Source organism: Triticum urartu, chromosome 4A (assembly GCF_056163025.1).
Source record: "Triticum urartu cultivar PI428250 chromosome 4A, HENAU_Tu73, whole genome shotgun sequence".
Lineage (NCBI taxonomy): Eukaryota > Viridiplantae > Streptophyta > Magnoliopsida > Poales > Poaceae > Triticum > Triticum urartu.
Window position 1 is genome coordinate 368703078 of NC_141876.1, and position 71796 is coordinate 368774873.

The 71796-nt window shown below is 49.5% G+C and overlaps 2 protein-coding genes across 2 annotated transcripts; one reads left to right on the plus strand and one right to left on the minus strand.

Moving 5' to 3' along the window:
• Positions 1-19831: 19831 nt before the first annotated feature.
• LOC125551210 (nuclear pore complex protein NUP93A) lies at positions 19832-35116 on the plus strand. Its single transcript, XM_048714368.2, has 15 exons — positions 19832-20118; positions 20230-20321; positions 20455-20521; positions 21214-21273; positions 21345-21434; positions 22042-22308; positions 22516-22611; positions 22737-22868; positions 28529-28582; positions 28675-28758; positions 29586-29672; positions 30002-30904; positions 31378-31559; positions 31654-31945; positions 34756-35116. Exons 1-15 carry the CDS (start codon positions 19996-19998, stop codon positions 34831-34833), a joined length of 2607 nt encoding a protein of 868 aa, XP_048570325.2. The 5' UTR covers positions 19832-19995; the 3' UTR covers positions 34834-35116.
• LOC147975881 (uncharacterized) lies at positions 27304-28191 on the minus strand. Its single transcript, XM_087518444.1, has one exon. The coding sequence runs from the start codon at positions 28189-28191 to the stop codon at positions 27310-27312; it is 882 nt and encodes a 293-aa protein (XP_087374570.1). The 3' UTR covers positions 27304-27309.
• Positions 35117-71796: the final 36680 nt, after the last annotated feature.

A 71796-nucleotide genomic window follows, 5' to 3' on the forward strand; every position in this document is an offset into this window, starting at 1 on the left:
ATGTGAAGTCATTACTCTCCATAAGATCCATATGATCATAGCAAGATAACAAAGCCCTTGACTTAAAACTAATCTTTATTATATAAAGCTCACGGACTTGATTACATAGATAAGGATCAACACAATACTCAAAGCTAGATCATACTAAACTTTATTCTACTAGATCAAGATATAACCAAAAGGATCGAACTAAGAAAAACAGTAAAGATAGAAGTGTGATGGTGATACGATACCGGGGCACTCCCCCAAGCTTAGCAGTTGCCAAGGGGAGTGCCCATACCCATGTATTTATGTCTCTTTCTTTGGTGGTGAAGAATATGGTGATGGTGATGACAATTGTGCCTTCAGCTTTTTCATATTATAGTGGAGGAGAGCAATTTCCTCCTTTAGATCATCGACCTCCAACTCCAGCTTCAATATCTTGTCACATAAATCTCATTTGCTTTTCTACCGAAAACGAGAAGGAAGATCAGTTATTAGACAGGTTAGCCCTCTTAGGGAGACTAGACTTCTTGAACTTCACGTGCATATCTTCGGGTTGAGGTAGAGGAACATCATCCTCCTCCGAACTTGAATCATCGATTCTCATCAAATGAGCATCCTCCTCGTCATCCGTAGTTCGACCATAAGGAGATAGGTCCCCACAGGTCTTTGGGTCAGCAATGAGATGTGAGACATAGCTCTCTCCGTCAGAATCTTGAGATGACATCTTGCTCTAAATTTGCAGCAGAGACAGCTCGAAACAAAAACAGAGGATATTTGCGTGGTACGGTGGTCAAAACCTTCGGGAGATTATATAATGAATTTTTACCGACCAAAAGAAGTATCGTGCAAGAAATCAGAGTCCGGAGGGCACACGAGGTGCCCACGAGGCAGGGGGCGTGCCCTCCACCCTCGTGGACGCCTCGTGTCCTTTCCGGACTGCTTCTTATTTTCCTATTTTTTTAATATTCCAAACAGAGAAAAATTGCTATTGGAACTATTTTGGAGTCGGTTTACTTACCGTACCACATACCTCTTCCTTTTTGGAGTCTGAAACATTCTGGAAAGTGTCCCTTATATACTCCTCCGGGGTTACGGTGTCAATAACATTAGTTTCAACATATAAGGGATTACCTGAGATATAATGTTTGATTCTTTGACCGTTCACCACCCTCGGATTTGTGCCTTCGAAGTTGTTGATTTTTATGGCACCGGAATGATAGACCTCCTCAATAACGTAAGGACCTTCCCATTTAGAGAGGATTTTTCCCGCAAAGAATCTTAAACGAGAGTTGTATAACAAAACATAATCTCCTACATTAAACTCACACTTATGTATCTTTTTGTCATGCCATCTTTTAACTTTTTCTTTAAACAGTTTGGCATTCTCATAGGCCTGGGTTCTGCACTCATCAAGTGAGCTAATGTCAAATAGTCTCTTCTCACCGGCAAGTTTGAAATCATAATTGAGCTCTTTAATGGCCCAATATGCCTTATGTTCTAGTTCAAGAGGTAAGTGACATGCTTTTCCATAAACCATTTTATATGGAGACATACCCATAGGATTTTTATACGCAGTTCTATAGGCCCATAATGCATCATCAAGTTTCTTGGACCAATTCTTTCTAGACCTATTAACAGTTTTTTCAAAATTAATTTAAGCTCTCTATTACTCAGTTCTACTTGACCACTAGACTGTGGGTGATATGGAGATGCAATTCTATGATTAACATCATACTTAGCAAGCATTTTACGAAAGGCACCATGAATAAAATGTGAACCACCATCAATCATTAAGTATCTAGGGACTCCAAACCTCGGAAAAATAACTTCTTTAAGCATCTTAATAGAGGTGTTATGATCAACACTACTAGTTGGAATAGCTTCTAACCACTTAGTAACGTAATCAACAACAACTAAAATATGTGTATACCCATTAGAGGAAGGGAACGGTCCCATATAATCAAAGCCCCAAACATCAAATGGTTCAATAACAAGTGAATAGTTCATAGGCATTTCTTGACGTCTACTAATATTACCAATTCTTTGACATTCATCACAAGACAAGACAAACTTATGGGCATCCTCGAAAAGAGTAGGCCAATAAAAACCGGATTGCAATACCTTATGTGTAGTTGTATCTCCAGCATGGTGTACTCCATAAGCCTCGGAGTGACACTTGCGTAGGATCTGTTCCTGTTCATGCTCAGGTACACAACGTCTAATAACACCATCTACTCCTTCTTTATAAAGGTGTGGGTCATCCCAGAAGTAATGTCTTAAATCATAGAAAAACTTTTTCTTTTGTTGGTATGTGAAACTAGGTGGTATAAATTTAGCAACAATATAATTAGCATAATCAACATACCATGGAGCAGTACGAGAAGCATTTATGACAGCTAATTGTTCATTAGGAAAGCTATCATCTATAGGTAGTGGGTCATCAAGAACATTTTCTAACCTAGACAAGTTGTCTGCAACGGGGTTCTCAGCTCCCTTTCTATCAATAATATGCAAATCAAATTCTTGTAGCAAGAGAACCCATCTAATAAGTCTAGGTTTAGCATCTTTCTTTTCCATAAGATATTTAATAGCAGCATGCTCAGTTTGAACAGTTACTTTAGAATCAACAATATAGGGTCTGAACTTATCACAAGCAAATACAACTGGTAAAAATTCCTTTTCAGTAGTAGCATAATTTCTTTGGGCACTGTCTGGAGTTTTACTAGCATATTGGATAACATTTAATTTCTTATCAACTCTTTGTCCTAGAACAGCACCTATAGCATAATCACTAGCATCACACATAGTTTCAAAGGGTAAATTCCAATCATGTGGCTGAACAATAGGTGCAGAAATCAAGGCTTTCTTAAGTATTTCAAATGCTTCTACACAATCATCATCAAAGACAAAAGGAAGATCTTTTTGTAAGAGATTAGTCAGAGGCCTAGAAATTTTTGAGAAGTCTTTAATGAACCTCCTATAGAAACCGGCATGGCCAAGGAAACTTCTTATACCTTTAATGTCCTTAAGACACGACATCTTTTCAATAGCATCAACTTTAGCCTTATCAACTTCAATACCTCTTTCAGAAACTTTATGCCCCAAGAAAATACCTTCATTAACCATAAAGTGGCACTTCTCCCAATTCAAGACAAGGTTAGTTTCTTCACATCTCTGCAAAACTCGATCAAGGTTTCTTAAGCAATCATCAAAAGAAGTTCCATACACGGAGAAATCATCCATGAAAACCTCAACAATCTTTTCACAAAAGTCAGAGAATATAGCAGTCATACATCTTTGAAAGGTAGCAGGTGCATTACATAAACCAAAAGGCATACGTCTATAAGCAAAGGTACCAAAGGGCAAGTAAAAGTGGTCTTTTCCTGATCCTCTTTTGACACATGTATTTGAGAGAAACCAGAATAACCATCTAGAAAGCAAAAATGTGTATGTTTGGATAATATTTCTAGCATTTGATCAATAAAAGGTAAAGGGTAATGTTCCTTTCTAGTAGCTTTATTTAATTTGCGGAAATCAACTACCATTCTATAACCTGTAACAATTCTTTGTGGGATCAATTCATCTTTATCATTAGGAACAACAGTAATACCTCCCTTCTTAGGGAGACAATGGACAGGACTTACCCACTGACTATCAGAAACATGATAAATTATACCTGCCTCCAGAAGCTTTAGTATTTCATTTCTTACCACTTCTTTCTTCTTAGGATTTAACCGTCGTTGGTGATCAACAACCGGTTTAGCGTCTTTCTCCAATTTTATTTTATGTTGGCATAGAGTGGGACTAATGCCCTTAAGATCATCAAGAATATATCCAATAGCAGCGCGGTGCTTCTTCAGAGTTTTCAATAATTTCTCTTCTTCCTACTCTGAAAGGTTAGCACTAATAATAATAATAGGATGTATCTTCTTTTCATCAAGATAAGCATATTTTAGAGTATCAGGTAATGGTTTAAGCTCAAACAAGGGATCACCCTTGGGTGGAGGAGGATCCCCTAGAATTTCAACAAGCAAGTTGTGTTTCAAAATAGGTCCCTGTTTAAAGAATACTTCATCTATTTCCCTTCTTTCTTTCATAAACATATCATTTTCATGGTCTAGAAAATATTGTTCTAAAGGATCATTAGGAGGCACGACAATATAAGCAAGACCAATAATTTCATCTTTACTAGGCAATTCTTTATCATGGGGTTGTCTACGAAATTTAGCAAAATTTAAATCATGAGACATATCCCCTAAACCAACAGAAACAATATCCTTTTTGCAGTCTATCTTAGCATTAACAGTATTCAAGAAGGGCCTACCAAATATAATGGGACAAAAGTCATCTTGTGGGGAACCAAGAACAAGAAAATCAGTAGGATATTTAACTTTCCCACACAAGACTTCAACATCTCTAACAATCTCGACTGGTGAAAGAGTATCTCTATTGGCAAGCTTAATAGTAACATCAATATCTTGTATCTCAGCAGGTGCAATATCATACATAATTTCTTTATATAAAGTATGAGGTATTGCACTCGCACTAGCACCCATATCACATAAGCCATGTAACAATGATCTCCTATTTTAATAGAAACAACATGTATGCCTACAACAGGTCTATGTTTATCTTTAGTATTGGGTCTAGCAATTCTAGCAGCTTCATCACAAAAGTAAATAACATAACCATCAATATTATCGACCAAGAGATTTTTAACCATAGCAATACTAGGCTCAACTTTAATTTTCTCAGAGGGTGTAGGTGTTTTAGTATTACTCTTACGAACCAGGGTTGAAGCTTTAGCATGATCCTTCATTCTAACAGGGAAAGGTGGTTTCTCAATATAAGTGGTAGGAACAATAGGATCAACATTATAAGTGATAGTCTTTTCTTCAACTTTAATAGGTTCAACTACTTTTACTTCAATGGGAGGATGATATTTAAGCCACTTCTCCTTAGGGAGATCAACATGAGTAGAAAATGATTCACAGAAAGAAGCTACTATCTCAGAGTCAAGTCCATATTTAGTGTTAAATTCACGAAAAGCATCGGTATCCATAAAAGATTTAACACAATCAAACTTAGGTGTTATACCTGACTCCTTACCTTCGTCGAGTTCCCAATCTTCAGAGTTGCGTTTAATTATTTCCAATAAATCCCATCTGAATTCAATAGTCTTCATCATAAAAGAACCAGTACAAGAAGTATCGAGCATGGAGCGATTATTGAGAGAAAGCCGAGCATAAAAATTTTGAATGATAATTTCTCTTGAGAGCTCATGATTGGGGCACAAATATAACATTGACTTAAGCCTCCCCCAAGCTTGAGCGATGCTTTATCCTTCGCGAGGCCAAAAATTATGTATATAATTACGATCACGATGAACCAGATGCATAGGATAAAACTTCTGATGAAATTCCAAATTCAATCGGTTGTAGTTCCATGATCCAATATCATCACATAGCCTAAACATGTCAATGCCTTTCCCTTCAAAGATAAAGAGAAGACCTTCTTCTTGGTAACATCCTCGGGCATACCTGCAAGCTTAAATAATCCACAAACTTCATCCACATAGATTAGGTGCATATCGGGATGTAATGTTCCATCTCCTGTAAAAGGATTAGCTAGCAGTTTCTCTATCATACCCGAAGGAATTTCAAAGTAAACATTTTCAGTAGGTTCAGTAGGTTGAGGAGAAACTCTTTGCTCTACTGGTCAGGGTGAAGATACCCTGAACAAGCCCCTCAAAGGATTGTTTTCCATAGTAACAAGTGACAGTAAATTTCAGCACATTATATAAATTTTTCCTTACCAAATTCCACTTACCAAAGGCGCTTCACTCCCCGACAATGGCGCCAGAAAAGAGTCTTTATGACCCACAAGTATAGAGGATCTATTGTAATCCTTTCAATAAGTAAGAGTGTCGAACCCAACGAGGAGCAAAAGGAAATGACAAGCGGTTTTTAGTAAGGTATTCTCTGCAAGCACTGAAATTATCGGTAACAAATAGTTTTGTGATAAGGTAATTCGTAACGGGTAACAAGTAATAAAAGTAAACAAGGTGCAGCAAGGTGGCCCAATCCTTTTTGTAGCAAAGGACAAGCCTGGACAAACTCTTATATAAAGGAAAGCGCTCCCGAGGACACATGGGAATTATCGTCAAGCTGGTTTTCATCATGCTCATATGATTCGCGTTCGTTACTTTGATAATTTGATATGTGGGTGAACCGGTTCTTGGGTACTGCCCTTCCTTGGACAAGCATCCCACTTATGATTAACCCCCTTCGCAAGCATCCGCAACTACGAAAGAAGAATTAAGGTAAATCTAACCATAAGATGAAACATATGGATCCAAATTAGCCCCTTACGAAGCAACGCATAAACTAGGGTTTAAGCTTCTGTCACTCTAGCAACCCATCATCTACTTATTACTTCCCATTGCCTTCCCCTAGGCCCAAACAATGGTGAAGTGTCAAGTAGTCGACGTTCACATAACACCACTAGAGGAAAGACAACATACGTCTCATCAAAATATCGAACGAATACCAAATTCACATGACTACTTATAGCAAGACTTCTCTCATGTCCTCGGGAACAAACATAACTACTCACAAATCATATTCATGTTCATAATCAAAGGGGTATTAATATGCATAAAGGATTTGAACATATAATATTCCACCGAATAAACCAACTAGCATCAACTACAAGGAGTAATCAACACTACTAGCAACCCACAAGTACCAATCTGATGTTTTGAGACAAATATCGGAAACAAGAGATGAACTAGGGTTTGAGAGGAGATGGTGTTGGTGAAGATGTTAGTGGAGATTAACCCCCTCCGGAAGAGAGGATCGATGGTGATGACGATGGTGACGATTTCCCCTCCTGGAGGGATGTTTCTCTGGTAGAACAGCTCCGTCGGAGCCCTAGATTGGTTCCGCCAAGGTTCCGCCTCGAGACGGCGGCGCTTTGTCCCGAAAGCTTCCTCCTCATTTTTTTCCGGGGCAAAAGACACCTTATACCAAAAGATGGGCATCGGGGGCCTGCCAGGTGGCCCACGAGGTAGGGGGTGCGCCCAGGAGGGTAGGGCGCGCCCCCACCCTCGTGGACGGTGGCTGGCTCCCCTCTGGTGCTTTGTTCACCCAATATTTTTAATATATTCCAAAACTAACTTTCCTAGAGTTTCAGGACTTTTGGAGTTGTGCAGAATATGTCTCTAATATTTGCTCCTTTTCCAGCCCAGAATCCTAGCTGCCGACATTCTCCCTCTTCATGTGAACTTGTAAAATAAGAGAGAAAAGGCATAAGCATTGTGACATAATGTGTAATAACAACCCATAATGCGATAAATATCGATATAAAAGCATGATGCAAAATGGACGTATCATGCACTTGCATCACACACGGTTAAGACATTATACCCATGTCCGTTGAGCGTCATCAGAGTCTTTGTAGCAAAAAATGTTAGAGGGTCAGAAGACAGCCACACTAGCATGTCGCCCAAATATATACGAGTGAAAAGGGTGGTCTGTGATGTTCAAAATTCCAATGCACAACCTTGACCGTGTGGGCCCACGGTTGGGCGCGTCGTCGAAGATCGATGAGAGGGGCCAGAAGTCAAGAACCACCTAGAAGTGACCAAATATATGTAGGAATATTGGTGTGATGTTTAAAACTTTAAATACACAATGCACAACTTTGGTGGCACCTTCCTCGCAAACCCGAAAGCACCCTTGGATATATCTATAATGACATAATGTCGTAGCTAGCTAGGGTGCTTGACCCACCACCTCCCACTTCGTGACAGTGGGGCGGATGCACGTAATGATACTTTGGTCATACATGCATGTCGTCATGATCTACCATAAGACGGACCGGTGAATAGATTGAACCATCATAAAAATTGCACAAGAGGGACCACAAAACCAGCACCTCTTGCATGCGGCCCAAAATGATGTATGTTGGAAGGGGTGATGTGTGTTTTCAATATAGAATAATGTACAATTTAGATGTGGTGCCTATATCTCGATACAGACAACAACCATGAAGGCCAGGTAGTTAAGGACGAGATATGCAGGGTACGGTGTAGGTCGAACCCAACAATCTGAGCATGTGGGAGGGAATCTTGACAACGCATGAGCCCGAGCTTTGGTTGAACGACATGTGACGGTGACCGGCCTTAACACGAACTAGGAGGAATCCATTCGTGGCCAACACATACCCCTCGTTATTTGTCAAAGGGATTATATATATACACTCGGGGAGCCCACAGATATGCGCGTCGTCACAAAAAATTGCGCAAGGGAGACGTGGTCGATCAGAAGACCCCATATACACTGCATGCGGCCCGAAAATATGTATGGGTACGGTGGTTTGTGATGTGTTTAAATACCGAATGCACAACTTCGATGGGCCACTAACTACATTACAAACCAAACACCGTACTCGACCCCAAGCCTGGTTCAATATGTACGATGTCGGTTTCCCAACTTCGAGGCTGCAGGGGGGTGTCGTCCAACGCATGCGCTCAAACTTTATTTGGTCTAACATGGCACACATAGCAATAGGAAACCATCATGGTCAATCCCCTCTCGTTGTTGGGTCAAAGGGATAGATTGTGTGGGCCCCCTCATTATCGGTAAATGATAATATATATACCTCGGGGAGCCCACAGATATGTGCAGCGTCTATAAACTGCATAAGGGAGACGTGCTTGACCAGAACACCCTGCCCCCTGTACCCTACATGCGACCTGAAAAAGGTTTATATAATCGCCATGACAGGTCACTATAGATTCAATCATTCTTTAATTTTTAGAGCAAAAAATAACCAATAAAAATATAGTGTACAAATTAGCAAAACAAGGATCCCAAGGTTTTTATAATCGCCATGACAGGTCACCATAGAGATATTTATCTCTTTATCTCTATAATGATCGTGTCATAGCATTTAAATGAAGCTCGAGATATGCAACTTCCCACCAGGTCACCCATCCTTGGACTACTTCAGCCCGAGCATGCTTAACTTCTACGTTCTATTCAACTAGGCTAGCGGATGGGAAGCCGCATCTTGCTGATAGGAATTGCCTCCTTGCCTTTAAGGCATTTCACGCTGGTCACCCTATGGGACCTACTCCCTCCTATAACACATATTTGTGCTTTTAGAAATTGTGTGTGATATTTACATGGCCGGTGTGTCGCCGCCTAGCCTTCAATGAGCACTGCCACTGGTAGCAGGAAAACGATGGGAGAAGAGGCGGGAAACCGATGAGAGGAGTGGCGGGAAACAGTAGCCTGTTTGGATATATAGCAACATTAATATATAAATCTCAGTAGAGAAGGAAACGTGAAGTAGCACGACACATGCGCACAGTGATTACCCATATACTGCATGTGCTGTCGAAAGGGCTGAGGATTGTCGTTCGATCTGGGAGCATCCAACGGTGTAGACGTATGATCTATGGTGTGTGGGTTCTGGCCAATCAGAACGCACGACTCAGATCGCGTACGCAGCAGGGGGAGGGGGGCATCGGGCACGGTTTGGTAGGCACACGGCTTTCATGAGTGAACCGTGTGCTATTTGAAAACATTTTGTGAGAAGAATCTCGGTTTTTAAATCCCCGTAAATCCAAAACTCACCCAAAAATCGTGAAACTTGGCATGGTGTCATGACATGGCACATATATGTCGAGGAGTTTTTTGTCCATTTTGGCGCAAGTTTTATTACAAGCCTCTTACAAACCGGAGCTTCTCTCAAAGAAGCCTCGTGGTTCCGATAGGAAACATGTCCCCCTTGTGGATGAAATGATAATCACTGCCTCTTTTCGCCTTGTATTTTCTTTTACGGGCAACATGGAATGACAGGATATCCGTGCTGAAATTTAAACTTATTCAGGGTTCGTTTGGCCTTTTTATACACTAATTGAGTTTCCTAGGCATTTAATGTCCACAATTCAAATCTGAACTACAAATACATGCTCCAGTTCACCAAAATGGCTAGAAAAATTATACATGTGTCCTTGGGTGCATGCTTAGGTCCCATGCCAGGAATGTGAATGAATTACAGTCGTACCGGCATCCTGGCTCGTCCTCGATCATTTGGATTCTCGGTTTTTAAATCCTCATAAATCCAAAACTCACCAGAAAGTCATCAAAGGTGGCATGGTGTCACGTCATGGCACATATATGTTGTGGTAAAAACATTGTCCAATTTGGGCCAAGCTTTATTACAAACCTCTTACAAACCGGAGCCTGTCGCAAGGACCCTCGTGGTTTCGATAGGGAAACATGTCCCCTTGTGGGAGAATCGATAATCGCTCCCTCTTCTAGCCTTGTATTTTCTTCTACACGCAACACGGAACAACAGGAGATTTTTCACACTGAACTTTGAAATTATTCAGAGGTCATTCGACCTTTTTTATTCATTAATTGAGTTTTCTAGGCATTTAATGTCCATAATTCAAATACGAACTACAAATACATGCTCCAGTGAACCAAAATGGCTAGAAAAAACGTACATGTGTCGTTGGGGTGCATGTTTAGGTCCCATGGAACGAATGGGAATGAATTCAACCATCTCGGTGTCCTTGCTTGGCCACAAACATTGTGAATCTCGGTTTTTAAATCTCTGTAAATCCAAAACTCACTAGAAAATCATGAAACTTGGCTTGGTGTCACTACATGGCACATATATGTCGTGATAAAATAATTGTCCAATTTGGGCCAAGCTATATTACAAGCCTCTTACAAACTGAAGCTTCTTGCAACCCTCGTGGTTCCGGTAGGGAAAGATGCCCCTCTTATGGGCGAAACAATAATCGCTGCCTCTTCTCGCCTTGAACTTTATTTTCTACAGGCAACATAGAATAACTGAAGTGTCGTGTTGAAATTTGAAATTGTTCAGGGTTCGTTTGGCCATTGTATAGATTAATTAAGTTTTATAGGCATTTAATGTAGTCCATAATTCAAATTTGAAATACAAGCACATGCTCCAGTGAAGCAAAATGGATGAGAAATCATACATGTGTGAATGGGTGCATGTTTAGGTCTCATTTAAGGAATGGGAACGAATTACAAACTTCACATTGTCCTGAAGCATTGGGAATCTCAGTTTTTAAATCCTAGTAAATCAAAAACTCACCCAAAAAACATGAAACTTGGCATGGTTTCATGACATGGCACATATATGACGTGGTAAAAAACTCGTCCAGTTTGAGACAAGGCGCGCACATTAATAGCCAACGAAGTCCTTATAAAACAAATAGCTGACACGTTAGTATCGCAAATAGTTGTATTATATGAACCACGTGTTCCCGTAACCATTTAAGTGCGGCCACTACCTCTGCCAAAATTTAAACATACTTGGTGGCGTGCGTGCAGCTCTTTGATTAGACGGGACGAGCGCGAGAAGTCATCCGTGCAGGCTTGACGGGACGCGTGCGAGCAGTCCGTCGCGCAGGATTGACGGGACGCGTGCATCTTGTCCACCTCACGGGCTTGACGGGACACGTGCGAGTAGCAAGGCCGCCCATGCTCACCGGGAAGCGATCTCTTTGACCTCCATCCACCAGCCGCCCGCCTCGCTCACAACTTCTTCATTAATGGCGTCCGAGATGCTGCTTAACACACGGTTAATTAAAGCACCTGGACGGAGGGTGTTTACTTGTGATCCCATGGCAGCATTTTGCTTTGTTCATGTTTTCAACTCGTATTCCGGCCTAATTTAAAGTGCCACATAGGGAAACGAATAATACGACAACAAATAAAATGGCAACGGATAATACGACGACAAATTTACAATGGCGCGGATAATAATTGTCTTACATATTTCGAATAATTTAAAATGCCACATGCGGCAAAGCCCAGAAGACACAGGGGCAAGAGAAAGAAGGAAATCACAGACAACGACTTGGGTCGCTACTGTCTCTACTCATCGATGGATTGCCGGGCGACGACATCCTCCAGGTCCTTCTTCAATTCCTCACGATTTTGGTTGGAAGCAGCCACGGATTCCTCCACCTCCTGCTCGCGCTAGATCCGGAGCTTCCTCAATTCACCCATCAGTTCCTCGATGACCGCTGCCAGCGTCATCCCCGAGGCACTACTCTGCTCATGCAGCATCTTCCAACTGGCGGCCTCCTCCTCCTTCTCGGCAAGCACCCTGAGGAGCTTCGCATTGTCACCCATGAGTTGCTCGACATGGTTGGTCGCCTTGTCAACCGAGGCATCGCTGATCTCGAGCAGCTTCATCAAGCCTTCGACCAGCTCCTGCTGCTTAATGAGGCCAGCGAGAATGTCGTCATCGCCGGGCAAGGACTTCAGCAACGCCAGCTCGCCGCAATCGCCGACACGGCGACCGCGCTTGTGAGATCCCTCGCTTGCCCGTGAGAGCTCGTTCGAGGGCTCCGCGGCGCACTGGGACATCTCTGCTGCGTCCGCCTCGTGGTGGGACCTCTCTAGTGCTTCCGCGGCTTTGGTCTTTGTTGCCTAGTTATATGTTGTAACGCCCAAGATACGGCTATATCTCCTACGTGTCGAGGCACGACTTAGAGGCATAACCACATTTTGTTATGATCGCAAGAAGGGTCATCTTCACACATTCCCGTGTAAAAGAACAAGGAAGTAAATAGTTGGCTTACAATCGCCACGTCACACAATGATCAAATTATTCATAGATCATTCAGAGTACACACAAGGTCCGACTACGGACGGATCCAAAAGAAAAGAAGATAACCACCCAACTATACCCGATCGGCCCTAGTAGGAACCACTACTAATCATCGGGGTATGTCACGTACATACGCCCACGCTCTTCATCAAACTCCCTTTGGAGCTCCTGGCCATCGCCTGCATCAAACTCAGCTGTACCTGCACTTGTTTGTGTAGTAAACCGTGAGTCACGAAGACTCGGCAATCTTGTTCCTGGGTATCAAAACTACCAAAGCTTTTAGGAGGGGAGAAGCTATCAAGTGGGGTTGCAACAGGCGCTAAGCATATATGTGGTGGCTAGCTTACGAACTTTCAGAGCGAGAAGAGAAGCTAAGCCAACGATCGTAAACTAGTCATGATCACTAGATGATCCTGTCTACCTACGAGTCATTCATAACCCAGTCGTGTTCTCTTCCCGAACTCCCTCAAGAAGAGACCATCACAGCTACGCACACAAGTTGTGTATTTTATTTGAGTTTTTGTGTCGAGTTATCTACAACCGGATATTAACAAACTCCAATCCGCCACATAACCGCGGGCACGATTTTCGAAAGATCATAACCCTGTAGGGGTGTCCCAACTTAGCCCATCACAAGCTCTCACGATCAGCAGAGGTAAAACCTCTTATTTTAGGGACAACCCGATCAGACTCGGAATCCAGGTGCACAAGATATTTCAACAATGGTAAAACAAGTCCAACAAGACCTCCCGACGTTCCGACACCCCGATAGGAGCCGTGCGTATGTCGTCTCAGGCCACGATCGGATGGGACAAGCTACAGGTGAATACCAAATACCTCGGGTTTCCCCGAGGCAGCCTCGCAGGCTGCCTAGTTTGGACCAACACTCATGAGGAGCACTGGCCCGGGTTGTTAATCAAGTCCTCGGGTGTTAGCCGGTCCCTATGCAAGTTTTAGTTATTATTAGGCAAATGGTAAAACTAATGTTGGGCCTTGCTGGAAGAGTTTTATTCAAAGTGAACTATCAAGGGGGTCCCATAAACCCCAACCGTGTTAGGAACACAAAATCAAGGAACATAACACCGGTTTATCGGTTCTTAAGGCGACATGAGTGGAACAAAACACCGAGCAAAAGGCCAAGCCTTCCACCCATTGCCAAGTATATAGGTGCATGAACTTAAATAAGAGATTTTGTGATATTCCCAAAATACCCAAGTTCCGACATGGAGCAATCTTCAACTTCACCTGCAACTAACAACGCTATAAGAGGGGCTGAGCAGAGCGTATATTAGCCAATCAATGGTTTGCTAGGAGGGTGGTTAGAGGTTTCATGGCAATGTAGGAGGCTGACAAGTAAATAGATAGGTAGCGTGGCAATAGCGATAGAACGAGACAACTAGCAAAGCAAAGATAGAGGTGATATCAAGGAACGGTCATCTTGCATGGGATCCCGCAAGGAAGAAGAACGACTACATGAAGAAGACAAACAGATGTAGTCAAACGAATCCTCACAACTCCGGAACGAAACCGAAGCTAATGAGAGAAGCAAACGGGAAAGAAACAAACAACATGGTAAACACACAAGTATAAACATGGCATGATGCACTATCAAGTATGATGCATGTCCGATTTAATGAGTCATGGCATGGCAAAGTGCACAAACAACACTACAAGTTAAGTGGAGCTCAATATGTAACAAGTTGCATATTGACGAAACACCACATTCGATTATTTAGTTCACTCCCGTTTAGGTACTCAACAATATTAAATGTTGGTTAACATGGCAAGAGGTGAGGCATAATAAAACTATCTATCTAGGCAAGTTTAAATGAGGCCGAAATAACAAACACCAATTCCGGAAACCCTCATATGCATATTTCAGATTTGCTATTGTTTTACCTATTGCACAATTTTAGAGTTGTTAAATAGCAACAGTAAGTGCACCATGTTAATCTATGCATTTTTCCACCTCATTTACATATAAAGTTTATTTAATTCAGAGCTACGGTTAATTAGTTATGAAATAAATCATTTTGACATGGCATTTGAGAAAATTTAATCAAACACCATTTTAAACATTTTAAACATAGATTAAAGTGGCATATTATGAAAGTACATGAAAAACTAAGCATTTTACATGTATAAAACATTTTATTACGATGCACGGTTGTTGAGTTATTAAATGCATGAACTATGAGGGTTTTTCTGCAAATCTATCTTCTCATAATTACTGGGCAAATTCACAGACTCGGAAAAAAACAAGTTACAGGCCGAATCCATGCACTGGGCCGAAACAGGACATGGGCGCTGCTCACATTGGGCCAGAGGAGAAGATGGGCCGGCTCGGTGAAGCGGCTGGCAAGGCGCGCGGTGCTGGGCCTCGGCGCCCTCGTGGCCCACGCGTGGGATGACGGAGTCAATGGGCACGGGCGAGCGGAACGAAGCGGGCGAGGAGGCAGGGGCGTGCTTGTCCTCGCGAAGCAGGATGACACCGACGGACTTGGCGCGTACTCCGGCGAGGGCGGCGCGGCTCGAGGCGGGGACGAGATCGGGAATGGGCGCGGCGGCTTGGCGGGACGCACGCCCGTGACCTTGAGGACGAGTAGCAGGTCAACACGGGGCAGGGGAGGCCTGGTCGAGACAAAGCAGAGGATGGGCTCTGGCCTTGGTGCTGGCGATGCACGAGCGGGACAGGAAGCAGGGCGTCGGCGACCTTGACCCGACGATGGAGCACGTGCGAGCGACGGGGACGAAGACTTGATGACGGGATCCGACGAGGAGGCGTCGGAGATGGCCAGATTCGGGCTAGAGGCGGACGTTGGCGTCTTCCGTGAGCTGCAGCCGTTCCTGCAGTGGTAAAGTACAAAGAAAGGGAGGTCGTGAGAGAGAGAAGGGAGGGAGAGAAAGCAGTAGGGGGATCAGGGAAGGAGGGGTGCAGCCTGGTGGTGGTGCTGGTCCGACGATTGGACTCGCCGGCTCGGCGTGCACGAGGTGGTCGCCTCGATCCCACCTGGATCGAGCACGGGATGCTGCAGGAGGATCCCGATGGAGAGGCGCAGTGGAAGGAGAGGTGGCTCGCTCGGGTTGGTGTGGTGGTGAAAACGAGGAGAGGATGGAATGGGTTCGAGCGATGGGGATCCCGAGGTGGGAGATGAGTGCGACAGCGGCGGCAGGGACAAACTTCCTAGATTTTAGGGTTTGGTCTAAATGGACTAGGGGTCTATATATACGAAATGGGTGGTGATTTGGATCCTTCGATCGTGATCGGGCGGTCTGGAATAAATGGGTTAGGGAGTCCAAATGAGAAACCGAAGATACTTTAGGGATGTTTGGGGATGATCTGAATCCAACGGTGATGACTGAGCGGGTCGAGTTCGGGGCAGTTCAGACACGGGCGAGGGGTCAATGCACTATGCAAAGAGGGGTTAGGCAGACGAGGTCAACTGTGTGGTTGGACTGAGAATCGTCAAGGAAGACAAACGGTCTGACAACATTGCCACGGAGAAGATAAAAGAGAAGGGAATGGTCTGGCAGACAAGGAAGAAGCGGCAACCATGAACAGATGCAAGTTTTGAAAACATGACGACAACAGAGTGCTGATTCAATGCAAATGATGACATGATGAATGCAACAAATAAATAAAAACACACAGCAACAACGAAACAACTGGAAGGCTTCTGGAGCGTCGGTCTCGGGTCGTCACATATGTCCACCCGAAACTCCTCCTACTGGTCATGGAGCGTGGAATGACTTGACAGGAAAGACTAGTTTTGTGGGTGATGAGGAGAAGAACTGTGAAGTAATTTTTGAGTGGGTAGTTTTTATAGTCCGGTGCTAAGTGTGAACATATATTAGTTTGATAGGTGTGAACAGATTTGCAATTACTTATTGCGTTGTAATCTGCAATGTGACGAGAAACAAAGTCAAAATTTATCGATGGTTCTGGGCCTACAAAGCCTGTTTCTTTTGTTCTGGATTATCGCAAACAGTTCTTTTGGACCAACCGTATGCCACGCATCGGAAGCTCGAAACATGGGCCCACGTTCTCGGATGTACGTGTACATGTTTGCCCACTATCACACGCGGTCAAGATATCACCATCATGTCCTATGGATGCGCCGTCGCGCCTCCTACTAGGTGCCAGAAGGTTGACCACGTGGTTGCTCGCCGTTGAGGCGGCCGCGACGTGCTTTGCTCCTCGTTGAGGCGGCCGCGATGCACTCTGCTCGCATTCGTCCACGCGTTTTGCTCGCCATTGAGGCGGCCGCGGCGCGCTCCGCTCTGGCGTCCCTACGCGCGCTCTGCTCACCGTTGAGGCAAATTTATAATGGCAACGGTTAGTAATTGTCTTACATATTCAGGATAATTTAAAATGCCACATGTGGCAAGACCCAAAACACTCACGACCTACATATGCATACAATTATAATAAAATATAGGCTAAAAGGCTGAGTTGGCGGCCTTCCGGCGATGGTCTTCTCGGACTCCATGATCAACGTAGCACCCCGGCCGTTCATTCCAAGTGTCCCGACCCGCCTCCGCTTACGGAGCTGCTAGCACTGGGAGGCTCTTGGGGCTGCTGGGCCTCTTCCAGAAGAGCTTGACAGCGTGCAACCGCGCGCATGATATCTTCGCGGAACCGCTCCAGTTCCATGTCTTTGGCCTGGTAGCAAATTCCGTCCATCACCTGCATCCTCAAGATATCACGTTGGCGATGTTCTACTTCATCGGGGACGTCAACTCCGCCAAGAATGCGCTCGAGCCTGGCCAGCACATCGATGTGTAACTTACTAATCATCGCACACGAGTACTCGCAGACGCATCGTGTGCGATACTCCTAGCCACCGCAAGCAACTAGTTTGCATTTTTCAAAGTTTTTTGTACGAACAGAATCACACACGAACTAACTATAGTAACCGTCTGTGTTATAATTTCTCATCGCAAACAGTTCATCCGAGTGGGCTGTTTGCTGCATATCACACACATCTTGTTTACACGAATCGTTTGTGTTCTTTTGGCTCATGGCAAACAGTTCATCTATGTGAACTGTATGCCGCATATCACACACATCTTGTTATGTTGAACCGTTTCTGTTCTCTTCCCTAATCAAAAACAGTTCATCCGAGTGAACCGTATGCCGTATATCACACACACCTTGATCTGGCTGACCATTTCTGTTACATTCCCTAATAGGACATAGCTCATCGGAGCGAACTGTATGCCGTATATCACACACACATTAATATGGCTGCCTGTTTTTGTTGTTCTTCCTCATGGCAAACAATTCTTATGGATCAACCTTATGCCCCTCGACGCACACGTAACTAAAATCTGAACCGTGTTTGATGTCTCCGCCATCACAAATGTTTTGCATCTTTTTTGATGGTTTTTTACATCCCTGTTTGCGATTTATGCATCGCACACAATTTCGTTAAAGGGTCTCTGATTGTAGTGTCGCGTTAGCAGCATTCTGCAGTAGTGCACCACTTCGACCAGAACTACCAACATAATAAATATGATTAAAACCAAGAGTATTTGCTAAACCTTTGACACGTGCTTTTGAAATTTGTGTCTCTACAATACATAGCATCATTGGGGCATATTGCTTCGCTAGGTCATGAAGCTCCCAAACTATAGCCGACGTGCCTGCACCACGATAGTTCCAGCATAATATACTCATTGGGCTCGGAGGTGCTCTATTTGGGAGCCCACCAGTTTTGCTTCATTGCCCTTGCAAGGAGCTGAAGTGCTTGGTGTAGTACTCTTGTCAACCGCTGCTCCAATCTGCTTCAGATCTTGTTTAGATGATGGGCTAGGAGGGATCTGCGGTGGTGGGAGGGCTAGCAAGTTACCCTACACAGAAGCAAGGCTCGCAGCCGTGTCAACCTGAGAGAGATCAACAAGATTAGACAGGGGCTTCCTGTTCAGATCGACTTAAGACATTATTGCATCAGAGTTTTCTCCCCCACTCGCATGGCCAGCCAGATCGTCACTAGCATGTGCAGGTCCACGTCCAGGGCCTCTATCTACACAACCGCCACCGCGTCCCTGTCCTCTTTCTCTCCCTATACCTTCGCCTAGGCCAGGGCCACCACCACATAACTAGGAGGCATGGAGGTCCTTGAAAACCACGGCTTTGAGTGGATGGATTACATCTCCACACTCCTTGAACATGTACCCCAGATGGCCGCACACCGCACACCAATCAGGTAAGCATTCATATTTAATATAGAATATTTCTCTCTTCTTCCCCTTAACCAGTGAAACTGCTTCTTGAGAGGCTTCTTGATGTTGATCCTGACCCGCACTTGAAAGAAGTTACCCTCGAAATCAAGTGACTTTGGTTCTGCATACACATACGGAGAAATAGCCATCTCGAAGATCATGAATTTGCGCCTAAATCTCCAATGTGTCCAGTGCATATGCTGACGGTTTAGTGAATCTGTCGTATGGTGCCAAGATCACTGCATTACCTTGAATGTCCATGGATCTTTTTCCATGACCCATTCCCAATCGCCCAAGCATGAGAATTGAAGCGTGCACATGTTTGTCCGTGGGGGGGGGGGGTTGATCTGCACTTCTTTTGCCAGATCCCATGCAACTGTCATGTTTCAGTAGAACAAGTATTGGCTATAGGATTTCTCCATGTGCACTCTTGCAATAGCCATTCAATGAACAACCGTCGCCGGAATCTCCTCTTCTTCCTCGACAACTACATCGTCAAGGTCTTCTCTGAGAGTCCTAACGCTGCCATCATCTCTTTGACATTGCTCGGGGCCGTCCTCGAGCTTGATGCCTTTTCTGCCACTGTGAATCCTAACCTGATGAGTAGTAGATCGTCGAGAGGGAAAATTCCAAAATCGTCCTGTCAAAACGAAATAACCAAGGCCGGGAAGCGATGCGGAGATCGCCCCTTGGTGAGCCTGAGCTGTTCGCTGGAAGAAAATAGCGGGGGAGGTGAGATCTCAACGGTGCCGCCAGTGCGTTGCCGAGAGGACCCTAAAACCCTAACGAGAGGGGATTGTTTGTTAGACCACCCATTTGAAAAGATTGTCTGACCCGCATTTTAACCTTTTTTTTCAGCAATTCCGGTGCATTTGAACTGAAAAATGATCAGTTCTGGCATCTGGCCCAACCCATATATACCCACAACCCAAGCTCCCCTCCTATTCAAAAGCCAGAAAGAAGCCCGAGGGTACACAAGGAGCGAAGAAGCGAGCCCAAACCATTTTGCCCAACAACTCGTTCCTCCCCTCCCCACTCCCAAAACCCCAGTTCGAGCGCGGCGCCGGAGCGCAGATAAATAGCTCCCCGCGAACACCTCCATCTACGGCGGCGATGGCCGGCGTCGGCGCCGATGGCGGAGGAGACACGGAGATGGGCGGCTGGTCAGAGCTGCTCAACACCTCCACCAAGCTCCTCGAGCAGGCCGCCCCCACCCCTCACTTCCCTACCCTCCAGGTGCCGCATCGCGCTCTTCCTTGCCCTCCTCGCCCGCATCTATCTCTTGCCGCGCCGGCGCCTCCCTCGCTTTCTTCCGCCTGATGGGTTCGTTGTTGTTGGCCCGCGCAGAGGAACCTGGACCAGCTCGAGGTGCTCTCCACGAAGCTTAAGGCCAAGACGATCCGCGCCGAGGCGCCGTCGCAGTCGCTCTCCGCCACCAGGTTGCTCTCCTGGACCCCTTTAGTTAACTCTGAGAGGGCCTCTCTGCCCATCTCTCCGTGATGTTGCGTTCGAATAGGGATTGCTGCTTCTGGTGTTTTGGAGGTACTTAGGGTTTCGGCTGTGCATCTGCAGGTTGCTGGCGCGCGAGGGGATCAATGCGGAGCAGCTCACCAGGGACCTCAAGTCATTTGAACTCAAGGTGATTAGGTTGTAAACCTGGAAATGCATTCAGGGTTCATTTCAGAGAATGCTATATAGATAATCTTATGTGTCGGTCGTTTAGACGAGGCAGTTGATTTTGTCGAAGTCTTGACATTTTGTGCTGCACTCTTTTTTCTTTCATCCATAGCCGGCCATTGGGTCTCTTCACTTGTTTTCTTCGATTAGCAGTGTTAAGAATTTCCCCACTTCATGAAGAGGCAGAACTGCAGAACTCATGCTGATTGCCTGAAAGAAAAGAATAGCATGAATAACGCTACCTTCTCAGTTTCTTACATAAGATCCTAGTTTTACTTTTAGACACACATTCCTTAGTCTTTTTTTAGCTTGTAGTCCACTTTATTAATACACATTCCCTAAGTATGGAGGCTGCAAATCACTCACTTATCTGAAACAATGTTTTCTAGTCTCAGTTGAGGCAATGTAGTGTTTTCATTTAAAGCTTCCTACTCAAAAGACAGAAAATATTGTTGTGAGTGGTCAGGTCAGATGCTACTACTTATCATAGTGTAACAATCTTTTGCGACCAATTAGGCCAGCACATAGTTTTCTACCCTGTTGCCCTATGTATATCTGCGCTTGCTTGTTATTGTACATCTACAGCTCTTGAATATCACTCAGGCAACAGGTTATCAGTATACATCATAGTGGCTGCATTTTTTTTAATTGTAGACCACCTTTGAGGATGTTTTTCCATCGGAAGCAACTTCTGTCGAGGAATACCTGCAACAGGTGAACACCTCTCTCTTTAGTGATTTTTCTTCTGAATTTCATGGAGTGCATCACGGAGTTTGTGTTTTCAGCTTCATGAAATGGCAATTGTCTCATCCATCCAAGGAGCACAAAAGGACAACTTACAGAGTTTTAACAATTATATGATGCAAGTTCTTGAGGTCGGTTGCCTTTTGGTTTTATTCTATTCAGCTTTATTTTTGTAGCAGATCTAGTAGCTATGATAATACCTTCATAAGTTCATATTGCAACTTTTTGGAGCATCTTGAGGTCTGTACCACTACCATCCATGCTTTCGGTCGTGTTATCTAATCAAATCTGTTGCATCTTTCAGAAATTAGCTATATTTGTGGTAGTTTTGTAATGCTAGGTGTTGTAACTAACAGGTCGGAGCAAGTTCTACCATTGAGCTAATGTCTTCATTTTTCAATTGCTACGCTGACAACTTAGCAATTTAATATGCTTGGTAGTGGATGCTTTGAATTGTTTTAGGGCGTGTTTGGTTTGTGTCAAGGTTGCCCTACCAAAATATTGGCTAGCCAAATTTTTGGTTGAGGTTTTGCTTGCCCATGGATTGGCCAACATTGGCTAGAAAAATTAAATGAACTAGAGTTGGGAAAGGAGCATTGGCATGCCAAAATGTTGGTCCTCATCCAAACAAAGACCAATGTTTTGGTTATACCAAAAAATTGGCAGGGTACACTTTGTTTACGATCCAAACATACCTTTACTGTTCAGTTCTAACAATTTTTAGTAACTTTGTTGTAGGATGACTGGCAGAAGGAGAAGAGAGATTTCTTGCAGAGTCTAAGCCGACTTTCTACATTACCAAAGAGAAACACCAATCTAGCTGGTGGTCTGTCTCGTTATGCTCTGATGCCATCTTCAGCTTCCAGTCCTCAAGCTTCATCAGGGCTGCCTGCTGCGGAAGTCATGCCCATACCTAACAAGACCATAAATGATAGTAAATCTTCAGTTTACGCGGGGGTTGTGAAGGATCTCAACGACGCTAGAGGACGCAGTCTGCCTTTCAGTGTAAGCTTCTATATCAAGATTTTATATGTCAGCGCCTTATTGGTCATGTGCAGATTAGTATTCATGTCTGTTAGTCATCCTGTTTTTCTCCAATTAATTTAGGTTTGACAAATGTCTTAAGTGTATTTTTGTATGTTATCATCGGGGCAATAAGTTCTCTTGATGCACCGAATTCTACTAATGCTTATTGAGACCTTTTTTTGTTAGCCTGCTACAGCTTTCAGAGCTGCCTACGAGTCCTTGTCTCTTGATGCTACTGGCTCGAAGTCAGTGACCATGCAGAAAGTGTGGCATTTGATTCAGGTAATAACCTTTAATTGTACAGAACAGTATGCAATATCAACTATATGATGTCTATGTGACATTTCCTTGTTTCTCTTATTTCATTGTGATTTATTTAAGGTGCTTTTCCTGTTTGTCTAATTCAGGCATTAGTAGGGGAAGGGTCAACTCATAAAAATGTTTCAAGAAAAATGTCACTAGTGGTTGGAGCAAGGCGACACCTTGAATGGGGTCATGAGAAATACATTATTGAGACCATCAACAGCCAGACAACACTAGTGAGTATTTCTGTGTAGCTTTTTATTACTGAATACTTCTATCCAAATTCACTTCTGAAAATGAAAAAAAGATTTCACAAGTGCTATGTAAGATTTCTGAATAATGATATTTGTTTTGTATTTACCTGAATTTTTTTCTATGTTGTGGTATGGCCTATTGGTACTTCTGTTCTATACATATGGTAGAATCAAGTACTCTACCAGGTCTAGGCCGTAGGTGGTAAGGGAAGGATGGAGGAGGGCGTGGCGAGGAACGGGCGCGCCGGCGGCAGGGCGCCGTCGCGAGCTAGGAGAAGGGCGGCGGCGGTTAGGGCTGTTGGCGGCTAGGGTTTCCGGCTCCTCAGGGAGCCGGGCAATAGGAGATAATATTCTTCTTATTGCTCGATCTCAAACGATGTCTTACACGAGTATTTATAACTTTAGCCTAAGATAACTTGCCTAAGATAACTTGTGGGCCAAGCCCCTAATACTAATGCCCGGTGGGCCTCTTCCTAGTATAGACCAAACCGGTCATGACATCTCTCCCCGCCTGCGCAAACAACTCGTCCTCGAGCTGAAAGTTTGGATAGTGTTGACGGAATTCCTCACGCTGTTCCCAAGTAGCCTCCTCCTCCGGAAGGCCTGCCCACTGAACTAAGACGAACCAGATGCCACGACGTAGCTGGGCCTGCAACACCTTTGCTGGCTCTGGAAGAATGCGACCATCGGCGGTTGGAGGAAGCGCCGGAGGGGCCGCCGGTGGCTCGCCACGGAAAGGCTTGAGCAGCCCCACATGGAACACGTCGTGGATGCGAGCGCGAGCTGGAAGCTGAAGACGATAGGCCACCTTCCCGATGCGCTCCACGATAGGGAAGGGCCCGGCGTAGCGGGGGCCGAGCTTGCGCTTCGCGCGCGGGTCCAGTGACTGCGTAGAGCGGTGGAGAAGACGCAGCCACACCCAGTCACCCACTGCGAACTCCGCCTCGTGATGATGATCGTCGTAGTAGTGCTTGGCCGTCTGCTGGGCCTGAAGTAGACGCTGACGGACCTCAGCCAGCATCTCATCACGGGTGCGGATAAGGTCACCCGCAACCGCCGTCCGAGCCATCTCCGGGTCAACCGGAAGTATAGGCGGGGGTGGTCGACCATAGACCACCTCAAATGGCGTCGCGCGCAGGGCGGAGTGATAAGAGGTGTTGTAGCAGTACTCCGCCCAAGAGAGCCAGTCCACCCAAGCTCGAGGCCGATCACCTGTCACACAACGCAAATACATGGCAATGACCTTGTTAACCACCTCAGACTGACCGTCCGTCTGAGGATGGAATGCCGTACTCAGGCGGAGCTGGACACCCGCCATCCTGAAGAGGTCGCGCCAGACATGGCCCATGAAGACTGGGTCCCGATCACAGACAATCGAAGTAGGGAACCCGTGTAGACGGACGATGCCGTCGAAGAAGGCCCGGGCCACGGACGCCGCCGTGTACGGATGGCCGAGCGCAATGAAGTGGGCGTACTTAGAGAAGCGATCGACCACCGTGAGGATGACCGACTTGCCCCCCACCTTGGGAAGGCCCTCGATGAAGTCCATGGAGATATCCGCCCAGACCTGAGATGGCACTTCCAAGGGCTGAAGGAGCCCAGCCGGCCTCAGGGTCTTCGTCTTGTTGCGCTGGCAAGTCTGACAAGACCGAACCCAGTCGCGGACCAGGGCACGATCGCCAGGGATGTAGAAGTCGGCGCGAAGACGATGGAGGGTTTTCTGCACACCCTCATGGCCCGCCGAGTGGGCGAGTTGCAACACCTGGTGACGGAGATCATCATGAGCCGGAACAAAGATCCGGCGCCCATGGAGGAGCAGTCCGTCAGAGAAGCGCCAGGGCTCCAAGTCGCCGCCCGCGAGCTGCTGCTGAAGAAGTGCGGCGTCATCGGCCGTCGCAGTGGCGCGGCGAATGTCGGCGAAGAGACCGAACGATGGCCCGTTGCGGATGCACAGGGCCGTCCCGGCGGACGCGTCGGCGGGTGGCGCGAGGTCGGAATCGTGACGGGATAGCGCGTCGGCCACGGTGTTAAGACGGCCCGGCCGATACTCGACGGAGAAGTCAAAGCCGAAGAGCTTGCTGATCCACTGGTGCTGCGGAACGGTCGACAGCCGTTGATCCAGCAAGAACTTCAGGCTGTAGTGGTCCGTGCGAATATGGAAGGTCCGCCCCCACAAGTATGGTCGCCAATGACGCACGGCCTGGACGAGGCCAATGAGCTCCCGCTCGTAAGCTGCCAACTTAAGATGGCGCGGCGCGAAAGGCCGACTGAAGAAAGCGAGGGGCCCATCGCCCTGATGAAGTACGGTGCCGAAACCGGCGCCCGAGGCGTCACAGTCCACCACAAACGGGCGGTCAAAGTCTGGCATCTGGAGGACGGGGCCCGTCGTGAGGGCCCCCTTGAGGGTCTCGAACGCTGCCGTCGCCTCGTCGTTCCAGGCGAAGGCGTCGCGGCGAAGCAACCGCGTGAGGGGCGCCGCGATGAGTCCGAACTCCCGGATAAATTTCCGGTAGTAGCCGGCGAGTCTGAGGAACCCGCGGAGAGCCCGCGGCGAGTGACGCGTTGGCCATGCGGAGACGGCCGCCACCTTATCGGCGTCCATGGCCACCCCGTCGGCCGAGATGACATGGCCGAGGTAGGCGATGGTAGGCGTCTCGAACGAGCACTTCGAGCGCTTAAGGTGGAGGCGGCGCGCTCGAAGCTTGTTGAAGACGATGGCGACGTGCTGGAGATGCTCGGCCCAGGTGGCGCTGTAGATAAGAATGTCATCAAAGAAAACAAGCACAAACCGCCGTAAGTAGGGTCGAAGGACGTCGTTCATCAGGGCCTGGAACGTCGCCGGGGCGTTGGCGAGGCCGAAGGGCATCACCAAGAACTCGAAGTGACCATGGTGGGTGCGAAATGCCGTCTTGGCGATGTCGTCCGGATGCATGCGCACCTGATGATAGCCCGACCGGAGATCGAGCTTGGTGAAGAAGCGCGCCCCGTGGAGCTCATCCAAGAGCTCGTCGACCACCGGTATAGGGAACTTGTCCTTGAGCGTGAGCGCGTTGAGGGTGCGGTAGTCGATGCAGAAGTGCCATGTGCCGTCCGACTTACGGACGAGAAGCACCGGCGTCGAGAAGGGCGACGTGGAGATCCGGATGATGCCCGCGGCGAGCATCAGTGCACACTGGCGCTCCAACTCATCCTTCTGCAGCTGGGGGTAGCGGTAGGGCCGCACCGCCACCGGAGTGGAGCCCGGTACGAGGTGAATATGATGGTCGTACACTTGGGCAGGCGGAAGACCCTGCGGCTCGTCGAAGAGGTTGCTGTGCTGCTGCAGAAGGGAATCCAGCAGGGGGTGCTCGGCCTTCGAGGACGCGGCGGCCAACTGGAGGTGTGGCACGGCCGGCGCGGCGCCCCCAAGGCCCTCCCACCGGATGCGGCGGCCCTGCCGCCAGAATGTCATCGTGAGCGCATCGAAATCCCACAGGATGGGGCCGAGGGTCCGGAGGAAGTCCACCCCGAGAATGAAGTCGAAGCAGCCGAGGTCGATCCCTGCACAGGTGATGGAGAAGTGTTCGCCACCGATGGAGATGGGAACGTTGCGGGCGAGTCCATGGCACCGGAGGCGATCGCCGTTCGCCACCGTGATCCGCAGGTGCTCCCCGCCTGTCGTCGGAAGGGCTAGTCGACGCATGGTCGACTCGGGCAGAAAGTTGTGAGTGGAGCCCGTATCCAGCAGGGCCACCAGGCGCGCGCCATGTATCGTCACAGGCAGCAGCATGGTCCGCTCGCCCCGGATGCCGGCCAGGGCGTGAAGGGAGACGACGCACGCCGTCGCCGCGGGATCCGCGGCCACGTCCTCGGGCGCCGCAGGTGGAGGTAGGGCGTCGGGCGAGTCGTCCGCCTCAGTGTAGTCGACCGTCTCCAAATAAAATAGGCGGGGGCATACATGGGTCGGCGTGTATGGCTCATCGCAGTTGAAGCAGAGACCCTGACGGCGGCGCTCCTGCTGCTCGGCCGGTGATAGCCGACGGAAAGGTCGTGTGGCGGCCGGGGGTGTGGCCGTCGTGGCTGGAGGAGGCCGACCCGGGGCTGGGGGAGTCGGAGCTGGCCGACTGGGCTGGCGGCTGCTCCGTCCGAGTGGCTGCTGCAGTGCCTGGGCCCGCTGCTCGAAGGCCCGGGCATAGTACATGGCCGTCTGGAGGTCGGGGGGGTCCCGGAGCTCGATGTCCACGCGAATATGGTCCGGCAGGCCGCCCACAAAGAGCTCGGCGCGCTGGGTCGCGGAGACGCCCGGCGCGTGGCACGCCAGGGCCTGGAAGCGGTCGGCGTAGTCCTGCACCGTAGATGTGAAAGGTAGACGGTCGAGGGCCGCCAGTCGGCTCCCGCGGATAGGAGGCCCAAAGCGGAGGAGACAAAGCTCCCGGAAGCGCTCTCATGGTGGCATGCCGCCCTCGTCCTGCTCGAGAGTGTAGTACCAAGTTTGTGCTGCGCCTCGAAGATGATAGGAAGTGAGCCAGGTACGATCCGAAGCGAGTGTCCGTTGCCCTCGAAAGAACTGCTCGCACTGGTTGAGCCAGTTGAGGGGGTCCTCCGTGCCCTCGTAGGTGGCGAAGTCCAGCTTGGCGAAGCGAGGGGGTGGCGGCCCGCCGTGCCCGGGGCGGCCGCGGTCGCCGGCAGCGCGTATGCCGGTTCGGAAAGCGCCGGGGCGTAGTTCACTGAGCTGGAAGGGTGAGCTGGAAGGGTGATCGAATCGTAGGGAGGGGGTCGGGTGTTCCGGCGCCGTGGAGTATACCGGGCCCGGAGACGAGCCGGTCGCCCACGCAGGGATCGACGATGGTGACGGTGGAAACTGCACCTGGTGCAGGGGCCGACCCGTGGCCCGAGATGCGGGTGGTGGTGCTGACGATGGCGGTGGCGCTGGGTGGAGCTGCTGCACCGGCGCCTGCGTCGGGGGGGGGGGGGGCGGCGGTGGCGCCGGAAGAAACTGCTGGGTCGGGCCCCCCAGCGGCACGGTGGAGGCCGGCCACGTTGGCCAAGGCTGTCCCGCCGCCGAGTAGTGCGGCGCCCCTCCGGAGGGCGCCTGGAGGGCCGGGGCGGCCCACTGTAGCGGCGGCGGTCCGTAGGCGGTGGTGACGGCGCTCGGTGGCGGGGGCTGGTTCCCGGCGAGGTAGAGGGTAATGCCCATGACCGCCTGGACAAGCTCCCGCAGGGTGCCCGACACCTCCTCCGGCGAGAGGAGCGGGGGCGGATCCCCCGTAGTGGTGATGGCCGCTGGCGCGGAGGGGTCGGTGGTCCCGGACGCGATCTCCGTCATCGCCGTGGAAGTTGACACCTCAAGTGCTCCCATGTTGCTTTTCATTATTGAGTTCCCTGAAGATGGAGTGGATCCTATATGCCTGTGTATTTAGGGAAAAAATCACTTATTAGTTTAGTTAGTGATGAAGTCAGTGGTGATTGTTTGATTTACTCTTGCATCCATTTTTATAGTTTTTTGTATACTATCTCAAATTCCCAATCAGTCCTCTACCATCCTGTTAATAGTTTTTCTAACCAAATGATGTTTTCCTTTATTCTTGGTTTATATTTTGTGAACCCTGTTAATGTAGAAGATCGATTATGGTTAATCTGTGTGTCATGCTTTGTGGTTCTAGGCTGCTCTTGGTGGATCGGTTGGCAATCTTCAAAAGATTCGTGCATTTCTTCGGGTCTGTTTTGAGTTTGATGATTAATCTGTCTATTTTCTGCATTGTTTAAATCTGTAACCAAATGCAAATATTTTATCTGTATGAATTGACAGGTCCGGTTGCGGGATCATGGCGTGTTAGACTTTGATGCAAGTGATCTTCGCAGACAACCACCAGTGGATACAACATGGCAGCAGGTTTACTTTGCCTGTTTGACTGTATTAAACATCGAATGAAAATTGTAACTGACAGCATTTTTTTTCTATCTAGTAATGGCAACATAAAACTCCTAAAAGTAAGCTTAATAGGTTAAATGGAAAATTGCTACTAGAATAAGATAAGAGCAGTAATCAAGGAATTGATACGTTTATCGCATCACTTCATTAGAGCATCAAGATGAAGCACGGTGCAACCATTGGTTTTTAAAGGGGGACTGTTCTGTTCAACTTAATCTTAGGTCTGTCATGAAACCATGCATATGGTAGGCCATTGACCGACCTATTTGCGGACTTACTAAAATTAATCGATCACTACAGAAAATGATTTCTTGCTGGGGCCATGGGATTTATTTGAATAATTTATTTCGTGATTACACACCTATGATGTATGTTGTTTGATGGTAGATGGTTCTCAAATCAAGAACTTGTCATCTGTACCATACTCACAAATCAAACTGAATGTGTTGATAGGTATAGGTGCTATGAATAGATCTCAAAGATGTAATCTCAGAAATCTTATCCATAGCACAAGACAAGTATATAAGGCTATCAAGCATGACATGCCGTATAGAATGTTAGAATTATCACAAGATATCCTAGTGAACAGTTCATCACATCTAATCAACTCCACATGTTCCAGTCAGTGAGGTTAAAGGCATCACATGAGTAAGTCAAAGTAGCATGAGAAAAAACAGTAGGATTACCATCATCATGCAACTCATTGTTTTTATTATGACCTATACAAGTTCTGCACGTACCTTCTCAATGAGAAATATATTTATGTATTATTGTTCCATCTTTTGCAGATTTATTTCTGCTTAAGAACTGGGTATTATGATGAAGCAAGGCAAGTTGCTCAATCATCTCGTGCTGCTTACAACTTCGCCCCTCTGGTAAAGTACTCCCTCCGGTCCTTTTTAGTCTGCATATAAGTTTTGTCTGAAGTCAAAGCATCTCTACTTTGACCAAACTTATAGAAAAAAGTATCAACACATTCAATGCCAAATAAATATTGTTAGATTCATTATGAAATGTATTTTCATGGAATATATATTCGGTATGGTAGATGTTCATATTTTTTAATATATATTTGGTCAAACTTTGCAAAGTTTGACTTGACCTAATCTAATACGTGGAGTAAAAAGGACTGGCGGAGTGTCCATGAATAATGATGGCGGTTTGTTCTTAATAGGAAACATACATATAATATGTTCTCTGGCAGCTTGCAGAATGGATTACTACTAATGGTGCTGTGTCATTAGAGACCGCTCTGACAGCTTCTGAGGAATGTGAAAAAATGCTCAGAATGGGTGACCGACCAGGGCGTCCTGGTTATGATAGAAAGAAGTTGCTTCTTTATGCCATAATTTGTGGCTGTCGACGGCAAATTGACAGATTACTTAAAGATCTGCCAACACTTTTCAATACTATAGAGGATTTCTTGTGGTTCAAGTTGTCAGCTCTACGGGAATACCCCAGTGCATCTTCTTCTAATGTTGCGAATGAAGGCTTGGTTCCTTATATGCTGGAGGATTTACAAAATTATCTGAACAAATTTGAGCCATCGTATTATACAAAAAGTGGAAAAGACCCCTTGGTCTATCCCTATATTCTGCTCTTAAGCATCCAATCACTTCCAGCAATTCTTTATTTGTCTAAAGAAGTTGGAGAGGAAGGGTACCATGTTGATGCTGTGCATATTTCAATTACTCTAGCTGATCATGGTATTCTCCCTGAGGGAGTTGGATCAGGCCAGAAGATGGGTGTAATGGATGCTTGCGCAGAAGCTGCCAGTATTATACGGCAATATGGCTCTATTTACTTGCGCAATGGCAACCTTGATTTGGCCTTGGAGTATTATGCACAGGCTGCTGCTGCAATGGGTGGAGGAGAGGTATCATGGATTGGTCAAGGGAATGCTGATCAACAACGTCAACGAAGTTCAATGTTGATGCAACTGCTCACAGAGATATTACTAAGGGATGGTGGTATTCAACTTCTGCTTGGTCCAAGTGGAATGGGAGAAGAAGGAGAACTAAAAAAGTATATGATGGATTTGAGAAGTAGGCAGCAATTCTTGCTTGAAGCCGCCCATCGGTGTCAAGAGGCAGGGCTTTATGACAAAGTAAGTTTAATTCCTGAACCAAATTGTTTTTAGAATTTTTTGGGTTCTTGTGCTTCAGGGAACATTTTATTTTGTATCTTCCTAGGTTGGGATCCACAAAAGGATCAGCAAGAGCAAGTTATTTTATTACTGTCATGGATTTATATTTCTATTGAATTATTTTATCTCATCATGTTCATAGCTGAGTTGAAAGTCAAACTTCTCTGCTCTTAAAGCGATATGACCCGTCCTAGGACTGATTCTAGATGCTTGAACACTGGTTATCATACCATATTCTGCAGTAGTATTCTCAAGATGACATGCCATCGATTAGTCTTCATTGGCACATGTAACATGCATGGTTTATCAACTTCGATGTGATGCACATGTATCTGAATCCATTTACTTCATGTTATTGAGCTATGTAACTTCAGTCTTGTTTGAGCTATCATGTATCCATCTCATGTTACTTCACTTTTTACATGAAATAACAGTCAGTGGAAATTCACAAAAGAGTTGGAGCCTTTGCCATGGCACTTCAGACAGTAAACAAGTGTCTATCGGATGCAGTATGTGCCCTGGCACACAATATGTCAGATGGCGAAAGCCGTGCTGTTGCTCTAATTCAATCTGGCAATGAAATTTTGGAGACAGCCAGATATTCTTCTGAAGCCAGGTTAATTACCTGCTATCTTCTGCTTCTACATCATGTGACTGTTGGTTATTTATGCCTTGAAAACTTAATTAATCATGTGAAAACTCGCTTGCAGTGTTCAAGACAAGGATCTCATTTCTGAACAGCAAATTGTACTGAGACAGCTTGAAGCTATTCTTCACATTTATAGGCTAGCTCGTGCTGGACAAACTGTTGACGCTCTGAGGGAAACCATCAAACTTCCATTTCTTCATTTGGATCCACAGTCTTCGAATGTATCAGTCGATGTATTCAGGAATTTATCACCCCATGTTCAAGCTTGTGTGTCAGATCTCCTGAAGGTTGCTCTAAACTGCATGGACAATGTTAGAGATACCGATGGGACCCTGCGTGCTGTCAAGTCAAAGGTATTCTCTATCCTGTTTATTTTTATTTTTATTGCGTCTATCAGTAGATTTTGCTTTAAAAGGCACTTTTTTTGCACTACCACAGAAAATATGTTGCTGAACTGCATGGAATAGGTGCAATACCGACCATTTCTTGGATCTGCTTAGCACATACTCCTGTTCCAAAATAGATGACTCAACTTTGTACTAAAGTTAGTACAAAGGGCTTCTTTGATTCAAAGGAATTTTATAGGATTTCTGGAGGATTGAAATCCTTAGGATTTTTTCCTATGTTGGTCCTTTGATTCATAGGATTGGATCCCATAGGAATTTTTCCTATGGAATCTTCTGTACTACATTTCATAGGAAATTTAACATCCACTCAAACCTCTTTTTACAATTCCTTTGTTTTTCCCGTGGCATCAAACAATCATTGCTAATTCTATAGGATTCAAATGGGCATGCCACTCCAACCCTACACTTTTCCTATTCCTATGTTTTCAAAATCCTACGAATCAAAGAGGCCCTGAGTCATCTATTTTGGAACGGAGGGAGTAGCTAGGGAGGGGGTAGGGACTACTTGATTTGTAGCCAATTTAACCCTAGCCTACTTTTGGCTAGCCAAGACGTTGGCAACATGTGGTTAAGCCAACATTTGGCAAATTTAGAGTCCATATTTGGCAAAAAAGCGTTGGCCTATCAACATGTTGCCAAATGTGCCTAAGGGCATCTCCGGCCGTTGGCCCCCCAGGGGGCGTCTAAAAGCGCCGCCTGGGGGTGAGCCGGCGCAAAAAATGGCCCTGGGGGTGAGTCGGTCCCCAGCTGTCGGCCCCCAGGGCCGCCCCCAGGCGCGTATTAAAATAAAAAAAGGACCATTCGGCGAAGTTATGATAAAAACTAGTTAAATTTCGGCCAAACATGGCAAATTTCGATGAAATTCGCGCATTTTCATTACATTAACCTAATCTAAAAAAGAAAGGGGCTGAAGTCGTCGTCGCCATCGTCGTCGTCGGCCTTCTCCTTGACGCGGGCGCCCCTGCTGGACCCCTGCCCGGCGTCGCCATGGCGGACTGGCGGCGGCGCGTCGTCGTCGTCGTCGCTGTCGCATAAGACGACGACCCCGTCTTCATCACGGCCGCGTCGGCGCTCCTCGAAGCGGCGCAGGGCGGCGCGCTGGCGCTCCTTCTTCTCCCGGCACGCCTTCTCCATCGCAATGGAGTCCTGGCGCGCCCATTCTAGAATCGTCGTCGTCGAACTCCGCCTTCACCGGCGCCAGCCTTGGCTCCGTCTTCACCGGAGCCAGCCCCGGCTCCATCTTTGGCTTGACGAAGCGCGGAGGAGCCGACGAGGAGGCGCGCCGGCCGCCCTCGTTGATGACGATGCCGACGCTGCGAGTGCGCTGACCGATTGGCGTCTCCGCCGCGGGCTCGGCCTTGACGCCGAGAAGCGCCGGAGAACCGGAGGAGTGGGAAGATGAGCGAGAGGAGGAAGACGAGGAGGCAAACCTCCTTGGCGCCCATGCGCGTCGGTGTTGCGACGGGGCGGCCCCCGTCGCAGGATAGGTCAACGGCGGGTTGTTGCCGCCGTCGAGGTACGCCAGCACGCCATCCAGCGTGCGGCCGGGGACGCCCCACCACAGGTGGCGCCCCTTGCTGTTCTTCACGCCGCCGACCACCGGCGCGCCGTTGGTGGAGGCCAGGCGCTGCTGCTGGCGGCGCTGGAAGTACGCCGCCCAAGCCGCGTGATTGCCGGCGGCGTACTGGGGGAGGGAGCGCTCGTTGTCGGTCAGGGAGGCGCGCGCGACCTCGACCTCCTCGGCGAAGTACCTGGGCTTCGCCACGACGTCGGGTAACGGGGGAACGGGCACCTCCCCCGTCGCTGAGCCGCCACCCCGTTGGCCCGGCGCGCATGTCCGGCGGCGCCGGGATGTTCGCCTGGAACAGGAGCCAGGACTCCTGTTCGCGGAGCGAACGGCGGCCGAAGCCGTTCGCCGCCGCCTCGTCTCCGGGGAAGTGCTCTGCCATGGCGACGGGCTCGGCGATGGTAGAGAGGGAGAGAGAGGGGCTGCCGGTGGCGCTCGGGAGAGGAAGACGGAGACGGAGAGAGAGGGGCTGGGCGGCGGCGAGGGGCGAGTCTGGTGTGGGCACAGGCGACCGCCGGCTTTTATAGCCGCTCCGCGCCCGTGTGTATGCGTGCAAGGGAGGGGAGGCGTCGGCGCGCCGCCTGTGAGGAATCAATGGCAAGGCTGACCAGCGGCAGCCTTGCCATTGATTCCCCGCGGGAACCGAGGCAGTTGAGGGAAGAAGAGCCGCCGTGTCCCTGACGCGGCTGGCCCGCGGCTTTTTCGCGCCAAAACAGTTCGCCTCGGTGCCCCCGGACGCCCCCCAGCGCGCCGGGTTCGGCCTGGGTCCGCCGGCGCTGTTTTCGGCCTAGGCTGGCGAAAATCGGGTTCCTGGGACGCGACTGGGCCGTTTTTTCGGCACCGGCGCAAAAAAAACGCCAGGGGGGTGCGGCTGGAGATGCCCTAACAACCAACCATGGTTGCTATGCCTAGCTTTGTGCCGATAAGCAGCTGCAGGATAATTTTATCCATGATGACTGTGTAGGCTTGTTAAAGACTGCCTCTAATAAAACTGAACCAGCTGGAGACGGGAAAATACAGTGATATTAGACCTTTCCCGGTGTTGCACATTCATGCTAACTACGCATACGTAAACTTGTTTTTCTGTCGGTGTCGCCAGGGAAGAAAAAATCGCCAACTGTTTTTACGTTGCTAAATTGTAACAGAAATGCTCCTGCAATTTCTGATGCAATATTTTTGTGATGAGCAGATTGCAAACCTTGTGGCAAGCAACATGAGCAGGAATTGGCCACAGGATTTGTACCAGAAGGTGGCTCAGTGCATATGAATAGTTGGTGTTTGGGCTGAAGTGCTAGGGAAATGGGCTGTCTCTATCGGAAGCTCCCCGACACCATTTGAACAGATAGTTGAAGGTTTAAAGTTCCACAAATGTTTTTTTGGTTGCAGAACCATGTCGTCTGTCTTGTTTGTAGGCCCTGTCTGGTTGGTGGGTGTCAAAATTCGAGAAAATTGCCACTTTTCATAATTTGTTACTAAATCCAAGGCTGCTGCAGCAGCCTCTTGAATCTTAATTTTCAAGAATTCATCTACTAGTCAATTTTGGTGTTGAATCTTGAATTATTTTCGTTAGCATTCAAGTTTGCGGAGTCTGGTTTTCTTTTCAGTTTATCAAATGCGACGCTGCGACAATCGATACAGCTTCTTGGTTTTTACCACGCAGTGGGCACCTTGCGTGGCACGAGGGAGTCTGACCCGTAGCAGTCCGTCGTTCCGGTGTAAAGCCTTGTAAACTTTAAGACGTGGCTAGCGGGTGCCCGTTGATGAGAGCGAGCGCTCGTCCAAATATATAAGCGGGAGCAACTAGTTGAGGAGTGCTTCCCGCTCGTTTAAGGGCGTGTTTGGCAACCATTTAGCTTCACAAAACTTCAGGTATTTAGCTTTTCTTCCAGCTTCCAACTCTATGCAGCAAGAGAAATCTGTTTGGTAGCGTGGCTAGCTTCTGCATCGCTAGGGCCTGTTTTAGCGCCATGTTGGCCCGGCTGGAACCAGCCCAGGTCGGCCAGTCTATATACGAGAGAGGGAAAACTGTACCGATTTGAGGGGAAGATGGCCGTGTGGTTCTGTTTTGAATGAAATGTTTTTTTTGGCGGGGGCAACTCTCTGTAAATATGGTGAACTCCATGCTTCTTGGTTTGGTGGTGTTGGGTTTTCTCAGCTTTGCTTTTTTGCACTACCGGCTGCTCCAGCTTCGCAGATTCCGCTTCTTGCAGATAAAATGTTTGGCTCGTCTCCATTTCAGCAATTTGTGAAGAGTTGAGCGGAAGGAGATCAGGACACGCCCTAACTATGTAAGAAGCAGGAGCAACTAGTCTAAATATGTAAGAAGCGGAAGCAACTAGTTGAGAAGCGCTTCTTCGGGAGCCTCTCCAACGATCACATGGGGTGGGCTGAGAGTGTTGGCGTGCTCTCAGCCGCCGCCATGTGTCACGCTCTGTCCAGATTTTTTTTCGCACGTGTTTTTGGGTTTTAGATGTTTTTTTAGTTTTCTACCGGTCTTTCTTAGCTTTTCGACAATTTTTTTTGATATTTTTTGCGTGAAAAAACGTGCTTTTTTTCTTTCGTGAGAGGCATGGTTTTGCTTCTGTAACATGCACGGATTTTCTTCCGCCAGCGGTACGGCCGTGCCTCTTGAAAACGGAAAAAACCCGCGTTTTCTTTTTTTCCTTTCTTTCGTGAGAGGCACGGTTTTGCTTTCACGAGAGTCACGGCCGTGCCTCTCGGAAACGAAAAAAAAACATATTTTCTCTTTTTCTTCTTTGGTGAGAGGCTTGGTTTTGCTTTGAGTAAAATGCACTAGTGGTCATTGAACTTATCGTGTACGCTCACTTTGGTCAGTGTACTTAAAAATACGGTTAATATGGTCATTATATACATGCTAAGATGATTATACGGTCACTGTGAAATTGTATAACTCCGTATTCCATCCATTTGACTGGTCAAACAGGTCAAACAATCCTCATGGCCTGTGGCCCTACCTGTCAGTGGGTGGAAGTAAGAAGTAGAAATGCTGCAGTGGGGATTCAAACCGAATACCTCGAGCTAATATGCGCGCAGGCTGACCAGCCGCTCCGGTTCCAATCTTGTGTCTAATTAGAGGACAAACCCTTTTATATCTTCTAGTCATTCACGTGACAGCGTTGGGATATTTCTTTTTTGCGTATGTTCATATAAGACCATTCTATTGGTTTAGATGATAGTGCATTCTAATTCATAGTGATTCCTTCCATATCGGTTTTACCGTACCAAATTGCACCATCGCAAGCGTAATTTGACTAACGTATATATTTCTGTTGATATCATTTATAAGCATAATTTGGAGTACTTAACACGTGTATATTACTTCTATGCATTTAAACGTTTATTAATAAAATTTTATATAGACATATATTAACCATTTTGATAAGTACACTACGCCATAATTAGCTACAAGATGACCGCACGCCAAATCCCTGGTCGTCTCGTGCTAAAAACAGAGCAACGACGCCCGCCAAATCTACTGGAGCTGCCGCTGCGGCCGCATCACTGTCGAGCCGCTGTCCACGCGTGCATGTTGAACAAAAGAAATTGGAGTGCTAATCCAATCTCGTTTTCTTGCGAGGGAAGTGCTAATGCAATTTTGGCCGTGAATCATATGTACGAGTACACAGTACTGCTAAAACAGCCTTTTAAATCCTAAAAGGCCCGACCACTGAAGCCGAAACGATTATTATTTAAATCCCAAATGGTTCGCACGCTAAAGAAAAAAAATGCAATGGCTGTCACGTGAATCTAGTAGGATATAAACGGTTTTTTGCTCAAGTTAGACAAGATGGGAGACAGGTGGAGCTGGTTGCCCTGCTCGCCTGGTTTCGACTCCACACAGGCGCCATAATTTTATTTCACCCTACTCCTTTCTTCCACCCACTGACAGGTAGGGCCCACACAGTCAGAAAAAAAACTGACAAGGCCTTGTTTGACCAGTCAAACAGATGAAATACATAGCTATACGATCTGGCAGTGACCATATAATCACCTTAACATGTATATAATGACCGTATTGACTGTATTCTTAAGTACAGTGATCAAAGTGAGTGTACACGATAAGTTCAATGACCACTAGTGCATTTTACTCTTTTGCTTTTGCTAGAGGCATGGATTTGCTTTCGCGAGAGGCATGGTCGTGCCTCTAGGAACGACTTTCGGAAAGGGAAAAAAAGTTCTCCCGGTTCGGTTTTTTCGTGAAAAAAAGTTAGTCAAAACCTGTCAACATTGGATCTAGCTTTGAAGATCTGACACGAGGAATCCAACGATGAAAACGGTTCGAGATTTGGACGTACGGTTTAAGAGATAAAACATTTTGAATAAACAAATCTACGAAAAAAGATAAAACTGCCAAGTTGCAACAAGTGGCACACGTGCAGCGCATAACTTGTCACAATCTGGTGAGGTGGGAGTGATCTTTGGAAGGAGTACTCCTCAATTAGTGATTTCGGTAAAAAACAATCGACAGGCCCGACGCGGTCCATCAAAATAGGAAGCCCGACGTGGTCCATCAAAATAGGAAGCGCGTCGCGCGCCCCACCTGGTCCTGGTGCTTCTCCACACACGAACTCCTGTGTTGTACCTTTTTTTAAAACATCATCGACTTTATAATTAAAAATAATGGTTACGTCGTCTATAAGAAGAGATACAATAGTGTTCACTCTACCTGGGCAAATCTGAACCACGTCGCTAGCTTGCTTCAGATCGTCGCTGCCTTCTCCCGCGTCTCTAATGGAAGAACGATCCATTGAGGGACACCTCTGCGAGTTTGAAAGGATCGAGGAGAGGCGTCTAGAGGGGGGGGGGGGGTGAATAGACTCTTAACAAAGAAAAGTAGCAGTTTTTAATTTCTTCAAATTAAGGTGAAGTTTTAGTACAAGTTTAACCATTCACAATACATTTCAAGCAAGCATGACAGGAGTATGTGAGCAGGAAAAAGTAAAGCATGCAAGTTGCAATAATGTAAAGGGATGGGATTGGAGTGTGCAAACCCAATTGGAGACACAGAGATTTTTGGCGTGGTTCCGATAGATGGTGCTATCGTACATCCGCGTTGATGGGGATTTCAACCCACGAAGGATAACGGTTGTGCGAGTCCGCGAAGGGTTCCACCCACGAAGGGTCCACGAAGAAGCAACCTTGTCAATCCCACCATGGCCATCGCCCACGAAGGACTTGCTTCACTTGGGTAGATCTTCACGAAGTAGGCGATCTTCTTGCCCTTACAAACTCCTTGGTTTAACTCCACAATTTTATCGGAGGCTCCCAAGTGACACCTAACCAATCTAGAAGACACCATTCTCCAAAAGGTAATAGATGGTGTGTTGATGATGAACTCCTTGCTCTTGTGCTTCAAATGATAGTCTCCCCAACACTCAACTCTCTCTCTCTCTCAAAGATTTGGATTTTGTGGAAAGATGATTTGAGTGGAAAGCAACTTGGGGAAGGCTAGAGATCAAGATTCTTGTGGTTGGAATGGAATATCTTGGTCTCAACACATGAGTAGGTGGTTCTCTCTCAGAAAATGTATGCTAAAAATGTAGGCACGTTCTGATGGCTTTCTCCACGAATGAAGAGTGGGTGGAGGGGTATATATAGTCTCCACACAAAATCTAGCCGTTACACACAATTTACTAAATGCGGTGAGACCGAATCGAGAAACTCGGTCAGACTGATTTAGTTCAAAATATGAACGTTAGGATTTTCGGTGGGAACGATATGATCAACACGGTGGGACCGATGTGCTAGGGTTAGGGTAAAACCTCAACTTGGTTTGACCGATTACACAAACTCGATGGGACCGATTTTGGTAATGAGAAAAACAGAGTGTTGGTCAGGCAAACTCGGTAGGACCAATTGCTTATCTCGGTGGGACCGAAATAATTACAACAGGTAACACAGAGTTTGCAAGCCCATCTCGGTGAGACCGAGATCCCATCAGTGAGATCGAACTGATTAGGGTTTCTGGCAGTGGCTATGTCAAGTGAACTCGGTGGCGTCGGATAGATCAAATCGGTGGGGTCGAGTTTGACTTTTGGTTTGGGACATATGTGGAACTGAGAAAGTGGTTGAGTGCTTTGGAGCATATCACTAAGCACTTTGAGTAAGCAAGCCATTAAGCAACACCTCATCCCATTTTAATAGCATTGGCTTTCCTATGAACTCAATGTGATCTTGGATCACTAAAATGAAAATGAAGAGTCCTGAGCTTTTGAGCTTTTGCCAATCCTTGCCCTTAGCTTCACGAAGGGGTTCCACATCCTCTTGTCCACGCCACTCCACTGTTGAACTCATATGAAATATATTTAATAAAAGAATTAGTCCAACAAGAGACATGTTGACATTAATTATCAAAATCACCCAGGGAGCACTTGTGCTTTCAATCTCCCCCTTTTTGGTAATTGATGACAACATACATCAGAGCTTTTGATAAAGATATGAAGAATAGCAAGCAAAGCTTTGGAAGAACATGTAACATGCATAGGCTCCCCCTACATTATGCAATCATGTAAATATGGAATAGGAGCATGTGAATGCATAAGCATGACAGAGCAAGCAATGAGTTACATGTATCTTGGCAATATGCATCAGAGCAAATGATATAGATACAAGAAATATACCTTCATGTTCATGAGTCCTTCTTGCAAACAATATGTACACCAGCAAGAGATTGTCATGCACATGAGTGTGATGCATATACTTACCTTGTGGTCTTGAGGTGGCTTTGGAATAGATGAACCTGGGTAAACGAGGTTAGATAACACAGATACACCTACGAGACAAAGCAGTTGAGAAACCACAAGAGTACCAAGATTGGGATGACATGTAGAGAGCGAGTACTAGGTACTCTACTGGATATAGACATGTCCCCAAAGGTAAAGAATAAGGATATGCAATGAATTCGAAGATTTCCTTCCCTTAGAAGTCTTTCTCCCCCCGAATCTTATATGAGATAATGGGAGAATGTAGGGAAAAGGAAATCAGAGCAAAACAAATCAGAGCACAAAAATGACACAAACTAACATGTCTTTCCCCTCTTAAAGACATGTGACTTCTCTCCTCTTGAATACGAAGCATCTGAGTTCTTTAATGTGATTAAGCACTCTCCCCCTTTTGAAGTGATTAAGCTTTTATGTGATCTCTCTCTCTCCCCCTTTGACATCACTTTCCAAGAAGGGTCTTCTGGAATGTGAGTCGAATAGGTTTGGTCCTTGAGTCACATGGCAAAGCAGCATGTAGAATATGATGCAGGTAGAGGATAAGAATCATTGAGTGGAGCTGGAACAAATATGCAGGATGCAAATGACAGATTGTCTTCTCAGTGTTGAAATCGGTTACACCGAGTTGTTTTCTTCGGTGGCACCGAAATGGTCCGGTTTGACCGAAAGTGGCAATCCGGTGTGGCCGAGTTCAACATAGAGAGAACACTTGCCACCTCAGTTCACTAGGCAAAGAAGATCTCACAAAGATTGGCAAGGAATTAACTGAAGGATTTGCAAAGAATTTGATGCAGGGAATGCAGAAACGAACAGAAAAATTAAAGAAATCTAGATGAAGTTTTTTTAAGATGGGGAACAAATATGCAAGAGACAAATGCAAGAACACAGAGAAACACTAGAGAACTTCATCTAGAATTGGTTGGCGACAAAGTCACCTATGTTAGAGTATATTGACCGAGGAGTCAGGTGAGTACACTTGATCATAGGTCATACTCATCGTTTAAGCTCAAAATGGGGTTACCATTTTTCGTTTAAGCATCTTGATGTATTCACATCTTGTTGAGATGCTTTGACCCATGACTTGGGATAAAGCTTCTCTAAGATGGAATGACATACCTTGGGTGGTGGTGTTGATCTTGATCACGTAGTTGAACTTGTGCGGGATGCTCAAGGTTGATGTAGCTCATCAATGATTGGGAGCACCACTTGTAGTTTGAGTTCATCAACCTACATGGGTTAGTCTTGCAAGGAAAATCACTTGTGTATCCAGAATGACAATCATGAAAATTGATATCAAGTGAATCTTGATATAAAGAAATTGTCAAAGGATATGTTGTAAGGATTCATGCTTCCTTGTCTTCAACCACCATACTGTAGAGACTTGGTGATGTAGAGATTGCTCAAGATGTGAGTGATTTGCAATCTCATAGATTTAGATTCATCCAAGTACCTACAAGGGTTAGATACACATGCAAGGGTACAAGTATATCCAAGACATACGATCATCATCATAAGAGAAATATTAAGGATTAGTCACAGGCTCATGCCTTGCATGTATCCAAATGGAGTTCCTACTCCAAGTTTGAGGCATCAATGATGTTCAATTCACCTCTCAGAGGGCAAAATACTTTCTCATCAAGCGGTTTGGTGATATATCCACCAATTGCTTATCGATACAAACATGCTTAAGATCAATGTCCCCTTTAGCAACATGATCTCGAATGAAATGATGACGAACCTCAATATGCTTAGTTTGAGAATGTTGCACGGGATTATGAGCAATCTTAATAGCACTTTAATTGTCACAAAGCAATGGAACATGTTTCACATAGATCCCATAATCTTTAAGAGTTTGGGTCATCCAAAGTAATTGAGCACAACATGAACCGACGGCAATGTATTCCGCTTCGGCGGTGGATAAGGATACCGAGTTTTGTTTCTTGGAGGACCAATACACAAGAGATCTACCAAGAAATTGACAAGTGCCCTAAGCGGATTTTCTATCAACCTTGTCACCGGCATAGTCCGAATCGGAGTAGCCAACAAGATCAAAAGAAGACCTCTTAGGATACCAAATGCCAAAATTTGGTGTATGAATTAAGTATCTCACTATCCTTTTCACAACCTTAAGATGACATTCTTTGGGGCCGCTTGATATCGTGCACTCATGCACACACTAGCATAATATCGAGACGGGAGGCACATAAATATAACAATGAACCAATCATAGAGCGATAAACCTTTTGGTCAACTGGTTCACCATCCTTAGTCAAGTCAAGATGTCCACTAGTAGGCATGGGTGTATTCATACCTTTGCATTCTTGCATGTTGAACTTCTTGAATAAGTCCTTGGTATACTTTGTTTGGGAAACAAAGGTACCCTCCTTAGTTTGCTTGATTTGCAAACCAAGAAAGAACTTAAGTTCACTCATCATAGACATCTCAAACTTCTCTGACATTAGCTTTCCAAACTTTTCATTAAAATGAGGGTTAGTGATAATCCACAAGTATAGGGGATCACAACAGTTTTCGAGGGTAGAGTGTACAACCCAAATTTATTGATTCGACACAAGGGGAGCCAAATAATATTCTTAAGTATTAGCAGCTGAGTTGTCAATTAAACCACACCTGGAAACTTAATATCTGCAGCAAAGTATTTAGTAGCAAAGTAATATGATAGTAGTGGTAACGGTAGCAAAAGTAATATTTTTGGTTTTATAGTGATTGTAACAGTAGCAACGGAAAAGTAAATAAGCGAAGAACAATATATGAAAAGTTCGTAGGCAATGGATCAGTGATGGATAATTATGTCGGATGCGATTCCTCATGCATGGGTTATAACCTAGGGTGGCATAGAACTAGCTCCAGTTCATCAATGTAATGTAGGCATGTATTCTGAATATAGTCATACGTGCTTATGGAAAAGAACTTGCATGACATCTTTTGTCCTACCCTCCCCTGGCAGCGGGGTCCTATTGGAAACTAAGGGATATTAAGGCCTCCTTTTAATAGACTACCAGACCAAAGCATTAACACATAGTGAATACACGAACTCCTCAAACTATGGTCATCACCGGTAAGTATCCCGATTATTGTCACTTCGGGGTTAACGGATCATAACACATAATAGGTGACTATATACTTGCAAGATAGGATCAAGAACTCACATATATTCATGAAAACATAATAGGTTCAAATCTGAAATCATGGCACTCGGGCCCTAGTGACAAGCATTAAGCATAGCAACGTCATAGCAACATCAATCTCAGAACACGGTGGATACTAGGGATCAAACCCTAACAAAACTAACTTGATTACATGATAAATCTCATCCAACCCATCACCGTCCAGCAAGCCTACGATGGAATTACTCACGCACGGCGGTGAGCATCATGAAATTGGTGATGGAGGAAGGTTGATGATGACAATGACGACAGATTCCGCTCTCCGGAGCCCCGAAGGGGCCTTGCTGTCATCCCCGACAAGGGTCTTGCCGGGGGCCTTGTGGTCTTCCTCGGCTAGGATCCCACCGAGGGTCACCGTCTTCTGGTCCTCATCTGATCCTGAGTGTTTCTCTGTCTTCACAAAGATCTGCATACCACCCTGGAGGTGCCTCCCGATCCCTGGCCCAACGTGGTTGATGGTGTTGGAAACCGTGGGCTCAAGGGTGGTGCGCTCCGCTGGCGTTGGGCGAGCTGCCACGACAAGGGTCTCGTCGGGGCCGCTGAGGCTGCCCCGGCTAGAGTCTTGCCGTGGGAACCTGTTTCATCCCTCTGCTCTTTGTGCTCTCGGCCTTGGCGTTGTCTTGTTTGCCTTGGTGCTTCGGCTTCTCTCCGGCTTCCGTCCTCTGCCTTGCTAAGTGTGGCTGCGGCGCGTGGCTCTGACCGCCCGCGCACAAGTAAAGGGGTCAAAAGGAGAGCCCCTACTTTTGTACACCAACAGGAGCCCCCGGGCCTGGGCCATACATAAGCGTGACGCATTGTTGGGCTAGGCCCAGAACGGTGCGTGGGCAGGTGGGGCGGATTTTACCGCAGTAACTTCTCGTCCGGTGCGTTTCCCCATGACCTGTGTTGCATGCGCGACGTGGAGGGTCGTGCTGACGTGGAGGTCATGCGTGGGGTGATTTCCACATGCATGAGTCACATCATGGTAAAGAGGCGGCTCGCTCCTTCCCCGTAAAAGGAGGTAGGCGCAGAGGCACGGTCCATTTACTCGGGTGGACTCGGGTCGTGGCCTTCAAGGCGCCCGCGCCCCATGATCACGGGGCGGGGAGCGGACGCCTCGCCTGTCCCTTCAATGTTGCTCGCTCGCCATGTGTCCCTCATGCAGGTGGCAGGAGGTGGAGGCAGGAAACCGGGCTGTCGCTGATTGGGGCAGCGGGACGGTCCTGATTCCCTACGCCCCGATGCCCGGACTGGTCGAGTGGGGCGGCTGAGCCCCGACTCCACCCCTTTATAAGGAGGGGAGGGGGGGGGTGGGCGGCGTTCCACACTCTTCCATCATCCGTCTCCTTCCACCTCCGCTTCTTCCTTCCATCCGCCATGGCGAGAGTAAGCGCTGGCCCTTCGACGGTGGTGGTGAGGGTCGCTACTCGCCAGCGCGTTCCTCCTTCCCAAGAGCTCGTGGCGGCGGAACCGGCCACGAGAGGAAGGGGGAGGGGGCGAGGTCGAGGCCGTCGTGGTGCCCGGGGGAGAGGAGGACGGGGCAGCACATCGGCCCTGCCTCCGCCAGCGATGCCTCCCCCGACGGAGCACCACATCGGGGACCAGCCCCGCGAGTTCTTCATCAGGCTGCGCCGGCCACCGCGTCGCCGTCTCCGTCTCCCTACTGCCTTCGCTCGGGAGATGGAGCTTGATCCTCCCCAGACCCTTTGGTTGCACATGAAGGGCCACGGGAATGGCGGTACGCGGGTCAACATCGACTTCCCTGCCCCTCATGTCATGTACCTCCATCGCGGATGGAAGACGTTCACACGCAACCACAGCCTGACGGCGGGGCTTGTCCTCTACTTCAAGTTAACGGAGGGCAGCCTGCTCTCCGTCAAGGTCTTCGGAGACCTCGGAACTCGCTTGAAGTGCTGCGTGGAGAGCTCCTCCAACGATGAAGATTCCTCCTTAAGCGGGAGTGAGGAGGAGGATAGCGACAATGACGACGAGGGAGTCGGGCGGCAGGATGCCGACTCCGACTGATCGCGGCGCCCCTCCCACGGCCACGCGCCTTGCCGAGGGCCATCCTCGCCAAGCTCTCCATCGGGGTGCTCCTTGTCGCCTCCTTGGGCGGCCGACGTAGGAGGGCCAGAGAGGGCGAAGAAGGTGGGTGGCGGCCGTCAAGTCAGAGTACGCGGGCACCGATGCCTTCATCGCGTATTGCCGGCCCGCTGTCTCATCTTGCAGCTTCCCTCCCGGCACCGGGACGTTCTCTTGGCGCCTTCTGCTTCTCACACCTCACCTAGGTGCTCTTTTCGCCCTCCGGCCCTCTTGTTCCACCTTCTGAGGAGAGGGACAAGGAAGGGATTACGGGCATCTTATCTTTTTTTGTAAGCCTGCGGGCACTTGTTTATTTTAAGACTCGTTACCCCCTTGCTCATGTTTTTAATTCCGTATGAACTGTACCTGTATGGGATGTTTTTAATGAAAAGGGTGCTTGCCGGGTTCTTTGCGTGTGAGCGAGGCCCATGCCAAGGATGAATCATTGTTATTTTTAAGGTAAGCATTGTCGCCCGGCAACAGGCCTTGCCGTTTCCCTACTCCAGTCGACCATTCTCGCGCTCTTGGCGGAGGCAGCGACGAACTAGGGTTAGGCCCCTCGTTCATCTCCTTGCCACCGCGACTACAACCAAATTCCTACCCAGGAGGTAGCTCTTGGGTACAGAAAAGGGGGAGCAAGGTGGTTTCAAGAACACAAACGAGGTTTCACATATCCCAGTTCTATACGGAAACACACAACAAGGGGATGAAAGACTTATCTGAATCCGCAACCCACGACAACCCTGGGCTTGCCGTGGTTGGTCCCTCGTATCTTCAGCTCCTGGCAGCCTTGCCATGTCGGGGCCGGGGCACTGGCTTGTTCTCCTTTTCCCAAGCGGCTCAGTAGAAGTGCCCTGCGAACCAAAGAGAACAGAAAGACGGACACTTGACCTCTAGGCTAGGGGTTAGTCGCCGGTAAGCACTATCAACCCTAAACGAGGGAAATACTTGACCTAGCATGCATGCTAATAACTTAGGGCGCCAGTGCTTCATTTATTTATGCTCAGGGTGTCGGTGTGGAACGACACCTATGGGATCACAAGAATCCATACTACGGTTGCCGGGGTGCAGGGTTGCAAGGAGAGCAGGGCTAGTAGACAACACAAGGATTGTATACCTAGGTTCGGGCCGCGAGGATGCGTAAAACCCTAGTCCTGCTCTAGTGGGTGTATTTCTAAGAGTTCTTGAGCTCTCGAACTAGCTGTGGTCAGCGTGTGGTTCGAAAGAGCCAAATCCCTCTCCTCCTCGCCTCGGGCCTCCTTTTATAGGAAAAAGGGGTTGCCACAGTGGCACATATGAGGTGGAAAGGTCTACAGTGGCACGAAGTTATCCCTCGTATTACAGGAGAAGGTGCATTTAATGCATCGCTTAGGTGTCCTCTTGCTTTATCAGGGACGGGTGCGAGGCCCGTCCCGTCCGTCACCGCTCCTCCTCGCTTCAACACGCGCCTCAGCCTGGGATGCGTGCGGTGCCATGTAGGCAGGCAGGCAACTGAGTTGGCGCGGTGGTGGAGCCTTCACGAAGACCTGCATGCCGCCACGCAGGCGTTTGATGAGTTGGCCTAGGAGCTGCATGTTGCCATGCAGGTGCCCGCCCAGCTGGTTGGGCTGGCAGCTGCATGTGAACGACGGTGGAAGCTTGGTTGACATGGGCTTGGTGGTGGCCTTGCCGACGTCTTTGGCGAGGTCCTTGCCGGGTGGCCCGGCAAGGATCTCGCCGTGGCGTGTTGTCGTCCCCGGGAAGGATCTTGCGGGGGGTCTGGTGGCCTTCCTTGGCAAGGATCTTGCTGGGAATCGTCGTCTTCTAATCTGATCTTGAATATGCCTTCACAAAGATCTGCATGCCACCATAGGGGTGCCTTCCCGAGCCCTGGCCCCACGCTGATGATGGCACTGGGGGCCGTGGGCTCAAGGGTGGCTCGCTCTGTTGGTGCGGGGCGAGCTGTCCTGGCAAGAGTCTTGCCGGGGCCGCTGAGGCCACCCGACAAGGGTCTTGCCGAGGGAACTTGCTTTGTCCCTCTGCTCTTTGTGGTCTTGGCCTTGTCTTGCTTTGATTGTCTTGGGCTTCGATCTTACCTTGGCTCACCTCCCTCGTTCTGCTTGGTGTGGCCGTGGGCGCGGCTCTGACTGCCCGTGCACAGGAAAAGGGGTACAAAGATGCGCCCCTATTTTTGTACACCGACAGGAGCCCCTGGGCCTAGGCCACACATAAGCGCAACACGTTGTTGGGCCAGGCCCAAAACGGTGCACGGGCAGGTGGGGCGGTTTTTACCGTGGTAAGATTCTTCACGTGCTCCGCCTCCCACGACCCGCACGCGTGGCGCGGCGTGGAGGGGCGTGCGTGACGTGGGCGACGTGGGTGGGGCGGTTTCCACACACATGCGTTACATCGCAGTAAAGAGGCGGCTCGCGTCTTCCCCGTAAAAAGAGGGAGGCGTGGAGGCGCGGCTCATTTACTGAGTGGGGTCGGGGTGCGGTCTTCAAGGCGTCCACTCCCCACGATCATGGGGTGGGGAGAGGTCGCCTCACCCGTCCCCTCAGTTGTGCACATCTGCCACACGTCTTTCATGTGCTTGTGGTGGCAGACGATGGAGGCGAGAAACCGGGCCGCCGCTGGTTGGGGCGGCGGGTCGGTCCTGATTCCCCGCGCCTTCGGTGTCTGGATTGGCCGAGCGGGGCGGCCGAGCCTCAAACCCGTTCCTTTATAAAGAGGAGGAGGGGGGGGGGATGGCACCCCACATTCTTCCATCTTCTATCTCCCTCTGCTTCTGCTCCTTCCTCTCACCCGCCATGGAGAAAGGGAATCCTGGTCCTTCGACGATGGCGGCGAGGGTCACCGCTCGACAGCGCGTCCCTCCCCCTTCTGAACCCGTGGTGGTGGAACCGACCGCGAGGGGAAGGGGGCGAGGCCGGGGCAGAGGCCGTAGCGCTCGGGGAAGAGGAGGACGGGGCGACGCGCCGGCCTCGCCCTGCCAATGATGCCCTTCCCGATGGAGGGCCACGTTGAAGACCAGCCTTGCGAGTTCTTCATCAGGCTCCGCCGGCCCCCGTGTCATCGTCTTCGTCTCCCCACTCTGTTCGCTCGGGTGATGGAGCGTGCCCCGCCCCAGACCCTCAGGTTGCACATGAGGGGCTGCGGGAACGGGGGCACGCGGGTCGGCGTCGACTTCCCGGCTCCTCGAGTTATGTATCTCCGCCGTGGATGGAAGACGTTCGCCCGCATCCACAGCTTGACGGCGGGGCTCGTCCTCTACTTCAAGTTAATGGAGGAAGGCCTGCTCTCCGTCAAGGTCTTCGGAGATCTTGGAACTCGTTTGAAATGCTGCGTGGAGAGCTCCTCTGATGGAGATTCTGACGATGGAAGCTCGTCCTCGAGCGAGAGCGACAAGGAGGACAGCGGGGCGGACAGCGGGGACGAGTCCGACTAGGCGTCGGACGCCCCGCGCCTGGGCGGGTGCGGCAGCAGTAGCAACATCTGCACCTGGCCGCTCCTCCGGCAGAAGCTAGCCGGGTGCAGGGCAGCTCCTTGAACTTCTCGGGGCTGTCTCCTCGGGCGGCTGGCGTTGGGAGGCTGTGGAAGAGGAAGAGGGTGGGCGACAAGGCCGTCAACTTGGAGTACGCGGGCACTGACGCCTTCATCGCGTATTGCCGGTCCTGCTGCCTCGTCTTCCAGCTCCCTTCCCGGCACCGTCATCACCGGCCCACCCGTGGGTGGCCACCGAGATGTTCTCTTGGTGCTTTCTGCTGCTCGTAGCTCGCCTAGGCGCCCCTTTTACCCTTTCGCCTCCTTGACCTACCTCCCGAGGAGAGGGACAAGAAATGGATTACGGGCATCTTATCTCTTTTTTAGTTTGTAAGAAAACTTGTAATCCCCTTGCTCATGTTTTTCATCTTGCATGAACTGTACCTGTATGGGATGTTTTTAATGAAAAAGGGATGCTTGCCGGGTTTTTCGTTCGCGGGTAAATCCCGCGACAAGGAGCGAATCCTTGTTATTGTTTTAAGATAAATGTTTTTTCGCCCGGAAACAGGCCTTGCCATCCCCCCACTCCACTCGACCGTTCTCGTGCTCTTGGCGGAGGCAGGGACGAAGTGGGCTTTAGGCTCCTCGTCCCACCTCCTTGCCGCTGCGGCTACGACCTAATCCGGACCCAGGAAATCATCCCTAGGTATAGGAAAAAGGGGAGCACGACAACCTAGAGATAAAAACGAGGTTTCACATGCCCCAGTCCGGTTCTGAAATGCATGACAGAGGATAAAAGACTTATCTGGATCCGCAGCCCTTGGCAATCTCATCTTTCCGCGGTTGGATCCCTGTGCTTGTAGCCCCCGGCAACTCTGGCTTGCCGGGGTTGGGGCACCGGTCCGTTTCCTTCTTTCCGAGTAGCTCAACAGAAGTGCTCATGTGCCCTGCGAACCAAAGGAGGACAGAAAAGGAATAGACAGACGCGCACTCGACCTCTAGGCTAGGGGTTAGTCGCCGCTAAGCACTATCAACCCTAACCAAGGAAGAGACTCGACCTAGCATGCATGCTATAACTTAGGGCGCCAGCGCTTCATTTATTTATGCTCAGGGTCTGCGACTGGCTTTGTACAAAGGGTCACATGCCTTGTCGGCAAAGCTTGTACAAAAGGTGGCTTGCCGGGAGACCCGGCAAGCCGCGCCTTATGGGTAAAACTTGCAAAGATGCTCGATGTTCCAGGAGTTGCTCACTGCGATGGCATCTTCGATCTCCAGGCGGACTGTGCCAGGCCTGCTGGCTCGCATTACCCGATAAGGGTCTTCCCACTTCGGCGTCAACTTGTTGGAATTCTTGGCCGACTGAACGCGCCGAAGACCAAGGTCGCCTTCCTCAAGGCTTCGAGCATGAACCTTGCGGCTATGATAGCGGCACAAGGCTTGCTGGTAGCGTGCCGCTCTCACAGCCGCCCAAAGACGATCTTCCTGAAGGAGCGTCACGTCATCTTGGCGCAACAACTCTTGCTCAAGCTCATCATAAGCGAGCACTCGAGGTGACCTGTATATGAGTTCCGTGGGGAGAACTGCTTCTGCCCCGTATACCAGGGCAAAAGGTGTCTGGCCGGTGGCTCGATTTGGCGTCGTCCTGATCGACCAAAGAACCGCCGGCAACTCATCAATCCAGCGCCTTCCACTCTTGTGTAGCTTGTCAAAGGTCTTCGTTCTTAGGCCTCGCAACACTTCAACATTTGCCCTCTCCGCTTGGCCGTTGCTCCGTGGATGTGCCACGGAACCAAAACAGACCTTGCTGTCGAGGTCTTGGATGTACTGCATGAAGGTGTGGCTTGTGAACTGCGTGCCGTTGTCGGTGATGACTCTGTTTGGCACACCAAAATGACAGATCAATCCTTTGAAGAACTTGACGGCTGACTGAGCAGTCACCTTCCTCACTGCTTCCACTTCCGGCCACTTTGTGAACTTGTCGATTGCAACGTACAAGTACTCAAAGCCCCCGACAGCGCGGGGGAAAGGTCCCAGTATATCGAGCCCCCAGACCGAGAATGGCCAGCAGAGAGGGATTGTTTGAAGGGCTTGAGCCGACTGATGAAGCTTCTTTGAATGGAACTGGTACGCTTCACACTTGGTTACTAGTGCCATCGCATCCTGGAGGGCGGTGGGCCAGAAGAAACCTTGCCGGAATGGCTTCCTGGCAAGGGCCCTTGACCCTATGTGGGAGCCACATAGGCCTCCATGTATCTCCGCCAACAACTCCAGTCTTTCCTCCTGGGGGATGCACTTGAGTTTCACACCGTTTGGCCTCGTCCGGTACAGGACGTCATCGATGAACTGGTACAGGGCGGACCGACGGGCTACTTTCTCTGCTTCTTCCTGCTCCTCAGGAAGCTCCCCTGTTTGGAGGTAGTGGACGGTATGCTGCGCCCATGCCGGAGCCTGGGGCTCGACGGCAAGGACCAAAGGCATTTCTTCCGCCATGAGAGCGGATGTCTCTACGGCCAGGGCTTGACGCCCTGTCGGAGCCAGTCGCTCTTGGGCAGGCTCAGCGTCCGCGGCAACACCCTTGCCGGCAGCCCTAGGGGGCTCGGTAGGAAAGTACTTGCCGGGACCTGATTTCCTCCGCTTGTTCTGCCCCGCTGATGGTTCGACAGATGGTTGAGTTAACCGGAGCAAAAAGGTACCTGGTTCCACAGGTAGCTTGAATGCAACACGCTTTGATTGGTAATCGACGATGTCGTTCTCCGCTCGGGGGACGTGCTCCGCCTGGATACCGTCAAAGCGTTCCTCCAGCTTCCTCACCTCATCTATGTAGGCTTCCATCAATGGGCTCTGATAATCCTTGTTGACCTGCCTGACAACGAGCTGCGAGTCGCCCCTGACGATGAGCTTCTTAACCCCGAGGTCTGCCGCGATCTTGAGACCAGCAAGCAATCCCTCGTACTCGGCGGTGTTGTTGGTGGACATCTCCCTGGAGAAGTGCATCTGGATCACGTTCTTGAGGTGTTCTTTGGTGGGTGCGATGAGTAGCACACCGGCACCGGCACCTTGCAGCGAGAAAGCCCCATCAAAGTACATGATCCAGTCGCGGTCTGCTTCCTTGCCGGGGAGAGTGATCTCCTGGATTTCTTCGTCAGGCGTCGAGGTCCATTATGCGATGAATTCCACCAAGACTCTCCTTTGAATTGTCGAGGTACTTTCAAACTTTAAACCAAAACTTGACAGCTCCAAGGCCCATTCCACAATCCTTCCGGTTGTGTTCGGGTTGTGCAGTATCCGTTGCAATGGGAGGCGGGTGACGACAGTGATCTCGTGGGCCTGGAAGTAGTGACGCAGTTTCCTCGAGGCCATAAGGAGGCCGAAGAGCAATTTTTGCACGCCGGAATACCTCGACCTAGCCCCCTGCAAGAGGGAGCTGGCAAAGTAAACCGGGTGCTGCATCATCTTCTTCTTTGGCACCACTTCACTCGACTGCGCGGGCATTGCCTTGGTGGCACCAGACTCCGCCGGGGGCTGCGCCTTGTCGGCACCAGGCCCTGCCGGGGGAATCTCTGGCTTGCCATCCGCTGGTTCTGTCGCCATTGCCGCCTCCTCGTCGACCTCCCTCTGTGCCACCAGTGCGACGCTGACCAGTTGATTCGTCGCTGCCAGATACAGCAGCAACGGCTCTTGTGGTTTAGGCGCAACCAGTATCGGCATGGAGGAAAGGTATTTCTTCAGATCGTGTAGTGCTGCCTTGGCTTCTGGTGTCCACTCTATTGGGCCTGCCTTCTTCAAGATTTTGAAGAAGGGAAGGGCGCGCTCGGCGGACTTGGAGATGAACCGACTCATGGCGGCAACGCAGCCGGTGAGCCGACGCACATCCTTGATCCGCTTGGGCGCCTCGATCTGCTCAATAGCCTTGATCTTGTCTGGGTTTGCCTCAATCCCACACAGTGATGCAAAGAATCTGAGAAGCTTGCCGGACGGAACGCCGAAGACGCACTTCTCAGGGTTCAGCTTGAGGTTGATCTTGCACAGGTTAGCAAATGTCTCTTCTAGACCTTGCACAAGAGTTGGCCCGTCCTTGGTTTTGACCACTATGTCATCCATGCAGGCCTCCATATTTCTATGGAGCTGAGGTTCAAAACCAATTTGGAATGCTCTTGCAAACATTGAGCCAGCACTCTTCAACCCGAAAGGCATTCGTAAAAAGCAATACGTACCACATGGGGTGATGAATGCCGTCTTCTCTTCATCCTCTCTTGTCATGAAGATTTGGTGGTAGCCTGAGTAGGCGTCGAGGAATGATAACAGATCACACCCGACCGTGGAGTCAACAATCTGGTCGATGCGCGGCAACGGGAAGGGGTCCTTAGGGCAAGCCTTATTAATATCTGTGTAATCAATACACAACGTCCACTTCCCATCCGCCTTGCGCACCACTTCTGGATTGGCCAGCCACGTCGGGTGGAGCACCGCTCTCACCAAACCTGCCGCTTCCAACTTCCTGATCTCCTCTGTGATGAAATCCTGCCTTTCCAGAGCATGCTTTCTGACCTTCTGCTTGACGGGCCGCGCATGGGGGCAGACAGAAAGGTGGTGCTCAATCACCTCCCTGGGAACACCGGGGATGTCGGACGCTTGCATGCAAACATGTCGACATTTCCCCGCAGGAAGGTGATGAGCGCGCCTTCCTATTTGCTGTCGAGGGTGGAGCCTATGATGAAGGCCCCTCCCGTGCCATCCTCCCCGACGGGCACCTTCTTGGTCTGCGACAGCTCGACTCTGGATCTCTTGCTCTTGTCGGCAGAGCTCTCTGACACGTCCTCAATGGTAGCACAACACTCCGAGGAGGTGCGCTTGCCGGAGTGGGTGCGAGAGGTCTTGCCGGGCTCCTTTTTCCCTCCCGGGCCGTCAGCCGCAGGAGCAGGTGCCTTGACGGCAGCTGCTGCAACTGCTTCCCGGTAGAGTTGGTCGGTGCAGATCAACGCGTCCTTCTTGTCGGAGGGGACGGAGATGATGGTCAATGGCCCGGGCATCTTTAGCATGTTGTAGGCGTAGTGTGACGCTGCATGAACTTGGCCAATGCCAGGCGGCCGAGGATCCCGTTGTAGGGCAAGGGGATCTCGGCCACATCGAAGACGATCCTCTCCGTCCTGTAGTTCAACTCTCCAAATGTCACGGGCAGTGTGACCTTTCCCTTCGGCTGGCTCCTCCCCGGATTGACCCCTTGAAACGTGCCCGTTTCCTCGAGGTCTCCATTAGGGATTTGCAACCTTTTGATCACGACAGGCGAGATCAGGTTCAGGCCGGCCCCGCTGTCAACCAACATCTTGTTCACCCTGTGGTTGCGTATTGTTGGCGAGACCAACAATGGCAAACACCCGACCGCGGTAGTGCGGTCAGGGTGGTCCTCGGCGTTAAAGATGAGGGGCGTGCTGGACCACTTCAGCGGCTTCTGAGCGTCGAACGACGGCTCTACTGCTGTAATCTCATGCGCCCACTGCTTGAGCTGGCGGTGAGAGGTATGCAGCGAGGCGCCGCCATCGACGCACATGGCCTCCGTAGCCTTCTAGAACCCTTGCTCACCAGACTCATCGTCATCGTCATGATCGTCGTCTTCTTGTTTCTTGTCGCGGCCCCGGGCGGGCCTCTCTTGCTGGTTGTCCTTGCCGGGGCGGCCTCCTTGGCCGCCACGCTTCTTGCCGGATCCCTCAGTACCGTCCTGGTCCTTCTCCTTGTCCCACCTTTCGTACTCAGCCTTTTGCTTCTCAGCAAGTAGCTCGACTTGTTGGCAGTTCTGGAGGTCGTGGCCCTTGGTGCGGTGGAACTTGCAGTATTGCTTGCCGGAGCTTCCTGGCTTGTCGGTAGCCGCCAGGGCCCGGCAGGCGGCGCACCCAGCAATCTCCTTGCCGGGGGCGTCTACCTTGACCTTCTTGCCGGTACCGGTATCGTCAGATCCCTCAACGGCAAGCACGACCTTGCCTTTGCGTTTCCTGTTGCGATGACGACTCTTCTTCGTCGGGGTGGCGGCGTCTTCATTAGTAGAGTCGGTTTCCGTGCCGGCGTATTCGCCGGGGTACTTCCTTCCCTCTTCAGCCCAGGCGCAGCTATCGGCCAAAACGTAGAGCTCGGCCACATCCTTAACCTTGGTCATCGCCAACTCCTCGCGCATCTTGCGATTGCGTACATTCTGGTGGAACGCGCTAATCACAGCGGCGGGATGAACGTCGGGGATGTTGTACTGCACCCGGCTGAATCTCTGGATGTACTTGCGCAGGGTCTCCCCTTCCTTCAGGGGAATGATATGCAGATCACTGGCCTAGCCATGAGCTTGGTGGCCTCCTGTGAAGGCGCCAACAAACTCATGGCACATATCTGACCAGGAAGAAATGGAATCCATCGGCAAGTGCATCAACCAAGACATCACAATTGGCTTGAGCACCAGCGGGAAATAGTTGGCAAGCACCTTGTCGTCGCGAGCCCTAGCGGCCTGCATCGCGATGGTGTAGATGCTGAGGAACTCGGACGGATGGGTCTTGCCGGTGTACTTCTTGCTGACGTCGGGCTTGAACGTGCAGTGGGACGGCCACTGGAATTGCCTCAGCTCACGGGTAAAAGCCGGGCAGACCACCTTGTAAGGTAGGCCGCCGCCCCCCCCGGTGCCGGGTGGTCCATAGCAGGCCCCGCCTGCTTGTCCGACTGGCGGTGCGTTTCACGCCGGCGCTCAACGGTGGTTCGAGCGTCTTCGTGAGCTCGCTCCCGAAGGACCTGGCGCTGGTCACGGAGGGTCCACGGGTCGGACGACGCTATGGAGATGTTATCACAAGCGTCTTCACGACGTGCCGACGCCCGCGGCGGCCGATGATGAGGAGGAGAGTGCACCGTGGCCGCAGCTCCCCCGGTCCTCCCAGCGCCAGCATGTGGTGGCTCGGTGGAGCGCCGGCCTGAGGGCCCCGCTGGTCGCGGATCATCTTTGTTTGCGATGGCGACGAGGCTCCGGATGGTGGCCCTCCATTCGTCGAGCTTCTCCGCAGTAGGAGGGAAGTCGAGGAGCAGCTGTGCGCGTGCCAAAGCTTTCGCTGGCGTGGGCGGCGGCGACACCCGCGTGGATCGCGGCACACTTCGACTTCTCACTACGTTAGAAGGAGCTCCATCACGACCCAGCAGCTGCGTGCCATTTTCGCCAGCGCTTCGGCTAGCGTGTTGAACCCCCTCATCTTGCCGATGGCGCACATGGCTCTTCCCACGGTGGTGCCCAGGGTCACCATCGTGGTGACGCTGCTCGGCGCGCACACCATGGGAAGAACGCACGGTGGTCGCCGGTGTAGGCGTCCTGGAGGTCACCGCGCCGCCCGGAGTCGGCACAACGATGCCCCTGGAGGGCCCCGCGCCGCCTGCGGGGGCCCCAGCTCCGTCCTTGGATCCGGCAACGTGTAGCCGGTCGTCTGGCGCGCGAGCGACGCCGCTCGCCAGGCTCCGACTGCCTGGGTGATGCTGGTGCTCGCGGGCCATGACCCGGGTCCTATCTGCGACCGGTCCGCTGCTCATCCGCACCGGCACGGGTCGTTCGGCTCCCAACGAATCGACCGCCGTGGCCGTCCTCTTCTTAGGGGCCATGGCGACGAAGAACTGCTAGGCTAACTACTAGACCAGATTCTCACAATTGCGCCCCCTACCTGGCACGCCAAAGATGTCGGTGTGGAACGACACCTATGGGATCACAAGAATCCCAACTACGGTTGCCGGGGCCCAGGGTTGCAAGGAGAGCAGGGCTAGTAGACAACACAAGGATTGTTTACCCAGGTTCGGGCCGCGAGGATGCGTAAAACCCTAGTCCTGCTCTGGTGGGTGTATTTCTGAGAGTTCTTGAGCTCTCGAACTAGCTGTGGTCAGCGTGTGGTTCGAAAGAGCCGAATCCCTCTCCTCCTCGCCTCGGGCCTCCTTTTATAGAAAAGTGGTTGCCACAGTGGCACATAAGAGGTGGAAAGGTCTATAGTGGCATGAGGTTATCCCTCGTATTACAGGACAAGGTGCATTTAATGCATCGCTTAGGTGTCCTCTTGCTTTATCGGGGACGGGGCGAGGCCCGTCCCGTCCGTCGCCACTCCTCCTCGCTTCGACACGCGCCTCGGCCTGGGATGCGTGCGGTGCCATGTAGGCAGGCATGTAGCTGAGTTGGCGCGGTGGTGGAGCCTTCACGAAGACCTGCATGCCGCCACGCAGGCGCTTGATGAGTTGGCCTGGGAGCTGCATGTTGCCACGTAGGTGCCCGCCCAGCTGGTTGGGCTTGCAGCTGCATGTGAACGGCGGTGGAAGCTTGGTTGACATGGGCTTGGCAGTGGCCTTGCCGGCGTCTTTGGCGAGGGCCTTGCCGGGTGGCCCGGAAAGGGTCTCGCCGTGGCATGTTGTCGTCCCCGGCAAGGATCTTGCCGGGGGTCTGGTGGCCTTCCTTGGCAAGGATCTTGCCGAGAATCGTCGTCTTCTAATCTGATCTTGAATATGCCTTCACAAAGATCTGCATGCCACCACAGGGGTGCCTTCCCGAGCCCTGGCCCCATGCTGATGATGGCACTGGGGCCATGGGCTCAAGGGTGGCTTGCTCTGTTGGTGCGGGGCGAGCTATCCCGGCAAGAGTCTTGTCGGGGCCACTGAGGCCACCCGGCAAGGGTCTTGCCGGGGGAACTTGCTTCGTCCCTCTGCTCTTTGTGGTCCTGGCCTTGGCGTTGCTTTGATTGTCTTGGGCTTCGATCTTACCTTGGCTCACCTCCCTCGTTCTGCTTGGTGTGGCCGTGGGCGCGACTCTGGCTGCCCGTGCACAGGAAAAGGGGTACAAAGATGCGCCCCTATTTTTGTACACCGACACAGGGTTTGCGCCTGGCTCTGTACAGAGGGTTACATGCCTTGTCGGCAAAGCTTGTACAAAAAGTGGCTTGCCGGGGAGCCCGGCAAGCCGTACCTGATGGGTAAAACCTACGAAGATGCTCGATGTTCCAGGAGTTGCTCACTGGGATGGCATCTTCGGTCTCCAGGCGGACTGCACCGGTCCTGGTGACTCGTATTACCCGATAAGGGCCTTCCCACTTCGGCGTCAACTTGTTGGAATTCTTGGCCGACTGAACGCGCCGAAGAACAAGGTCGCCATCCTCAAAGCTTCGGTCATGAACCTTGCGGCTATGGTAGCGGCGCAAGGCTTGCTGGTAGCGTGCTCCTCTCACAGCCGCCCGAAGACGATCTTCCTCAAGGAGCGTCGCGTCGTCTTGCCGCAACTGCTCTTGCTCAAGCTCGTCAAAAGCGAGCACTCGAGGTGACCCGTATATGAGTTCCGTGGAGAACTGATTCTGCCCCGTACACCAGGGCAAAAGGTGTCTGGCCGGTGGCTCGATTTGGCGTCGTCCTGATCGACCAAAGAATCGCCGGCAAGTCATCAATCCAGCGCCTTCCGCTTCTGTGCAGCTTGTCAAAAGTCTTTGTTCCCAGGCCTCGTAGTACTTCAGCCATTGCCCTCTCCGCCTGGCCGTTGCTCCGTGGGTGTGCCACGGAAGCAAAACAGACCTTGCTGCCGAGGTCTTGGGTGTACTGCATGAAGGCGTGGCTTGTGAACTGCGTGCCGTTGTCGGTGTTGAATCTGTTTGGCACACCAAAACGGCAGACTAGTCCCTTGAAGAACTTGACGGCTGACTATGCTGTCACCTTCCTCACTGCTTCCACCTCCGGCCACTTTGTGAACCTATCGATCGCGACGTACAAGTACTCAAAGCCCCCGACAGCACGGGGGAAAGGTCCCAATATGTTGAGCCCCCAGACCGAGAATGGCCAGGAGAGAGGGATTGTTTGAAGGGCTTGAGCTGGTTGATGAAGCTTCTTTGAATGGAACTGGCACGCTTCACACCTGGTTACTAGTGTCGTTGCATCCTGGAGGGCGGTGGTCCAGAAGAAGCCTTGCTGGAATGCTTTGCCGGCAAGGGCCCTCAACCCTATGTGGGAGCCACATATGCCTCCACGTATCTCTGCCAATAGCTCCAGTCCTTCCTCCCGGGGGATGCACTTCAATTTCACACCATTCGGTCTTTTTCTGTACAGGACGTCATCGACGAACTGGTACAAGGTAGACCGACAAGCTACTTTTTCCGCTTCTTCCTGCTCTTCAGGAAGTTCCCCTATCTGGAGGAAACGAACGGTATGCTGTGCCCATGCCGGAGCCTGGGGCTCGAAGGCAAGGACCAAAGGCATTTCTTCCGCCATGGGGGCGGCCGTCTCTACGGCCAGGGTTGGCGCCCTGCCAGAGCCAGCTGCTCCTTGGCAGGCTCGGAATCCACGACAACACTCTTGCCGGTGGCCCCTGGGGGCTCGGCGGGAAGGTACTTGCTAGGGCCCGATTTCCTCCACTTGTTCTGCTCCGTTGATGGTTCGACGGATGGTTGAGTTAGCTGAAGCAAAAAGGTACCTGGTTCCACAGGTAACTTGAGTGCAGCGCACTTTGACAGGTAGTCAGCGATGTCATTCTCCGCTCGGGGAACGTGCTCCGCTTGAATATCGTCGAAGCGCTCCTCCAGCTTCCTCACCTCATCTACGTAGGCATCCATCAACGGGCTCTGGCAATCTTTTTTGACCTGTCTGACAACAAGCTGCGAATCACCCCTGATGATGAGCTTCTTCACCCCGAGGTCCGCTGCGATCCTGAGACTGGCGAGCAGCCCCTCGTACTCAGCAGTGTTGTTGGTGGACATCTCCCTGGGAAAGTGCATCTGGATTACATACTTGAGGTTCTCTCCGGTGGGTGCGACAAGCAGCACACCAGCACCGGCGCCTTGCGGCGAGAAAGCTCTGTCAAAGTACATAATCCAGTCACAAGCTGTTTCCTTGCCGGGGAGAGTGGTCTCCTGGATCTCTTCATCAGGCGTCGAGGTCCATTCTGCAATGAACTCCGCCAGTACTCTACTCTGGATTGTCGAAGTACTTTCAAACCTCAACCCAAAGCTAGATAACTCCAAGGCCCACTCCACAATCCTTCCGGTTGCATCTGGGTCGTGCAGTATCCGTTGCAACGGGAGGCGGGTGACGACAGTGATCTCGTGGGCTTGGAAGTAATGACGCAGCTTCCTCGAGGCCATAAGGAGGCTGAAGAGCAATTTATGCACACCGGAATATCTTGATCTAGCCCCTGCAAGAGGGAGCTGACAAAGTAAACTAGGTGCTGCATCATCTTGTTCTTTTGCACCACCCCACTTGACGGTGTGGGCTCTATCCCGATGGTGTCAGGCTCTGCCGGGAGCCTTGCCTTGCCGGCACCAGGCCCTGCCGGGGGAGTCTCTGACCTGCCGTCTGCCTGTCCTGCCGCAGCCACTGCCTCTTCGTCAACCTCCCTCTACGCCCCCAGCACGGCACTGACCACTTGATTTTTTTGCCGCTAGATACAGCAGCAACGGCTCTTGTGGTATAGGCGCAACTAGTATCAGTGTAGAGGAAAGGTATCTCTTCAGGTCTTGCAACACCGCCTCGGCTTCTGGGGTCCATTCCATTGGGCCCGCCTTCTTCAAAATCTTGAAAAAGGGAAGGGCGCGCTCGGCAGACTTGGAGATGAATCGGCTGGTGGAAACGCAGCCAGTGAGTCGACGCACATCCTTGATCCGCTTGGGCACCTCAATCCGCTCGATAGCCTTGATCTTGTCTGGGTTTGCCTCGATCCCACGCTGCGACACAAAGAACCCGAGAAGTTTGCCGGACGAAATGCCGAAGACACACTTCTCAGTGTTTAGCTTGAGGTTGATCTTGCGTAGGATGGCAAACGTCTCTTCTAAGTCTTGCACAAGAGTCGCCCTATCCTTGGTTTTGACTACTATGTCATCCATATAGGCTTCCATATTTCTATGTAGCTGGGGTTCAAAACCAATTTGGACTGCTCTTGAAAATGTTGAACCAGCACTCTTCAACCCGAAAGGCATCCGTAAAAAGCAATACGTACCACATGGGGTGATAAATGCTGTCTCCTCTTCATCTTCTCTTGCCATGAAGATTTGGTGGTAGCCTGAGTAGGCGTCGAGGAATGATAACATATCACACCCGGCCGTGGAGTCAACAATCTAGTTGATGTGCGGCAACTAGAAGGGATCCTTAGGACAAGCCTTATTGACATCCGTGTAGTCAATGCACAGCCTCCACTTCCCATTTGCCTTGCGCACCACCACCGGATTGGCCAACCACGTCGGGTGGAGCACTCCTCTCACCAAACCTGCCGCTTCCAATTTCTTGATCTCCTCTGTGATGAACTCCTGTCGTTCCAAAGCTTGCTTCCTGACCTTCTGCTTGACGGGTCGCGCATGGGAACAGACAACAAGGTGGTGCTCAATCACTTCCCTGGGAACGCCGAGGATGTCGGATGCTTGCCACGCAAACACATCGACATTCGCTCGCAGGAAAATGACGAGCACCCTTTCCTATTTGCTGTCGAGGGTGGAGCTGATGGTGAAAGCCCCTCCCGTGCCATCCTCCTTGACGGACACCCTCTTGGTCTCTGGTGGTGCAGCTCTGGATTTCTTGCTCTTGTCGGTAGAGCTCTCGGGCACGTCCTCGACGGTAGCACAATACTCCAAAGAGGCGCGCTTGCCGGAGTGGGTGCGAGAGGTCTTGCCGGTCTTCTTATTCCCTCCCGGGGCCTCAACGGCAGGAGCAGGTGCCTTGACGGTAGCTGCTGCAACTGCTTCTCGATAGAGTTGGTCAGCGCAGATCAGCGCATCCTTCTTGTCGGAAGGGACGGTGATGATGGTCATCGGCCCAGGCATCTTCAGCGTATTGTAGGCGTAGTGCGACACCGCCATGAACTTGGCTAGTGCCGGGCGGCCGAGGATCCCGTTGTAGGGCAAGGGGATCTTGGCCACATCGAAGACGATCCTCTCCGTCCTGTAGTTCAACTCACCTCCAAACGTCACGGGCAATGTGACTTTCCCCTTCGGCTGGCTCCTCCCCGGGCTGACCCCTTGAAACGTACTCATTTCCTCAAGGTCTCCATCAGGAATTTGTAGCCTTTTGATTACGACGGGCGAGACCAAGTTCAGGCCGGCCCTGCCGTCAACCAGCATCTTATTCACCTTGAGGTTGCGTATCGTTGGTGAGACCAACAACGGAAAACACCCAATCGCAGTCATGCGGTCAGGGTGGTCCTCGGCGTCAAAGATGAGGGGCGTGCTGGACCACTTCAGTGGCTTCTGAGCATTGAACGATGGCTCTGCGGCTGTAATCTCACGCGCCCACTGCTTGAGCTGGCGGTGAGAAGTGTGCAGCGAGGCGCCACCATCGACGCACATGGCCTCCATAGCCTTCTGGAACTCATGCTCACCAGACTCATCGTCCTCGTCATGATCATCATCTTCCTGCTTTTTGTTGCGGCCCCGAGCGGGCCTCTCTTGCTGGTTATCCTTGCCGCGGTGACCCCCTTGGCCGCCACGCTTCTTGCTGGATCCTTCGGCACCATCCCGACCCTTCTCCTTGTCCCGCCTCTCATATACGGCTTTTTGCTTTTCAGCGAGCAGCTCAACTTGTCGGCATTCTGGAGGTCGCGGCCCTTGGTGCGGTGGATCTTGCAGTACTGCTTGTCGGAGCCTCCTGGCTTGTCGGCAGACGCCAAGTCCCGGCAAGCGGCACACCCGGCAATCTCCTTGTCGGGGTCGTCTGCCTTGGCCTTCTTGGTGGCGCTGGTGTCGCCGGATCCCTCGACGGAAAGCACAGTCTTGTCCTTGCGTTTCTTGTTGCAACGCCGACCCTTCTTCGTCGGGGTGGTGGTGTCTTCGTCGGTAGAGTCGGTTTCTGCACCAGCGTCTTCGCCGGGGTACTTCCTTCCCTCTTCAGCCCGGGCGCATCTATCGGCCAGAACATAAAGTTCGGCCACGTCTTTGACCTTGTTCATCGCCAGCTCTTCATGCATCTTGCGGTTACGCACATTCTGATGGATGCGCTGATCACGGTGGCAGGATGAACATCCGGGATGTTGTATTGCACTCGGCTGAATCTCTGTATGTACTTGCGTAGGTTTTCACCTTCCTTCTGGGGAATGATATGCAAATCACTCGCCTGGCCATGAGCTTGGTTGCCTCCAGTGAAGGCACCAACGAACTCGTGGCAGAGATCTGACTAAGAAGAAGTGGAATCCGCCGGTAAGTGCATCAACCAAGACATGACATTGGGTTTCAGGGCCAAAGGGAAGTAATTGGCAAGCACCTTGTCGTCACGAGCTCTAGCGGCTTGCATCGTGATGGTGTAGATGTTGAGGAACTCTGACGGGTGGGTCTTGCCGTCGTACTTCTCGCCGACGTCGGGCTTGAACATGCGGTGGGACGGCCACTAGAACTGCCGCAGCTCACGGGTAAAGGCTGGGCAACCCACCTCGTAAGGTAGGCCGCCAGAGCCTCTCAGTGTTGGGTGGTCCATAGCGGGCCCTGCCCGCCTGTCTGATTGGTGGCGCGTATCGCGCCGGCACTCGATGGTGGTTCGAGCGTCTTCATGGGCTCGTTCTTGAAGAACCTAGCATTGATCGCAACGGGTACGTGGGTCGGGCGACGATACGGAAATGTCATCACAAGTGTCATCACGACGGACCGACATCCGCGGTGGCTGGCGTGGAGGAGGAGAGTGCACCGTGGCCGCGGCGCCTCCGACCTCTCCACCGCTAGCATGCAGTGGCTCAATGGAGCGCCGACTCAAGGGCCCCGCTGGCCGTGTCTTGTCTTTGTTGGCGACGCCGATGAGGCTCCAGATAGTGGCTCTCCACTCGTCGAGCTTCTCCGCGACGGGGGAGGGGGGGAGTCGAGGAGCAGCTGCGCGCGTGCCAAGGCTTCTGCTGGCGTGGGTGGTGGCGAAAGCTGCATGGACTGTGGCGCGCTTCGACTTCTAACCACGTTAGAAGGAGCTCTATCACGGCCCAGCGGCTGTGCGCCGTCCTCGCCAGCACTTCGGCGGGCGTGCTGGCCTCCTTCGTCCCGCGTATGACGCACATGAATTTTCCCACGGCGGCGTCCAGGGTCACCGGCGTGGTGACGCTGCTCGTCGCGCACAACCTGGGAAGAGCGCTCTGTGGGCGCCAGAGTGGGCGTCTTGGAGGTCGCCGCGCCGCCCGCGGGTGGTACGGCGACGCCCCCGGAGGGTCCCGCGCCGTCTGTGGGGGGCCCAGCTCCGTCTCTGGATTTCGCGGCGTGTGGCCCGTCGCCTTGTGCACGAACAATGCCGCTCTCCAGGCTCTGACTGGTAGAGCGATGTTGGTGCTCGCGGGTCACGCCTCAGGTTCTGTCCGTGACCGGCCCGCTGCTCGCCTGCACCGGTACGGGCCGTCCGGCTCCCGATGAACCGGCCGCCATGGCCGCCTTCTTCTTGGGAGCCATGGCGACGAAGAACTACTAGGCTAACTGCTAGACCAGATTCTCACAACTGCAACCCCCTACCTAGCGCGCCAAAGATGTCGGTGGGAAATGACACCTATGGGATCACAAGAATCCCTACTACGGTTGCCGGGGCGCGGGTCGTGAGAAGAGCAGGATTAGCAGTCAACACGAGGATCATTTACCCAGGTTCGGGCCGCGAGGATGCGTAAAACCCTAGTCCTGCTTTGGTGGATGTATTCAGTGTTCTTGGGCTTTCGAACTAGCTACGGTGGCTGTGTAGTTCAAAAGAGCCGAATCCCCCTCCAGTACGCCATAGGCCTCCTTTTATAGTCGAAAGGGGCTGCCACAGTGGCACACAGGAGGTGGAAAGGCCTACAGTAATATGAGCTTATCGCCCATATTACAGGACAAGACTCATTTAATGCATCGCTTAGGTGTCCCTTAGCTTTATCGGGGACGGGAACGAGGCCCGTCCCGTCCGTCGCCGCTGCTTCTCGCTTCGACATGCGCCTAGGCTAGCGATGCATGCAGTGCCATGTAGACATGCAGGCAGCTGAGGTGGCGCGGTGGTAGGGCCTTCATGAAGGTCCGCACACCGCCACGCAGGTGCCTGTTGATTTGGCCTGGAAGCTGCATGTTGCCACGCAGGTGGCTGCCCAGCTGGTTGAGCTGGCAGCTGCATGCGAACGGCGGTGGTAGTCTTGGCTGTTACGGGTCTAGCAGTGGCCCTGCTGATGCCCTCGACAAAGGCCTTGCCGGGGGCCCGGCAAGGGTCTTTCCGTGGCATTGCCGTCATCCCCGACAAGGGTCTTGCTAGGGGACTTGCTGTCATCCCCGGCAAGGGTCTTGCCGGGGGCCTTGTGGACTTCCTTGGCTAGGATCCCGCCGAGGTCGCCGTCTTCTGGTCCTCATCTGATCCTGAGTGTTTCTCTGTCTTCACAAAGATCTGCATGCCACCCTAGAGGTGCCTCCCGAGCCCTGGCCCAACGTGGTTGATGGTGTTGGAAACCGTGGGCTCAAGGGTGGTGCGCTCCGAGGCGTTGGGCGAGCTGCCCCGGCAAGGGTCTCGTCGGGGCCGCTGAGGCTGCCCGGCAAGAGTCTTGCCAGGGGAACCTGTTTTGTCCCTCTGCTCTTTGTGCTCTCGGCCTTGGCGTTGTCTTGTTTGCCTTGGTGCTTCGGCTTCTCTCCGGCTTCCCTCCTCTGCCCTTCTAAGTGTGGCCGCGGCGCGTGGCTCTGACAGCCCGCGCACAAGTAAAGGGGTCAAAAGGAGAGCCCCTACTTTTGTACACCGACAGATTATGAAATAACCATATTCACAATAACATTTAGGTCTCATGTTTACTCATATCAATGGCATAATAAACTAGCGAGCAATAAAATAAATCTCGGATGACAACACTTTCTCAAAATAATCATAATATGATATAACAAGATGGTATCTCGCTAGCCCTTTCTAAGACTGCAAAACATAAATGCAGAGCACCCCTGAAGATCAAGGGATGAGTGGAAATTGTAATTCATGGTAAAAGAGATCCAGTCAAGTCATACTCAATGTAAACTAACATTAATACATGCAAATGACACCGGTGCTCTCCAACTGGTGCTTTTTAATAAGAGGATGATGACTCAACATAAAAGTAAATAGATAGGCCCTTCGCAGAGGGAAGCAGGGATTTGTAGAGGTGCCAGAGCTCAGTTTTGAAATAGAGATGAATAATATTTTGAGCGGTATACGTTCATTGTTAACATAACAACCGAGAGATCTCGATATCTTCCATGCTACACACATTATAGTCGGTTCCCAAGCAGAATGGTAAAGTTTATACTCCCCAACCACCAACAAGCATCAATCCATGGCTTGCCCGAAACAACGGGTGCCTCTAACAACAATCCCGGGGGAGTTCTGTTTGCAATTATTTTTATTTGATTTGAGCATGGGACCGGGCATCCCGGTGACCAGCCATTTTCTCGTGAGTGAGGAGCGGAGTCCACTCCTCTTGAGAATAACCCGCCTAGCATGGAAGATACAGACAACCCTAGTTGATACATGAGCTATTCGAGCATACAAAACAGAATGTCTATTTGAAGGTTTAGAGTTTGGCACATACAAATTTCCTTGGAACGGCAGGTAGAATACCGTATATAGGAAGGTATGGTGGACTCATATGGAATAACTTTGGGGCTTATGGAGTTGGATGCACAAGCAGTATTCCCGCTTAGTACAAGTGAGGGCTAGAAAGAGACTGGGAAGCGACCAGCTAGAGAGCGACAACAATCATGAACATGCATTAAAATTAATCAACACTGAATGCAAGCATGAGTAGGATATAATTCACCATGAACATAAATATCGTGGAGGCTATGTTGATTTTGTTTCAACTACATGCATGAACATGTGCCAAGTCAAGCCACTTGAATCGTTCAAAGGAGGATACCACCCTATCATACCACATCACAACCATTTTAATAGCATGTTGGCACACAAGGTAAACCATTATAAACTCCTAGAAAATTAAGCATGGCATGGGCAACTATAATCTCTAATTGTCATTGCAAACATGTTTCATTCATAATAGGCTGAATCAGGAACGATAAACTAATCATATTTACAAAAACAAGAGAGGTCGAGTTCATACCAGCTTTTTTATCTCAATCAGTTCATCATATATCATCATTATTGCCTTTCACTTGCACGACCGAATAGTGTGGATAATAATAATAGTGCACGTGCATTGGACTAAGCTGGAATCTGCAAGCATTCAATACAAGGGAGAAGACAAGGTAATATGGGCTCTTTGTTAGATCAACAATAATGCATATGAGAGCCAATCAACATTTTCATCGTGGTCTTTTCCTCTCCACCCCCAAAGAAAAGAAACAAAACTATTTACACGGGAAAGCTCCCAACAAGCAAAAGAAGAACGAGAAATCTTTTGGATTTTCTTTTTAATTACTACTACTACAGGTATGGAAAGTAAACTAGCTAAAAGCTACAACTACTTTTTTTTGATTTTTTATTAAGGTTTTTCAAACACACAAGAAGAAAGCTTAAAAAAACTAGCATGGATGATACAATGAAAAAGTATGAGCACCGACAACCGGCATGAGTGTGTAAACATGAATGTAATGTCAGTGAGAAATACGTACTCCCCCAAGCTTAGGCTTTTGGCCTAAGTTGGTCTATGCCCATGTATCGAATTTGTAGCTGGGGTCGTACCGAGGAGGGTCTTCGGGGTGCCACTGGTTGGCGATCTCCTCCGGATCCCACTAATAAATAGACTGACGGTGAGGATCAGATAGTGGCTCCGGCTCTGGGGCTAAAGTCAGGCTCTGGTATGCCTAAACAGCCTCCGGCAAAATAAGGTACGTCCATGAAAATATGTCAAACAAAGAGGGAGCAGGCAAGGTATAGTCTCAATGTGCTTCTTATCAAACATCAGTCTATAGTTAAGCATCTTCTTCTTATTCTTAACAATAAAATCATGTGCTACCATGCTCTTATAATCTAGAAAAATATGAGGCAGCAACTTTTGCTCTTTCTCATAATGCCTAATAGGTATGTTAAAGTGTGCAGCAAGGCGCGAGGCGAAGATGCCTCCTAAGACGGGACCCTTCGTACGGTTCAAATTTAACCGTTTAGCAACAATAGCGCCTAAGCTGAAAGTGGTATCACGAAACAAAGCATGGCGCAAAATAAAAATATCAGGAGCACTAAGATTTCCATAGTTCCCGCGACCAATTAAGCATCTACTAGCAAATATTGCAAAGTAACGTAGAACAGAAAAATGTATGCTAGTGATTCTTGCATCGGAAACTTTCCTCGTTTCCCCTACAGCAATTGTATCAATAAATCCCTCCACATCATTACGATGTGGTTCCTCTATGCTGCCCTCAAAGGGTATCCTACAAATCCAGCAAAAATCATAAAGAGACATCTCCTTATGCTCATCATATAAATAAAATTCCACTGAAGGTGGTGATCTCCTAGTATGGAAATGAAAATTTTGCACAAAAATATTGGCGAGTAAGAGATACTATTCGCGCTGGTCGTGGAGGAAGTTGGTGAGGCCTGCATTCTCAGCCAAATAATAAAAATCTTCATGAATCCCGGCTTCTCTCAAGAACTCATCACAAGGCCATTCACACGGACGAATCTCCGCAGCACGAGGGGGATTATACTTGGGCTTCTTATTCTCTTCACTTTGCTTATCCTTCGAGCTTCGGCTCGATGAGCCCCTAAAAAATCTCTTCATCTTTTTCTGAAAATTTCTGAAATTTTTAGTGACTTAAAATAGAAGTGAACCAAACTCAACAAAAGTGATAGCAACTACTCCTACAAGTGTCTAGAGGCTATATCATGCATTAAAACTATTTTTGACCACATAAATTTGACATGCAAGCTCAAGAACAGGGTCACCTAAGCAGCAAAAAATTGCAATAATTAAAGCACTATAACAAAAACTAATTGGACAATTGGAGGAGTCACATACCAAAGAACAATCCCCCAAAGCAGTTTTGCGAATGGAGCTTTGAGCAAGGAGATCGAAAATGGTAGCAAGATGAGCTAGAACTTGGGTTTGAGCTGGTGGGTGATTTTTTCTGGAGCAAGACGAAGTGTGTGGGTGCACGTATAAGTGGAGGGGACCCACATGGGGTCCATGAGGTAGGGGGGCACGCCCTCCACCCTCGTGGGCACATGGTGGGTCCCCTTGGTGTGTTCTCAGTGCCAATAATTCTTAAATATTCTGGAAAAAAAATCATATTTCATTTTCAGGGCATTTGGAGAACTTTTATTTTCGGGGTATTTTTCATTGCAAGGATAATTTAGAAAACAGATAGAAAATACTATTTTTACTTTATTTAATATACATAACAGAAAGTAAAAAGAGGGTACAGAAAGTTGTGCTTTCTAACTTCATCCATCTCATGCTCATCAAAAGGAATCCACTAACAAGGTTGATCAGGTCTTGTTAACAAACTCATTTCGAATAACATGAAACCGGAGAAATTTCGAATAACACTAGGTTACCTCAAAGGGGATATGCACATCTCCAACAATAAGAATATCATATTTCTTCTTGATAGTAGGAAGAGGAAATTCGAAACCTCCAATAGTGATTGTTGAAAATTTTCCAATAGAATTGATACTGTGGACTTGAGGTTGTTTCCTCGGAAAGTGTACTGTATGCTCATTACCATTAACATGAAAAGTGACATTACCTTTGTTGCAATCAATAGCAGCCCCTGCAGTATTAAGAAAGGGTCTACCAAGGATAATCGACATACTATCGTCCTCGGGAATATCAAGAATAACAAAGTCCGTTAAAATAGTAACGTTTGCAACCACAACATGCACATCCTCGCAAATACCGACAGGTATAGTAGTTGATTTATCGGCCATTTGCAAAGATATTTCAGTAGGTGTTAACTTATTCAAATCGAGTCTATGATATAAAGAGAGAGGCATAACACTAACACCGGCTCCAAGGTCACATAAAGCAGTTTTAACATAGTTTATTTTAATGGAGCATGGTATAGTTGGTACTCTTGGATCTCCAAGTTTCTTTGGTATCCCACCCTTAAAAGTGTAATTAGCAAGCATGGTGGAAATTTCAGCTTCCGGTATCTTTATTTTATTAGTAACAATATCTTTCATGTATTTAGCATAAGGGTTCATTTTAAGCATATCAGTCAAACGCATACGCAAAAAGATAGGTCTAATCATTTCAGCAAAGCGCTCAAAATCCTCATCATCCTTTTTCTTGGATGGTTTAGGAGGAAAAGGCATGGGTTTCTGAACCCATGGTTCTCTTTCCTTACCGTGCTTCCTAACAACGAAGTTTCTCTTATCATAACGTTGATTCTTTGATTGTGGGTTATCAAGATCAACAACACGTCCAATCTCTACATCATTATCATTGCTAGGTTGAGCATTAACATGAACATCATCATTAATATTATCACTAGGTTCATGTTCATTACTTGATTGTGTCTCAACATCAGAAATAGAAATATCATTGGGATTCTCAGGTGTGTCAACAACATGTTCACTAGAAGCATGCAAAGTCCCACCATTTTTCTTTTTCTTCTTCTTAGAAGAACTAGGTGCATCAATATTAGTTCTCTGAGAATCTTTCTCAATTCTCTTAGGGTGGCCCTCAGGATACAAAGGATCAGATTCAACCAAAGTAATTAACTCAGGATCGACAGAGAAATCATAATCCTTATCAGTAATAAATATAGGTGAAGTAGCAAAAGCAGGGTCATATTCCATTCTAGCATTCAAATAATTTTATTTAAGCTTAGCTAATAATTTCTTAAGATCATATCTGTCATTGCAAGCAAGAAAGTCTAGCAGTTTCTTCATCCATAACATAACCCTCAGGCACAACAGGCAATTCATATCTAGGGGAGAATCTTCATCATCACTTTCATCAATATTATCAGTTTCAATAATTTCATTCTCTCTAACCCTAGCCAGTTGTTCATCAATAAATTCACCCAGTGGCACAGTATTATCAAGCATAGAAGTAGTTTCATCATAAGTATCATGCAAAGCAGAAGTGGCATCATCAATAACATGTGACATATCAGACTGAATAGCAGGTGTAGGTGTTGCAAGTTTACTCAAAACAGGAGGTGAATCAAGTGCAGAACTAGATGGCAGTTCCTTACCTCCCCTCGTAGTTGAGGGAAAAATCTTGGTTCTTTGATCTTTCAAGTTCTTCATAGTGACCAGCAGATATAAATCCCAAGTGACTCAAAGAATAGAGCTATGCTCCCCGGCAATGGCGCCAGAAAATAGTCTTGATAACCCATAAGTATAGGGGATTGCAATAGTTTTCAAGGGTAAAGTATTCAACCCAAATTTATTGATTCGACACAAGGGGAGCCAAAGAATATTCTCAAGTATTAGCACCTGAGTTGTCAATTCAACCACACATGGAAACTTAATATCTGCAGCAAAGTATTTAGTAGCAAAGTAATATGATAGTAGTGGTAACGGTAGAAAAAGTAATATTTTTGGTTTTATAGTGATGGTAACAGTAGCAACGGAAAAGTAAATAAGTGAAGAACAATATATGAAAATCTCGTAGGCAATGGATCAGTGATGGATAATTATGTCGGATGCGATTCCTCATGCAATAGTTATAACCTAGGGTGACACAGAACTAGCTCCAGTTCATCAATGTAATGTAGACATGTATTCCGAATATATTCATATGTGCTTATGGAAAAGAACTTGCATAACATCTTTTGTCCTACCCTCCTGTGGCAGCAGGGTCCTATTGGAAACTAAGGGATATTAAGGCCTCCTTTTAATAGAGTACTGGACCAAAGCATTACCACATAGTGAATACGTGAACTCCTCAAACTACGGTCATCAACGGTAAGTATCCCGATTATTGTCACTTCGGGG

What these genes read in the sequence shown, in the direction of transcription:
- LOC125551210 (XM_048714368.2), top strand. Translation starts at nt 19,996, where the DNA reads ATGGCCGGCGTCGGCGCCGATGGCGGAGGAGACACGGAGATGGGCGGC. An exon ending in CTCACTTCCCTACCCTCCAG is followed by an intron (nt 20,119 to 20,229) that starts GTGCCGCATCGC and finishes TGGCCCGCGCAG; the next exon opens with AGGAACCTGGACCAGCTCGA. An exon ending in TCGAGGAATACCTGCAACAG is followed by an intron (nt 21,274 to 21,344) that starts GTGAACACCTCT and finishes TTGTGTTTTCAG; the next exon opens with CTTCATGAAATGGCAATTGT.
- LOC147975881 (XM_087518444.1), bottom strand. Translation starts at nt 28,191, where the DNA reads ATGACGGAGATCGCGTCCGGGACCACCGACCCCTCCGCGCCAGCGGCC.